The sequence below is a fragment of the Anolis carolinensis genome, chromosome 3, assembly GCF_035594765.1.
Source record: "Anolis carolinensis isolate JA03-04 chromosome 3, rAnoCar3.1.pri, whole genome shotgun sequence".
In the NCBI taxonomy this organism is placed as follows: Eukaryota; Metazoa; Chordata; class Lepidosauria; order Squamata; family Dactyloidae; genus Anolis; species Anolis carolinensis.
In genome coordinates, this window is record NC_085843.1 from 81,215,461 (window position 1) to 81,274,527 (window position 59,067).

At 43.1% G+C, this 59,067-nt stretch overlaps 2 protein-coding genes across 2 annotated transcripts; both read left to right on the forward strand.

Moving 5' to 3' along the window:
* Positions 1-1,544: 1,544 nt before the first annotated feature.
* LOC134297474 (mucin-2-like) lies at positions 1,545-9,609 on the forward strand. Its single transcript, XM_062975136.1, has 3 exons — positions 1,545-3,922; positions 6,780-7,034; positions 9,444-9,609. Exons 1-3 carry the CDS (start codon positions 1,573-1,575, stop codon positions 9,575-9,577), a joined length of 2,739 nt encoding a protein of 912 aa, XP_062831206.1. The 5' UTR covers positions 1,545-1,572; the 3' UTR covers positions 9,578-9,609.
* Positions 9,610-13,338: 3,729 nt separating this feature from the next.
* On the forward strand, positions 13,339-36,360 carry LOC103278366 (prolow-density lipoprotein receptor-related protein 1). Its single transcript, XM_062976965.1, has 7 exons — positions 13,339-13,377; positions 24,061-24,259; positions 25,258-25,392; positions 26,406-26,489; positions 32,659-32,774; positions 34,571-34,769; positions 35,967-36,360. The coding sequence occupies exons 1-7, from the start codon at positions 13,339-13,341 to the stop codon at positions 36,161-36,163; spliced, it is 969 nt and encodes a 322-aa protein (XP_062833035.1). The 3' UTR covers positions 36,164-36,360.
* Positions 36,361-59,067: the final 22,707 nt, after the last annotated feature.

The window sequence follows — 59,067 nt, forward strand, 5'->3', positions numbered from 1 at the left end:
ATCGGAGAAAGCGTTTCCTCACCCCCAACATCACGGTCCACATGGAGCGTCCCCAAATCGCCTCTCACTCAAGCTGCTATTGTGATGGAAACTGGACTTCTTTCCACCTCTCTTTCCGATACAGTGGGCAGGCAAGGCACAACTTTAGAGGAAACAGGGATATTCTCGCCATCTGCTCAGCCACTTTCCGCTCTTCAAGCTGGGAGTACAGCGGGCAGACATAGCACTTCCGCTGCAGGGCAACTGGACCGAATCTCTTCTCCCGTAGCACAGACTTCTCTGCCGGCCACAGCCAGCGCCGAGTTCCTATCTCATAACACTGGCCGTGGACAATTTTCTTTTCCAACATCTAAAGAGCCATCATCCACAAATAAAGCCCTACCCAGCGCAACGGCGATCACCAATCCCTCTTCTGGCTTGCCAAGCCAGGGTTCCCCAAGCAGCCCAGCGAGCTTTCCCACCTCAGACCAGGGGCCCAGCAAGGCAAAACATGAAATTTCCTCTACTGTATCAGACAGAGGGGAGTCGTCTGCCTCTCAAAAGGTTTCTGGTACTCTCGAATTCGGCAGCAGTCCCACTCCTGGGAAGTTCTCCAAACCAGCGCCTACAGACAATCTTTTGGGGAGCAGCACTCCCAGTAAAGCGGCCACCTCCCAAGAGGAGCAGCCTTCTCCAAGTCCAAGCACGCTTGGCCACACCCGGTCGGATACCATCATTTCCACGTTGCCCGAAGTGGTGGGAACTATCGGAGAAAGCGTTTCCTCACCCCCAACATCACGGTCCACATGGAGCGTCCCCAAATCGCCTCTCACTCAAGCTGCTATCGTGATGGAAACTGGACTTCTTTCCACCTCTCTTTCCGATACAGTGGGCAGGCAAGGCACAACTTTAGAGGAAACAGGGAGATTCTCACCATCTGCTCAGCCACTTTCCTCTCTTCAAGCTGGGAGCACAGCGGGCAGACATAGCACTTCCGCTGCTGGGCAACTGGACCGAATCTCTTCTCCCGTAGCACAGACTTCTCTGCCGGCCACAGCCAGCGCCGAGTTCCTATCTCATAACACCGGCCGTGGACAATTTTCTTTTCCAACATCTGAAGAGCCATCATCCACAAATAAAGCCCTACCCAGCGCAACGGCGATCACCAATCCCTCTTCTGATTTGCCAAGCCAGGGTTCCCCAAGCAGGCCAGCGAGCTTTCCCACCTCAGACCAGGGGCCCAGCAAGGCAAAACATGAAATTTCCTCTACTTTATCAGACAGAGGGGAGTCCTCTGCCTCTCAAAAGGTTTCTGGTACTCTCGAATTCGGCAGCAGTCCCACTCCTGGGAAGTTCTCCAAACCAGCGCCTACAGACAATCTTTTGGGGAGCAGCACTCCCAGTAAAGCGGCCACCTCCCAAGAGGAGCAGCCTTCTCCAAGTCCAAGCACGCTTGGCCACACCCGTTCGGAAACCATCATTTCCACGTTGCCCGAAGCGGTGGGAACTATCGGAGAAAGCGTTTCCTCACCCTCATCATTACGGTCTACATGGAGCGTCCCCAAATCGCCTCTCACTCAAGCTGCTATCGTGATGGAAACTGGACTTCTTTCCACCTCTCTTTCCGATACAGTGGGCAGGCAAGGCACAACTTTAGAGGAAACAGGGAGATTCTCGCCATCTGCTCACCCACTTTCCGCTCTTCAAGCTGGGAGTACAGCGGGCAGACATAGCACTTCCGCTGCAGGGCAACTGGACCGAATCTCTTCTCCCGTAGCACAGACTTCTCTGCCGGCCACAGCCAGCGCCGAGTTCCTATCTCATAACACCGGCCGTGGACAATTTTCTTTTCCAACATCTGAAGAGCCATCATCCACAAATAAAGCCCTACCCAGCGCAACGGCGATCACCAATCCCTCTTCTGATTTGCCAAGCCAGGGTTCCCCAAGCAGGCCAGCGAGCTTTCCCACCTCAGACCAGGGGCCCAGCAAGGCAAAACATGAAATTTCCTCTACTGTATCAGACAGAGGGGAGTCCTCTGCCTCTCAAAAGGTTTCTGGTACTCTCGAATTCGGCAGCAGTCCCACTCCTGGGAAGTTCTCCAAACCAGCGCCTACAGACAATCTTTTGGGGAGCAGCACTCCCAGTAAAGCGGCCACCTCCCAAGAGGAGCAGCCTTCTCCAAGTCCAAGCACGCTTGGCCACACCCGGTCAGAAACCATCATTTCCACGTTGCCCAAAGCGGTGGGAACTATCGGAGAAAGCGTTTCCTCACCCCCAACATCACGGTCCACATGGAGCGTCCTCAAATCGCCTCTCACTCAAGCTGCTATCATCATGGAAACTGGACTTCTTTCCACCTCTCTTTCCGATACAGTGGGCAGGCAAGGCACAACTTTAGAGGAAAGAGGGAGATTCTCGCCATCTGCTCAGCCACCTTCCTCTCTTCAAGCTGGGAGCACAGCGGGCAGACATAGCACTTCCGCTGCAGGGCAACTGGACCGAATCTCTTCTCCCGAAGCACAGACTTCTCTGCCGGCCACAGCCAGCGCCGAGTTCCTATCTCACAACACCGGCCGTGGACAAGTTTCTTTTCCAACATCTGAAGAGCCATCATCCACAAATAAAGCCCTACCCAGCGCAACGGCGATCACCAATCCCTCTTCTGGCTTGCCAAGCCAGGGTTCCCCAAGCAGCCCAGCGAGCTTTTCCACCTCAGACCAGGGGCCCAGCAAGGCAAAACATGAAATTTCCTCTACTGTATCAGACCGAGGGGAGTCCTCTGCCTCCCAAAAGGTTTCTGGTACTCTCGAATTCGGCAGCAGTCCCACTCCTGGAAAGTTCTCCAAACAAGCACCTACAGACAATCTTTTGGGAAGCAGAACTCCCAGTAAAGCGGCCACCTCCCAAGAGGAGCAGCCTTCTCCAATTCCAAGCACGCTTGGCCACACCCGGTCGGAAACCATCATTTCTACGTTGCCCGGAGTGGTTGGAAATAGTGCAGCGAGTCTTTCCTCACCCCTAACATCACAGTCGACACGGAGGGTCTCCAAATCGCCTCTCACTCATGATGCCCTGGTGACAGAAACTGAATCTTTTTCCACCTCATTTCCCAGTACAGATGTCAAAGAAACTGCATCTCTTTCCACCTCCCTTCCCAGTACAGATGTCACAGAAAGTGAATCTCTTTCCACCTCCTTTTCCAATGCAGAGGTCTGGCAAGCCACAACTTTAGAGGACAGCAGGGGATTCTCGCCATCTACTCCACCACCTTTGTCTCTTCAATCTCAGAGTACAGCTGGCAGATACAGCACTATCACTGCAGGAACACAAGACCGAATCTCTTCTCCCGAAGCACAGACTTTTCCTCCATCCTCATCCAGCACCATGCTCTTTTCTCACAGCACCATCCAAGGACATGTTTCTTTTCCAAAAGCTGAAGAGCTCTCATCCACAAATAATCATTTGTCCAGGGCAATGGTGACCACCAATCCTCCTTCTGACTTAACAAGTCAAGGCTCCCGTAGCAGCCCAGCTACCTTTGCCCATTTGGACCAGGGGCCCAGCAAGGCAACACATTTAAGTCTCTCTTCATCCCAGATGGTTTCTGAGACTCTCGAATCCAACAGCAGTCCCACTCCTGGGATATTCTCCAAACCAGCACCTACACACATATCTTTGGGGAGTAGCAGGCCCAGTAAAGCAACCACCTCCCAGGAGGAGCAGCCTTCTCCAAGACCAAGCATGCTTGCCCACACAACATTAGAAGGCACCCTCTCCGCATTGCCCAATGTGGTGGGAATCAGTCATCGTCGAACCTCTGCTTCCAGTTTTGTGAAAAGTGCACAAACAGAGACACTTTTGACATCTTTTTCAAGGCATATTATGCATTCTGTTTTTCATTCTACTGTAACATCTAACACTCTAACACCTAATCAATGTGGTGAGTATATTTATTTTTATGCAATCCTTTTTAGATGTGTACTGTAAAAATTATTTTTTTTCCTTTCAACTGCAGATAGGAACAGATAGATTTGAAAAATGTCTACTGCATGTGTTTCTTTTGTAATGTTTAGGGTTCTATATTTATTTATTGTTTTGCTGATATATAGAATGTTATTATTTTATTTTACTTGTGCTGATTATTATTCTGGGAAAATTGGTTTTCTACATGGCAACAGGCATGTAAAGTTGATAAATGTCATTAGACATTTAATAAGCTGTAGAAGTTAATTCTGTTGTGACAATATAAAGTGGTAACCTTAATGGGTTTGAGTATGTTCAATGGTCACAGCAAATTGACTCAATTAAGAAAGAAAACGAGAAACAATATAGATTCATGCAGTAATATGTTGTGTGCACTATGTTGAGGAGAAAGCAGAGGTAGCAATTACCTATTTATACATAATGACTTAGTTTTGAATTTCGTTTTGCAATAATTATGCTTTAAATGAGTTATGGTGTCATTGTAATGCAGTGCAATGCAATGCAAGCAGTCATCATTACTTACTTTGGGGCTGTTGCTGAGGACCCTGGAGTCTACTATAAGCAAATCTGAAATATGGAGGAAGTGAGAGGCAGGGGATAAGATCAAAAGGAAGAATGTGTATAGTCCTAAGTAGTCCTATGCATCACTTCTTTTTCTGGAGAGGCCCATGTGGAGCGTGTTACAGTAATCCAGATCAGATATAATTAAGGCATGTACCACCATGGCCAGAACTGGCTTCTCAAGGACTGATGCAGTTGGCGCACAAGTTTTATTTGTGCAAAGACCCTCCTGGGCACCGCCGATACCTGGACCTCCAGGTTCAATGCTGAGTCCAGGACAATCCCTAAACAGAACCTGTGTCTTCAGGGGGAGTGTAACCCCATCCAGCACAGGCTGAATTACCAGGAATGGCTTTGCATTGGAATGAATTGCAGGCTGCAGCTTTTCAGGCCATGGTAATGTTAGACAGCAAAGTTGTAGGCTTCAACATGGAAAAGAATACATTTTTCCTTGTCTTCCTCAGGAAACCTATAATGTAATGAATATTGTAGGTAGGCACTCACCCATGCTTGACAGTTTGAAATGTATTGTGAAGCAAAAACAGTGCAACTGAATAAGTCTTGAAAGTCCCGACTCCAGTTTGCAAATTTTTGTATGCTTGGTTGAATAAAACTTCCCAGATGGTTTCAGGTTAGCCTCCTCAACAATGACAAAGTTTGGAGGTAGATGCTTAAACATCATGGAACAGTTAGAGACCTGAACCTGGTACACATATTCATCCCCCCACCCACCCACCACACACGGGCAATTTCTAAGAATATCTTGCTATTTCCAAAATGGAAGGAAAGAAATGTTCGCACTAAGTTAGGACTGAGTCAATTTGATGAAAATTGGGCTCAGATACAATATCAGAGGATCATTGAACATTTAATCACAGAGATTTAACTTGTGATCTGCATAAGGTCACATGTCCTCTGAGGGAATTAGTGGACACCAACATTAGCATATTTAATGAGTTGGGGGCATGACTTCTACCAAAACTATCTCAACTCCAGAAAAGAAACCCTCTGCAGTAGTAGGTTCCCCATATGTGTGAAGTGACAGAGGCTATGAAGAAGTTGATTCAACTTTGGTGAGTCCAGTGTCAGTTAACATTTTGGCTTTCATTAGTTTTAATAACAAACAAGAAATGTGTTTTGAAGACTGCAACAATACAATATCCACCATAAACTTGCAATGTAATTTACTCTTATTATTGCACTTCTCAGGTGGAACTGTTTTGATTTTTTAGTCAGAAACACCCCATATTTCCAAGGTCACAGTAGGAACTAAGCTTCTTTAATTGTTTCCAAAGTCAATCCCAATATTCAACTGTATCCAAAACCTCTATTTCCTGCAGGCTTATATGCAGATTTTATGTACATGTAAATCTTCTTCTATACACATAACAAAAGTGAAAAATGTGTCTGTGTGTATGTGGAGGAAGTGTCCACTTACACAAACAGCCTCCCACCTCCACAAACAGCTATAGTTCCCACTTAGCAGGAGACACCAGTGGCCTCCTTCCACTGACCTGCAGGTTATATTGAGCACCATGAATATGTAGCCCAAACCCTGCCACTGTTCTCCACAAACACCATTCTGCCCCCCACCCAAGTGAAGGCTTTCATATGGGGACAATTTCATGTTCGGTTTTTCCTCCGGAATGGACATCCCAGGGTTCTTTAATTTGCATGACCCCACCCATTGCCTCTACCTCAACCCTTTCCTACCCCTTCCTATGGCACACGGTTAACAGAGGAATTGTTCAGCAATTGAATAAGAGGTTTGGGGAGAATTCACCATGATTCACAGGAGTTGTACTTGACCTACATCCAGAGAGCACTGTTAACCCAACCAATGATGGATCTGGACCAAACGTGTAATGGGACTTGCAGTACCTTCACTGATACCATGATCCCCACCAACAACGGACTGGGACCAAACTTGGCACAGAGAAGCCCCATGATCAACACTGCAGGGGTTAGTGGGAATGGACCTTGATTTTGGGAGTTCACTTGCATCCAGAAAGCACTGAATCAAGCTGATGTCAGATCTGGACCAAACTTGACACACAGATTCAACATGGACAACTGTGCATACAGGCCTTGTTTGGGGGTGATTGACCTTGGATCTGGGAGTTGTAGTTCACCCTTATCCAGAGAGCCCTGAACCCTGCTGATGAAGGAGCTGGACAAAACTTGACACACAGACCCGACTTGGCCAACTGCGAAGAAGTGCATTACTGACATTATGTATTTTTGTTTTGTAGATACAGGTCCTTTCTACATCCAGCTTGACAAAGTGAGCAGCACAACAATACAATTCCATTGGATTGCTCCAAGTGGGAAAAGAGATAGCTCTTATACAGTGTCTCTCACAGCAGATAACACAGTTCTGAAAAAAATAATCACAAACAACACAATGATGGTGTTTGAAAAACTTTATCCAGGGGATTGGTACACAGTATCTGTAGAGGTGCAGAGCTGTGGCAAGAAGATTAATTCTTCAGTGACAGTTCGGACAGGTATTATCTATGTTATCTAACTACATTTGTTCCCACATGCCAAATATATGCTGACATATTTTAGCTTCATTCAAATCAGTGTTCCAAATTTGAAATGATTTTATCCTTAATCGCTTTTTTTGTCACCTTGAAGGAGGTGGTGGGAGGAAGAAACAGAGCTGTCTCATATTACTGGACTGGTCCAACTCAGAATCCTTCCTATTTTTCTCTTTTCCTTCATTACAGCCTCTGAGTAATAGAAGCATTTTGTAAGGCCTATGAAAACTGATATAAGATCTATGAAAGCTATATACAAGCTGATGATATGATATAATGGGGAGGGTGCTTGCAATACATGAACCCATATATTGTAAACACATGTAATTGAGGGCTGTATGGTTCATGGGAAAGCCATATCTGCATTGTGCCTTGATGGGTGCAAGATACCTGGGCTTTAGAACTATCAGCAGATCCACTGTTTTCTATGAACACCCACCCTGACTGTTGGTCAATCTTAACTAAGGAGCAGGGGCGTTTCAACCATTAGACGAAGTAGACGGTTGCCAAAGATTCCATCCTCTGGGGGGCACAGTTGAGGCACCTCAAAGTGCCCCTAATGAGCAGCTTCTTTTATGTCTTTTTTTTCTTTTTCCCCCTCTCTGCTGAGAGGGGGCATGCCCTCTGAGCACGCCTCACCTTCCTCCTCATGCGTGCATGCATGCGTGCATACATGTGTGTGCACCCCGCCTCCTCCTCCCAGGCCCGCAGCCTGGCCAGCCTCCCAGGCCTTGCGTCGGCCTCCGAGGCCTCACGCCAGCCTCTGAGGCCTCCTGCTGGCCTTGCCGGCCTCCCCCCAGCCTACGTGGCCTGGCGCTGGCCTCTGTGGCCTGGCGCCAGCATCCGAGGCATCACGCCAGCATCCGCGGCCGCCTGCGGCCTGGCCTGCCTTCGCCTCCTCGAGGCCAGGTCTCCAGGCTGCCTGGCCATGTTCCAGAAGCTTTCTCTCCTGATGGTTAACCCCACCTATGGCAGGCATCCTCAGGGGTTGTGAGGTTTGTTGGAATCAAGGTAAGTGAGGTTACATATCTGGACCTGACTATACTGTATAAGACTTCTATTATTCATTATTATGATTATTGTTATGTCCAGGGTGGGAGAAAGAAAGAACTCTTGTCTGCTGGACACAGGTGTGGATTTTGCCATTGGCCACCTTGATTACCATGTAATGGCCTTGCAGCTTCAAAGCCTGGTTGCTTCCTCCCTGGGGGCATCCTTGGTTGGGAGGTGTTAGCTGGCCCTGGTTGTTTCCTGTCTGGATTTCCTCTGTTTTCAGAGTGTTGTTCTTTATTTACTGTCCTGATTTTAGAGTTTTTTTTAATACCGGGGGCCAGATTCCCTTTTTGGCCTTTTAATTCCCATGGATTCCTAAGGACCCTCAGGGCTCTTCCACACAGCCATATAACCAAGAATATCAAAGCAGAATAACCCACAATATCTGCTTTGAACTGGGTTATCTGAGTCCACACTGCCCTATATCCCAGTTCAATGTTTGGTGCTAAATTCACAAATATAGTAATTCCTACATAACATTGCCATGTATTGAACTGCTTTTTCTGTCAGTTTGTTGTAAAACATGATATTTTGGTGCTTAATTTGTAAAATCATAATGTAATTTGATGTTTAATAGGCTTTTCCTTAATCTCTCCTTATTATCCAACATTTTTGCTTATCCAACGCTTTCATTTTTCAGTGATTGGTTTGGAGGGGGGGCAAAATTCTGTTTGCTTACACTTGAAAATTACCTTGGGCCGGCCCTGCTGAGGAGTGTGCAGTAGCAATAATGACACCATTATTGACTATAATTGATTACATGATTTGTTGGAATAGTGTCCTAAATCTCCTGCCTAATCTTGGAAGCCCTAGTTAGTATCTGGATGGAGATTGCCAGTGAATACCAGCAGCTGTGGCCTATGTTTCAGAGGAATGAATTGGCAAACCTGCCTCTGAGTATTCCTAGATAAGAAGACAATATGAAATTACAGTAGAGTCTCACTTATCCAAGACTCGCTTATCCAAGCTTCTGAATTATCTAAGGCATTTTTGTAATCAATGTTTTCAATATATCATGATATTTTGGTGCTAAATTCATAAATACGGTAATTACAACATAACATTACCATGGATTGAACTACTTTTTTGTCAAATTTGTTGTATAACATGATGTTTTGGTGCTTAATTTGTAAAATCATAACCTAATTTGATGTTTAATAGGCTTTTCCTTAATCCCTCCTTATTATCCAAGATATTCGCTTATCCAAGGTTCTGCCGGCCCGTTTAGCTTGGATAAGTGAGACTCTACTGTAATGGGAGTTGCCACAAGTTGTATGCAAACACAATGTTGAGCTAAACACTTCTTTTATTCTTTTACAGAGGCCACGGAATATATTGGAACAGTTAGGATTACAAATAAAAAGTACATACCACAATACAGCAATAAATCAAGTACTGAGTTCAAAGATTTTCAGAAGAACTTTACAGAAGAGGTACCATTTACAACATTTTAAAATGAAACATAATTAATTAAAATCTTTTATCGACCTAATTGAAGCTGGATTCTCTCTGGTTTATAAAGGAGCATGACACACATCTGTATTATCAATTTGATTGAATTCAATAGAACTCGAGAGTGTTCAAAATGTTCTACCCTGTTTTCCTGAAAATAAGACATTCCCTGAAAATAAGTCTTAGTAGAGGTTTTCTCAATTGCTAAATATAAGGCCTCCCTCAAAAGTAAGACCTAGCAAAGTTTTTGTTTGGAAGCATGCCTGCCAAACAGAACACCAGAGGATCGGTAAATGTAAATACCATAGATTGCTGTACATGGAAATAATGGTAGTAACAAGAAATTCTTGATAGGATTCACAGTTTGTCTGGTTATGCTGGTTTACAGTATATAATAAATGTTCATTTTTTTGTTCAACAATAAATGTGAATTCTCCGTGAAAAAATAAGAGATCGCCTGAAAATAAGACCTAGCACATCTTTGGAAGCAAAAATTAATATAAGACACTGTCTTATTTTCAGGGAAACAAGGTAGTACTTGGCTGTATTATCTGCCAAGAGACCATGATTCCACTTCTTCCCTTCTATTAAGCAGAAGAATGAAAAGCCCTCCTCCTGGCACAGCTAAAAACATTGTTTCCCTATATCAAATATTCACAAACTGTTTTAATTTGAGTGCATTTGGAGTCTGAATGGAACTTTGGGAGAATCATATCCAGTTTTAAATCAAGAGAACCTAGATACTTACAGCAGCATTCCTTTACTGGCATTAACCTGAAAAGGGTGGGCAGGCAAAGAAGCAGGAGATATAATTGCCAAGTGTAGCCAGCAAATATGGCCTTCCTTCTTCACCTTCACACAATTATAATTGTGCCTTCAAAATCATTTGTCCCATCAATAATCTAGGAACAAGTATCATACAAGCAAATGGGATAGGGCTATATTGTAAGCAGGACATGAATTTATGGCTGTAAATGTTGATGATTCCTCAACTTTCCTAAGATATTAAGTTTTACTGCATCATGACATTGTCATCAAGTTCTGTGCTTGTTCTGTTCTGTGCTGCTGCACACCATGGAATGCTGCTATGAAAGAAAATGAATGCCCAGTATAAATACAGTATGTCATAACATGGGATAAATTAACATATTATTGAGAAGAACTTGATGCAGGATTGGCATTACTAGGATCAGATTCATTTCTTCCACAATATGTACTATTGGCATAGTTACAGGTATCATTTTGAGCAGCCTATTGTGTTAATTCATATGTTACTGTATGACAAATAAGACTAGCTGCACTGGGCCTGGCTGCATGTATGTTCGTTTGCGCACTTACTCATTTGTGGGTGGGATTGGGTAATGGGTTAGGATGGAAGCAGGAGGAGAAATGGGACAGTCTTCCTATTCCCTTCCAACCACTTTTTGTGCACATGAATGAGCAAACCATACACTTTCCCTCATTTCACCTGCATTAACTGACTTATGTGTGCATACACGCCCGTTCTGTCCAATCCCCCTTTTCTCCCATTCAGAAAGAGTGAGCGAATGCATGCCTGCACTCTTCTCCCAGCACATCCCCCTCCCACTTATTTGTGTGAGAAAATAGTAGACCTCCTATTCTTCTCTCATGCCTCCCCTCACTTGCGTGAGTGTGCACTGCCTAGCTCAGCAACCAGGCCAGTTTGAAGTCTCCCAGCAATGTTTATCATCTCCTTTGAGGCACAAACAGGGTTAATCTTCATATAATTTGTCTTCCTTAGATGGTTAAAAGATGTGCATGTAGAGACCTAGCATTTATAAGGTGATCAATAAGTTATTCTGAATATCCTATTCAGTTAACTTACAGAGAATGAAAGCAAAGAGTTTAAGCATCATCTTGCAAATTTTACAGATAAACAAATCTTTCAAAGAAAAATTGCATATAACAATCACTGGAATTCAAGAAGGCAGTCTGATTGTGAATTTCATCATTCACATGGTTATGGACAGCAATGTAACACATGAAAAGTTTGAACATGCTGTAATTGAAGCCTTAAACAAGAGCAGTACTCTGGATGTAGACCTCACAAGAACTTCCATAAAAGGTAAGGTCTTTCTGTGGAGCAGCGGGTTAAACCGCTCAGCTGCTGAACTTGCTGACGGAAAGGTTGGTGGTTTGGATCCGGGGAGAGGGGTGAACTCCTGGTGTTAGCCCCAGCTTCTGCCAACTTAGCAGTTCAAAACCATGCAAATGTGAGTAGATTAATAGGTACCGCTCCGACGGGAAGGTAATGGCACTCCATGCAGTCATGCCGGCCACATGACCTAGGAGGTGTCTATGGACAATGCCAACTCTTTGGCTTAGAAATGGAGATAAGCACCAACCCCCAGAGTCGGACACGACTAGACTTATGGTCAGGGGGAAATCTTTACCTTTACTTTTCTGTGACATGGGATCAGGGCTTCATTGCCTTTCCAGTTCCAGCCAGTTCTACAGGTGATCTTTAGGCATGCTGAAATTTGCTTGCATATATTCAGAACACCCATTTCACTTGAACCTCCTGTTGTAAGATAGGCAGCATGAGCTGCAGCCCAAGCCACCAAAAGTGGAAATCCAACAATACAGAAGGAAATATTTATGTAAACATCTATATTAATTGAATGGTCTCAATATGAGCACATGTAACATGAATTTGACCTCCCTCCCCCACCCCCAAGCAGTCTCTTGTGGTATATTAGTGGCCATTGGTCCCAGCAAGTGGAAGAGTTAATGCATCAGGATTACTGAGCACCAGAAAGGATAACTGGACCAAAGTAATAGCCACAGTTTTGGTTCCTAGAACAAATCACTTGTCACGACCCAGGCTGCAGAGCACCAATAACCATACACAGAGGCCAGAATCTAACTAATATCTTTATTGAAGGAATATATAAAGTTAATAAAAGCAAGTGTATGAAATAGTCCAGAAATAGACCTTCCAGGAAAGGTCAAAATTAGTCCAAAGAAACAATGTCCAATATGAAATATTAAGGTCCAAAGTTGTAATCCAATAACCGAAACACTCACTTTGCCAGGCAAAGTGAGGGGAGATGACAAGGTCTTTTAGTCCGTGAAACTTGAGCGAGGCTAGGAAGTAACTTGATTCTTGGGAAAACGAGGCTTGATTCAAGGCAACAAGGAAACAAGGAACAAGAACAAGATCCGTGGTAATTTCTTGGCAAAATCCGGGAAACAAGACGAGGCTGAGTCTTAGAAAGCAAGGCAGGATTCGTGGAGTAAACAAAGCTGGGAACGAAGGCTTGGCGACAGGAACGGAGGCTTGGAAGCGGAGTAGCTGTCCACACACGCTACTCCGGTTGCTGACGAATTGACTCCGCAAGATCCCTTTGTGGGTAAAACACCTAAATAGGGTCCCGTTTTCCCGCCCAAGAGCAGTTCTCTGGAGAACCAGAAACGAAAGCTATTTTCTGAGTCCAGATGCATGACTCCCTAAAGTTTCCCATGGGAAGCAGGCTTAATCAGCTGAATGCTTAGCAGCTATCCTAGCACTCCTGCGAGACGCCTGATCGACTCCTCTCTGTTGTTTACAAAAATCATGGCGAGAAAACGTAGGAGATTTAGGCTCAGGGCTTGTTTGACAGACTTCTGGAAGACAAATCTCTTGCAGGTGCAAGGTTTCCAAATCTGGCTGGGAAAGTTCCAATTCTGACTGAAACGGCGAAAAACCCAAGTTTTCCTCTTCATCTGGCACCACAGTGCCAGGAATGGGACTACATTGCCCATGGGTCATCACATCACTATTTTTGGCCTTTTAGAATTCGTAAGGTCATTTCCACAGACTCTACTATATGATGCATAAAATACATTAATGAATTTCATATATACACCTGCATATGTGTATTTACTAGGCTTGCTCAAATAATTTGATTTCCCCGTTACCCGTTACTAATTCGTTACTTTCGTTACTTGTGAAGCAATATACGACCTTGATTGTCCACACGTCTGGATATCGCGGTTTCGAACCGCGACAGGCCGTTTTTCTTATGTCATCGTTTTTTTTCGTTGGGAAAAAAAGCTTTTGCAAATCACCCAAACTTGTTTAAGTGCACTGGGGCAACCTAGCGTGTTGTTTCCACCTTGTGGCCAATCAGAGAGCACGTTTAACCCGGGGGAGGGGCTGGTAGTACGTCCTGAATGAAAAGACGGTGCACGGGAGCCTCGTGGCTCATTTCGGGATCTGCAGAGAGAGGGTGGGTTGGGAGCAAGATTCCGCAGGCACAGGCAGGCAAGATTGCTGCGTCACAGCTTCCTTGGCTGAGCTAGAGCTAGGCTACAGATTAGAAGACCGGGAGAAAAGGTTGGGTGGGTGAGGTGGGGTGGGGTGGGGTTGGAAACTGTTGGGTGTTTCTGTTTTTGTTTTTTTTTTCCAAAGGGCCTGTGGGCTTTTTTCCCCACAAGATTGGCGTTTGCCATTTTCCCACCCGGCCTGCAATTTTTCTGCTGCGCCATTTTGCCTGTTGCGGGCGGGATGGGCTTTTGTTTTGATTAGGATACTTTTCTTTTTTCAACGCTAGTAGCAAAGTCTGGCAAAAGGGTTTTGGGAAAAAAGGGAGCCTGATTTTGCTTCCCCCTCTTTCCTTTCCTTCTCGGCTGCTCAAGCAGGGCTTTTTATCTGTGCCAGGGCCGCAGTGATTCAAAAGCAAAGTTTGGCAAAAGGGTTGCACGTCCCATCGTCCTTTGTAGAACAACACCTGCTTTGGGAAAAAAGGGAGCCTGATTTTGCCTCCTTTCCTTCTCAGCTGCTCAAGCAGGGCTTTTGGTCTGTGCCAGGGCCGCAGTGATTCAAAAGCAAAGTTTGGCAAAAGAGTTGCACATCCCATCGTCCCTTGTAGAACAACACCTGTTTTTTGGGAAAAAAGGGAGCTTGATTTTGCTTCCCCCTCTTTCCTTTCCTTCTCGGCTGCTCAAGTAGGGCTTTTTTTCTGTGCCAGGGCCGCAGTGAATCAAAAGCAAAGTTTGGCAAAAGGGTTGCACGTCCCATCGTCCTTTGTAGAACAACACCTCCTTTTTGGGGGAAAAGGGAGCCTGATTTTGCTTCCCCCTCTTTCCTTTCCTTCTCGGCTGCTCAAGTAGGGCTTTTTGTCTGTGCCAGGGCCGCAGTGAATCAAAAGCAAAGTTTGGCAAAAGGGTTGCACGTCCCATCGTCCTTTGTAGAACAACACCTCCTTTTTGGGAAAAAAGGGAGCCTGATTTTGCTTCCCCCTCTTTCCTTTCCTTCTCGGCTGCTCAAGTAGGGCTTTTGGTCTGTGCCAGGGCCGCAGTGAATCAAAAGCAAAGTTTGGCAAAAGGGTTGCACGTCCCATCGTCCTTTGTAGAACAACACCTGCTTTGGGAAAAAAGGGAGCCTGATTTTGCCTCCTTTCCTTCTCAGCTGCTCAAGCAGGGCTTTTGGTCTGTGCCAGGGCCGCAGTGATTCAAAAGCAAAGTTTGGCAAAAGGGTTGCACATCCCATCGTCCCTTGTAGAACAACACCTGTTTTTTGGGAAAAAAGGGAGCCTGATTTTGCTTCCCCCTCTTTCCTTTCCTTCTCGGCTGCTCAAGTAGGGCTTTTTGTCTGTGCCAGGGTCGCAGTGAATCAAAAGCAAAGTTTGGCAAAAGGGTTGCACGTCCCATCGTCCTTTGTAGAACAACACCTCCTTTTTGGGGAAAAAGGGAGCCTGATTTTGCCTCCTTTCCTTCTCAGCTGCTCAAGCAGGGCTTTTTGTCTATGCCAGGGCCGCAGTGATTCAAAAGCAAAGTTTGGCAAAAGGCTTGCACGTCCCATGGTCCTTTGTAGAACAACACCTCCTTTTTGGGAAAAAAGGGAGCCTGATTTTGCTTCCCCCTCTTTCCTTTCCTTCTTGGCTGCTCAAGTAGGGCTTTTTGTCTGTGCCAGGGCCGCAGTGAATCAAAAGCAAAGTTTGGCAAAAAGGTTTGCCAAAGTAGGGCTTGCTGCAAATCTCTTTCTCCTATATTAACCCTATCAAGGTCTGGAAAATACAGGTATCCCCTTTTTAACGTATAACAATAAGAACAACTGTAATAGAAGGGTTTGCGGCAGTTAGACCCAGAACACATTGCCAATCAAGAAACAACACATCTTTCCCCCCAGTAACACAATACCTTCCTCCCTTCTGTTACCTGAAAACACTCCCGTTATCATGAAGCATTCAGCTGAACGCGGGTCTGGTGGAGCAAGTCCTGCTAGTGGTCAAGCAACAGCCCGGACACTGTGGGGGGCCAAAAAAGTTAGGGTGGGTCCCATCCGTCTGGAACGCGGAATGATGGGAGTGGGTGGACTTGATGAAGAAGCTGGCTGTTCGACTGCTGAAAGTTCACAGCCCTCCTCCCGGAGCCAGTTGTCGGTTGGAGCTGAGACAACTGGACGATCAATGGAACATACAGGTGTTGCCATCCTGGAACTACAGGTGGTGGATAGTGAGGATCCTGATAACCCCACCCCTCCACCCGCTACTGACAGTGAGGAGGAGGTAGAGGAGGTAGTACCATCAAATCATAGACTTTCTCATGCTGCTGAAAGGGTGCCCACGACTCCTATCTCCATGGGCGTCGGCACAGTGGCTGTGGGGAGGCCAAGGTCATATATTTGGGACCATTTCCATGTCCACACTCAGCGTGCCACCTAGGCAGTTTGTAGACACTGTGGGGCAAATATCAGCAGAGGCAGAGACCTGAGACATCTTGCGACCTCGGGGTTGAGCTCTCACATGAAGCGACACCATCCCTCGATATCGGTAGGAGGGGGAGCTGCAAGCCCTTCCAGTGGCAGCATTAGCACACAAAGTTCTCCTGGTGAAGATGGTGGAAGGCAGACACAGTCCACCTTGGAGGATTGGGCCATTCCTTTAGCCAGGAAGAGAACGGGGGAAACATTACCCACACCCCAGCAGATAACCCAAAGTGTGGGAGAGATGATGGCCCTTGATCACCATCCCTTCCACCTGGTTGAACAAGAAGGCTTCGTCCGCCTTATGAAACGCCTGTGCCCCCGCTACAAAATCCCCTCCCGTCACACCTTTTCCAGAAAAGTTATTCCCGGATTGTACGAGGGCTGCAAGGAACGCATTATCCAGATGTTGCGTAGCGCCATGGGAGGACACATCCATTTTACCTCTGACATTTGGTCAAGCTTGGGAGGAGGCCATTCCTACCTCTCTCTCACGGCACATTGGTGGGAGAAGGAAGGCAGTATGGATACATCCCATTGTTGGGCACTCCTCGCTTTGGAGGTAGTTGATCGTGATCGCAAGGCAGAGACCATCTGCAGCTATCTGGAAAACATGATGGGGGAGTGGATGCGGTGCAGGCCGGAAGAAATGAGGAGGGGCTTCATGGTGACTGACGCTGGTAAAAATATGATCAAAGCGGTTGAAAGTGCAGGGTTTTTGAATGTCACCTGCATGGCCCACTTGCTTCACAATACCGTCAAGGAAGGTTTAAAGAGCCCGGAAGAGCAGCCAGCCAGCACCGCAAACATCGCCCTGCTGATCGAGCGCTGTAGAAAGATCGCGGGCTACTTCCACAGGAGCATCAAGGCAGCCCGGCAGCTGAGAGACAGGCAGAGCCTTGAAGGCCTCCCGCAGCACAAGCTGCTCCAGGACGTCTCTACCCGGTGGAATTCAACCTATAAGATGCTCGAAAGCATGGTCGAGCAGCAGAAGGCGGTACACGGCATCTCCCTTACATTGGTTGCGCCTGTTAGCAAGCTTGTTCCAACTAGGCAAGAGTGGGACACCATCTCCCAGCTGGTAGACGTCCTAAAGCCATTCAAACATGCCACAGAGACCCTTTCGGAATCAAAAGCCCTTCTTAGCCAGGCAGTGCCCATGGTCTTGAGGCTAAGGAGGCACCTAGAAAGGCTTGGGGCCGGTCGAACACTGGACTCCCTGGCTGGACCGCTGACACCGCCGGCCCAGGAGGTGGTGAGGAGGTTGTCCTTTGCTGTACGGAAACGCCTAGAGCCACTTCTTTCCAGCAAGGTCCATATGCTGGCGGCCTTGTGTGATCCACGGCTAAAGTACAACGTCTGCCCAAAAGACTTTACCGTATGGAAGGCCCAACTAGTTAACCTTGTGAGGGAGGTCTTTGCTGCCAGGGTGGGGGAAACGGGCACAGCGGCCCCTCTACCGGAAATGCCTGCCACCCCCAGCACTAGCGCTAGTGGCGAGAGTGATAGTCCCGGGGAGCCGGCAGGGGGTTGCCGTAGGGTTACGGATCTCCAGCCACGACCAGGAAACGCTTTCTTTGCAGAGACGGTGGCCATACTAGCCTGCTCGGAAGATTCCTCTTTGCTGGCTTCTGCTCAAAAGGTAGACTCGGCCGAATGCTCGGTCAACAGGTACTTTGAGGAGCCTCCTGAGATAATTTCTTGTGATCCATTGGCCTATTGGGCTTCACGTGATCACATGTGGCCGGATCTGTCGCACGTAGCCCGCCAGTTCCTCAGCTGTCCTCCCACCAGCGTGCAGAGCGAAAGGGTCTTCAGCCTAGCGGGAGATGTAGTCACGCCCCACCGCAGCTTGCTGGACCCTCAAACAGTTGAGAAACTGGTCTCCCTGAAGGCCAACCTTCCCGTGTTGAATTTCCCCGATTTGGATTTTGACACCGACGGCTCCTAGAACAACAGTTCTCCTCCTTTAAGCAGCTCTGCTTCTGATTAACTTTGACTATTTCTGTTGGGGGGCGGGGGGGTTGCCCCTTTGGCCTATGTCCAACAACCCTCTCCTCTATCCTACCATGCTTTCCTTCCTCTCTTCCCTTCCGTTCTCGTCTTTATCATCACACACCGTTGCCCACTTTCGTTTTTGGGTAAATCAATCTCTAGGGGCTGTTCCCTGAGGTTCCTATAGGTTTTGTCTCCTGTAATAATGATTCTGGATGGGAAGAAGGATATTCTGGGGAAACTTAGTCCATAAAAGCCAAGGTAGGAAATGCTTCCGCTTTGGGTTCAGAACGGATTACATTCAAATCTCTACCCTTTTTTTGTCCAAAAATATTTCGGGAATGAGCCATGACTGTTAGGTCTTCTCCAGATCCTCGCAGTTCCTGTACAGAAAGAACATTGTTATAATTGATGTGGATCCTTCGGTAAGACATATTTGGTGAAGGAATACGGCAGAGTCTCACTTTACAGAGATAACGGTCCATCAGAACCTTTGTGGCTGTGTCTTGCCGCATTAAGTAGTACACCTCGTCCTTGGCCACCACTTCTCTAAATTTTCATCTTTCACTGTCCCATCGGCTTGAGCGGGTGTGGTCGACGCAGTGGCCGCGGGACGGCCGAATAATGGTCCCCGCGCCCTCTGTCCGCGCACGCGGACGGTGCCGTTTGCCCGTCAGGGCGTGTGCCTTTGCGGCTGCTATTGATGTGTGGGCGCAGGTTCTGTGGCGTGGGAACTGCTTTTTGCTGGCTTGTTGGTAGAACGATAGAAGAGGGTGGAATCACCGCAGAAAGTGGGACACCTCGGCCTTGGCCACCATTTGTCAAAATGGTTGTCTAGTGTCCCATCACCTTGAAAGGCTGTGGTTGACGCTGTGGCCGCGGGACGGCCGCCTTTGGGTCCCCTCGCCCTCTGGCCGCGCATGCGGACGGTGCCGTTTGACCGTCAGGGCGTGTGCCTTTGCGGCTGCTATTGATGTGTGGGCGCAGGTTCTGTGGCGTGGGAACTGCTTTTTGCTGGCTTGTTGGTAGAACGATAGAAGAGGGTGGAATCACCGCAGAAAATGGGACACCTCGGCCTTTGCCACCATTTGTCAAAATGGTTGTCTAGTGTCCCATCACCTTGAAAGGCAGTGTACTCGACGTTGTGGCCGCGGGACGGCCGCCTTAGGGTCCCCTAGCCCTCTGGCCGCGCACGCGGACGGTGCCGTTTGCCCGTCAGGGCGTGTGCCTTTGCGGCTGCTATTGATGTGTGGCCGCCGGTTCTGTGGCATGGGAACTGTTTTTTGCTGGTTTGTTGGTAGAACGATAGAAGAGGGTGGAATCAACGCAGAAAGTGGGACACCTCGGCCTTCGCCACTTCTCAAAATTGTCTTCTTTCACTGTCCCTTCGCCTTGAGAGGCTGTGGTCGACGCTGTCGCCGCGGGACGGCCGCCTTATGGTCACCTCGCCCTCTGGCCGCGCACGCGGACGGTGCCGTTTGCCCGTCAGGGCGTGTGCCTTTGCGGCTGCTATTGATGTGTGGGCGCAGGTTCTGTGACGTGGGAACTTCAGTTTGCTGGCTTGTTGGCAGGACGATAGATGAGGGTGGAATCACATTGCAGAAAGCGGGACACCTTGGCCTTCGCCACTTCTCAAAATTGTCTTCTTTCACTGTCCCATCGCCTTGAGCGGGTGTGGTCGACAGTATGTGATGCTAATCTTCCGCAGACTCATAAGTAGAGAAACAAACCACTCAGAAACTCTGTATTGCTATTAAAAACAATGAGTTATGTCTTCATGGTTTCTTTTGTCTCAACATTTGTGCTATGTTTGTTCTTTGGATTCATTACTACTCCATTAAAGACAATATCTTTCATTATTTTACTTCCTCAACTTTACTGAAACTGTATACCAACAGAAGTCATTTCCCTCTTTCCAGCTCATCTGCTAGAGAACTTTAATAACACCAGACACACACAAGTCTTCCCTCTAGTTCAACTCCATAGAAACATGAACCTAACATCAGAGCCTTAAAACCTTCCTCTTCCAAAAAGCCTTCGAGGACTGTGTGGTGGATCGTTGCCTATTGAAGAATTGGTTGCCAGGCCAAGAGTATTTCGCACTTTATTGATTTTTAACTGTCAAACTACCTCATCTCTGTGAAGTATTCAGCCCTCGGACCAGAGCCGTGTTTTTACACCACTGTTTTTTAAGCAGGTAATGCTGTATGCTGACTGTGACAGCAGTTTTATTTTATGTCTTATTGATGCAACATTTTCTTTAATACAGAAGAGTCTCACTAATCCAAGCTGAACGGGCCGGCAGAAGCTTGGATAAGCGAATATCTTGGATTATAAGGACTGATCAAGGAAAAGCCTATTAAACATCAAATTAGGTTATGATTTTACAAATTAAGCACCAAAACTTCATGTTATACAACAAATTTGACAGAAAAAGTAGTTCAATATGCAGTAATGTTATGTTGTAATTGCTGTATTTATGAATTTAGCACCAAAATATCACGATATATTGGAATCATTGACTACAAAAATGGCTTGAATTATCCAGAGGCTTGACGGTTTGCTGTCAGGGAGTGTGCCTTTGTGGCATGGGTTGTGTGGTGTGGGCGTGGGGCCAGCCAACGGTGGCCGGCCCCCCTGGTCTGAGGGGCTTGGGCCCACATTTCAATACCAGACATAAAGAAAACACGCCCTTCCCCATGGGTTGTGGGGTGTGGGCGTGGGGCCGGCCAACGGTGGCCGGCCCCCCTGGTCTGAGGGGCTTGGGCCCACATTTCAATAGCAGACGTAAAGAAAACACGCCCTTCCCCATGGGTTGTGGGGTGTGGGCGTGGGGCCGGCCAACGGTGGCCGGCCCCCCTGGTCTGAGGGGCTTGGGCCCACATTTCAATAGCAGACGTGAAGAAAACACGCCCTTCCCCTTGGGTGGTGGGGTGTTGGCGTGGGTAGAGGCTAAGGTCACTAAAGCAGAAAACTTTGTGGGAGGGCCGGGCCGATCTCTCAGGGATGCATGCCGGCCAACTGTGGCCGGCTCAGGGTGGGGTCTTTGCTGCCGGCAGCTTTTTTCTTTCTTTTCTTTTCTTTTCTTTTTGCTGCCTCTCGTCCTACGTGGTCGAGTTTCCCATGATGCACCGCATCTCTCTTCTCTCGCAGCTGTCCTTCCGCACACTTTTGGGCAATTTTTCCCAGATCCTTCCTTTGGGGTGGGGTCCTCTGTTTCTCTCTCTCTCTCTCTCTAGGGGATGCATGCCGGCCAACTGTGGCCGGCCCGGCTCAACGTGTGGTCTTTGCTGCCTGTGGCCTTTTTCTTTCTTTTCTTTTCTTTTTGCTGCCTCTTGGCCTACGTGGTCGAGTTTCCCACGATGCACCGCATCTCTCTTCTCTCTCGGCGGTCCCTCCGCACACTTTTGGGCAATTTTTCCAAGATCCTTCCTTTGGTGCGGGGTCCTCTGTTTTTTTCTCTCTCTCTCTCTAGGGGATGCATGCCAGCCAACTGTGGCCGGCTCAGGGTGTGGTCTTTGCTGCCTGTGGCTTTTTTCTTTCTTTTCTTTTCTTTTCTTTTTGCTGCCTCTCGTCCTACGTGGTCGAGTTTCCCACGATGCACCGCATCTCTCTTCTCTCGCGGCTGTCCTTCCGCACACTTTTGGGCAATTTTTTCCAGATCCTTCCTTTGGGGCGGGGTCCTCTGTTTTTTTTCTCTCTCTCTCTCTAGGGGATGCATGCCGGCCAACTGTGGCCGGCCTGGCTCAATGTGTGGTCTTTGCTGCCTGTGGCTTTTTTCTTTCTTTTCTTTTCTTTTTGCTGCCTCTCGGCCTACGTGGTCGAGTTTCCCACGATGCACCGCATCTCTCTTCTCTCGTGGCTGTCCCTCCGCACACTTTTGGGCAATTTTTCCAAGATCCTTCCTTTGGGCCGGGGTCCCCTGTTTTTCTCTCTCTCTCTCTAGGGGATGCATGCTGGCCAACTGTGGCCGGCCCGGCTCAACGTGTGGTCTTTGCTGCCTGTGGCTTTTTTCTTTCTTTTCTTTTCTTTTTGCTGCCTCTCGGCCTACGTGGTCGAGTTTCCCACGATGCACCGCATCTCTCTTCTCTCGCGGCTGTCCTTCCGTTCATATTTGGGCAATTTTTCCCAGATCCTTCCTTTGGGGTGGGGTCCTCTGTTTCTCTCTCTCTCTCTCTCTCTAGGGGATGCATGCTGGCCAACTGTGGCCGGCGCAGCGTGGGGTCTTTGCTGCTGAGATAGACATTGGGGTTCGGATCCCCACGGGGATTTTTTCTTTCTGCTTTTTTCTCCATCTTGGACATTGCGGTTCGGATCACCACGTTGATTTTTTCTTTCTTTTTGCTCCAATTTTTCCCACTCCCCTTGCCAGTGCTTTTAATGGATCCAAACCCTCATGTGTATCTCTGCAGCTAAGCCCCCGCCCTACTGCTTTAGGGAAAGGGTCAGGGGTGTGGGATCCATGCCCCCATGTCTATTTCCACAGTTTAAGCCCACGCCCTGCTGCTTTGGGGAAAGGGGCGGGGGTGGGAGACAGCCCACGGTGGCCGGCTCCCCAGGGGAGTGGGATCCAAGCCCCCATTTTGCCATCAGGCAATAAATCAAACCAACGTCGCACAAATCTTACATTTCTTGGGAGGGGGAGGGGCTTGACCACTGTGGCATAATGGCCTCCAATATGGATGCCTGGGGAAAGTCATTGCGCATTGTGGCAGGCAGCAAAATGTGTCTCTTGGCCAATGGCCCCCAATGCCCTAACATTTTGACAGATTTACGGGCACTGAAACAATGTTACACAAGTAGAAGAAGGACTTTCACAGTGAAGGAACCCCTATTGAACAGGAAATAACAATTCAAAAGCAGGAACAGATTTTTTGCAATTGGTAAATAAAGTTTTTTTATATGAACTATAAAATTGTGCAATAAATCTTAGGAAAGGGCAAACGCTCTGCAATTTAGCGAACAAGCAGGGTGGATTGTGTTCTCCCACTGTACCAAATTTGATCAGTATAGCTGAAAAAATGAGTGAAGGAGAGCCCCCTAACTCCCCCCCCCTCTTGGGCTGATTTTGGGCCACTGCGCATGCGCGTCCGCCATTAACGAATTAATTTTGAAAATAACGAATTTTCGTTAATTTTGAAATTTTTGGGGGGCAAAATTCGGAAATGACTTCAGAAACGAATCGCCACCCCCCTCTACTTTTGAAACGAGTTTAGAATCAAATTTTTCGTGGATCGCTCAAGCCTAGTATTTACTTCTCTGTTCTTAAAGCATCTTGGTGCATCTCTTAATATTCTCTAGACTCTTACTGTTGACTCTGTATGCTCTTTCCCATAGCTAATTTTTATTTTGTTTTCTTCACAACCACCTTTCCATCTTTTGAACTCCCCCTCTGCCTTATGTTACTTTTTACAGATCATACAAAGTTACCCTTATATTTATAATCAGCTCACCTTCACTTACTCATCATGAGACCAGGTTGGAATTTTAATTTATGTTTATAAATGTATTACCAGCCTAGAAGAAGAATCAATGGAGTTCTGAGCTTTTGACATGTCATGCATTGTACATTTTATTGTTCACGCAGCCATAGGCCACTGCTATTTGGCCCTATTAGGGAATGTCTCCTGTTTAATGCCTTGCTTGTTTATTTTTTCTGGGCTAATATTTATTTTGCTCTCATGTGCCCGTTTTGTAATCAATCTCTTATTCGGCCTCTTAGGTTCGAGATGCGTTGTCTCATTCAATTCCCCATCCATTTTTTGTGGACCATAATGTAAGCATTTCTTAGTTAACCTTTTTAATCTTTGCGTATTAATTTGTTCATTTACATTCTTTACAGTTGTTCCCTTCTGCCAGCCAGGCTACAATGGCTGTTCTAAATATGCTTCGTGCATTGCACAAGATAAAACATATTCATGTCAGTGTTGGGCAGGATTTCGTGATCTAAGTCCTCTTGTCCCAGGAAGACAATGTGAAGGTAAGAACAAATTTAAGGTAAATATTGAGATAAATAAAATGGCAAAGTGTGGGGAAAATGGTACTATTCTTAACCTTCACTACTTTAGTTGAGAAATGAGGATGAAATACAGTTGTTCTGCTGTCATGCTGATGTTGGAACTAAATTATTTCTTGTGTTGTCGGTTAGGGGTTAGGGGTTGGTTAGGGTTTAGAATGCTTTCATGGCCAAAATCACAGGACTGTTGTGTTTTTTCTGGGCTATATGGCCATGTTCCAGAAACATTTTTTCCTGACTTTTGCCCACATCTATGGCAGGCCTCATCAGAGGTTGTGAGGTAAATTGTCCTCTAAGAATGCCTGCCATAGATGTGGGGAAAACTTCAGGAGATAATGCTTCTGGAACATGGCCATACAGCCCAGAAAACACACAACAACCCTAAATTATTCCTGGTTTCAGTTTTTTATAGTCTTTTGGTCTTATTAGCCTACAAAAGCTTCCTTTGTGTGACTCCTATTTCTTTCAGTGAAAATTGACTAAGAGTTTTAATAAACTTTCACACTCTCAATATATGACACCCCATTCTCTTATTTTGAAGTTCTGTCTGAAATACGTATTCATTAGTAAGTATTTTAAGGTGCTCTTATGAGAGAAAGAAAAATTACTTTATGTTTTAAGAGTAGAATGAAAGGCTTTAAAGATTACCAGCATCTAGTAACAAGCGGGGACACTTTCCAAATGACTGCAGGGTCTATCTCAGTGGTTCTCAACCTGTGGGTCCTCATAAGTTTTGGCCCATAACTCCCAGAAATTCCAGCCAGTTTACCAGCTGTGAGGATTTGGGGACCCATAGCTGAGAACAACTGGTCTACGTATCTAGACTTGCAGATTATGATTTTGGAAACCCCCTTCTAAGAAGATTCACATTTCTTTCTTTTTTAATCAAGATATGTGTGGGGCCATATCTGTCTCATTGATTAATATAACAGATTATTAAACCACTGTTTCCTCTTTTATAGATATTAATGAATGTGAAGGAAATAATTTGTGTTCCTATTTGGCTTCCTGCAACAATACAATTGGGAGTTATAAGTGTCAATGTTATCCTGGCATAAAGGATTTGAATCCTACCAATCCTGGGCGAGAATGTCAAGGTAAATTCACCCCACTGATATGGCCATTAAAATTATACAACTATTTTGTAATACTGGTGTTTTCTCTGTGAGACCCCATCTACACTGCTATTTAATGTAGTTTCATCTTGCATTGAACTGTGTCTACACTGCCATATAATGCAGTTCAATACTGTATTATATGGCAGTGTAGATGGGGCCTAAGTTTAATAAATCCGATTTGACTGCAGCAATTCAGTTTTGATTGCAAACTGTCTAGGACCATGCTGCCCTGGAGACTAGGACACGGAACAATGGCTTCAAACTACAGGAAAGGAGATTCCACCTGAACATCAGGAAGAACTTCCTGACTGTGAGAGCTGTTCGGCAGTGGAACTCTCTGGCCCATACTGTGGTGGAGGCTCCTTCTTTGGAGGCTTTTAAGCAGAGGCTGGATGGCCATCTGTCGGGGGTACTTTGAATGAGATTTTCCTGCTTGCAGGGGGTTGGACTGGATGGCCCGTGAGGTCTCTTCCAACTCTACGATTCTATGATTCTATGGAAGAAGAGAGGAGGCAAACACAGCTCCATCATGTCTAGGCTCAAAGATGAAACATCCTTGCTTCATCCCAGCTGCCACTGCCCTGGCCTTCAAAGTAGACCAGAAGCAAGAGATCCAGCTCTGTCATGCCTAGACCCAGAAGCTGATGCAAGGCTCAACTGCCTCTGCCCTGGCCATGGAGGGAGAGGCAGTACTAGGTGTAATCTCCTCCTATACTGCCACTCTTTTTTCCTTCTGTTTCATGAATTAATTAGCTTAAGGGAACGATTATATTCCTTTATTTGTAAAGTGAGGAAGGAACAAGAAGAGTCAGAACATTTATCATTGGATGAACATGCCTAAATTAAAATATCATGAATATGAAATTATATGAGATTGAGGGGGTTTTTTTGTACTAGACAGAACACATATTTAAAGTTTAACACATAAAAGTAGGTAGATTTATCGCTTTTGCATGTTGACTAGTTAATTTAATGTGATGTTTATTTTATAGATCCCATCTTGTGTTTCAACACACCCAACCTGTGTTCACAGTCCACTAAATGCTTCCAGTCACAACGTGCTTTCATCTGTTCAAGTATGTTGTAAATATTTGTTATGAACCTCACTGTCATAGTCACTAAAAGATCAGTTTGGAAAATGATTAACATTAGCTAAATAACTTCTTTCGTTTGACTTTCTGTAGACATTGGATGTTCTTGTGGCAATTTCTATTTAAAATGTATTGCTTAATGAAGGCCCCATCTTCACTGATCGTTTAATGCAGTTCAAACAAACGCCAGAAAACCAAACAAAATAAAGTCCTTAATGTGTATAAGTGTTCTTGGTTTGTGCCTTAAACTGGTTCTAGGAAATCCTATGTAACCATCTGCACAGCAAAACAGTCCAAATGAAAAAGATCTTGGAGTCTTAGTACTTCAACTAGTTCAGAGATCGGCAACCAGGTTAGTAACCGGAGTGCCATACAGGGAGTGGACAACTCCCATGTTACAGCAGCTCCACTGGCGGCTGGTCTGCTTCCGGGCTAAATACAAAGTGCTGGTCATTATTTATAAAGCCCTAAATGGTTCAGGCCCAGCCTATCTAGAAAACCACATCTCCTTGTACAAACCTACCCGGGCTCTTCGATTGGCAGAAAAAGCCCTGCTCTCAGTCCCATCCCCGTCTCAAGCACGGCTGATGGGAACTAGAAAGTGGGGCTTCTAGATGGTCGCCCCCTGATTTTGGAATGCCCTCCCCAGCGGCCCCCGCCTTCCTGGCTTTTAAAAAGCAATTAAATACATTCCTATGCTCTCAAACATATAACGAGGAGGAGGAATAGAGCTTGCAACACTGACAAATGGAACAGAAAGGAAACAGATTGGGTACTCTACTTTAGCTGAGTTTTAATGGTTTAAATGATGTTTATTTAATGATAATTATTTAAATTACTTGTTTTAATTCATTATATAATGTATTGTACTGTATTGTGTGCTTTTATGTTTTTTCTTGTTTTATATCGGCATTGAATGTTTGCCTTTATTATGTTGGGAGCCACCCTGAGCCCTCCTGGGGAGATAGGGCGGGCTGCAAATAAAGTATTATTATTATTATTATTATTATTATTATTATTATTATTATTATTATTAGACAACAAGGTGAACATGAGCCAACAATGTGATGCAGCAGCTAAAAATGCCAATGGGAATTTGGGCTGCATCAAAAGGAGTATAGTATCTAGATGGAGGAAAGTCATGGTGCCTCTCTATTTTGCTTTGGTCAGACCTCACCTGGAATACTGTGTCCAGTTGTGGGCACCATAGATTAGAAAAGATATTGAAAAGCTGAAAGGTGTCCAGAGGAGCTCAACTAAAATGATCAAAGGTCTGGAGACCATGCCCTATGAGGAGCATCTTAAAGAGCTGGGTATCTTTAGCCTGCAGAAGAGAAGGTTGAGAGGAGACATGATAGCCATGTATAAATATGTGAAAGAAGAAGAAGTAGGCTTGTCTTCTGCTGCTCCGGAAACTAGGACTCTGAGCAATGGGTTCAAATTACAGGAAAGGAGATTCCACTTGTTTTTTTTAATTGTTTTAAATTGTTGTAGCTGTATGTTTTATTATGATGTATTTATTGTTGTGTTCGAATCTGTTTTTACTGTTGTATTTTATTATACTGTTGGGTGTGGTCCCCTTGTAAGCCACCCTGAGTCCCCTAGGGAAGATGGGGTGGGATATAAGAATAAAGTATTATTATTATTATTATTATTATTATTATTATTATTATTATTGAACATTAGGAAGAACATCTTGACCACATGAGCTGTTCAACGGTGGAACTGTCTGCCTCAGAGTGTGGTGGAAGCCCCTTCTTTGGAGGCTTTTAAACAGAGACTGGATGGCCATCTGTCAGGGGTCCTTTAATTATACGTTTCCTGCATGGCAGGGAGTTGGATAGCCCATGTGATCTCTTCCAACTCTATGATTCTATGATTGTATGAGACCACTTTCTTCACTACTTGCTTGAAACTTAGTGTAAATATTTAAGGTCATGTTTCATTGAGCACATGAACATTTCTAAGTATATGACTGTGAATAAGGTACCAAAACGTATTGACACATGTGTCAGTTAAATATTTTACTTGGTAATTTTTCTTCTGAAAGTTTTGCTTATAAAAAATAGGAATATAAAAATTTTGCTCTTGTAAGATAACACTAAGATAATGGGCTCTCGGATGTATCTCAATGGATTGTCATTGATGAATGCACTGGGGATGTTGAGGAGGAGGACAACACTTTACACCTACATGATTCACTTCAACAGGAACACTCTTCAGGGGACATACACACTGTCTTGCACAAAAGGGACCCTGTCAATCCTCAAAGGAAACAGGTCTTGGTAGTAGGTGACTCCCTCCTTAGAGGAACGGAAGCCATCATTTCCAGACCGGATGGGATGGCTCGAGAAACATGCTGCCTCCCGGGGGCAAAAATACACCATATCACTCAGAGGCTCAGCAGGCTCCTAAAGCCCCATCACCCTCCCCACCTTATGTTGATTCATGTAGGTACCAATGACACCGCTAGGCATACTTTTCAAAAGATCACAAATGATTTTCGAGCTCTGGGAACAAAGCTAAAACTGTATAATGTACATGTGATCTTTTCATCCCTCCTCCCCGTTGTAGGACATGGCTCTACAAGGGCCGGAAAAATAGTACAGGTCAATAACTGGCTCAGAAAATGGTGTCAAGAGGAGCATTTTGGCTTCCTTGACCATGGTCTACTCTTCCAAGAGGATGGACTACTGGCAAGCGATGGGGTGCATCTCACACAAGTAGGAAAACATCTTTTTGCACACAGACTCACAAACCTCATCAGGCGCACTTTAAACTAAATCCACTGGGGGAGGGGAACAACAGCCTGGCGAACACTATATTACCCACGACCACAGGGAACCGCCGAAAGGCTAAAAGGAGGGCTGCACAAACACAGCAAGGACCAAGTACAGAGAGCACAATAATCCCAAATAAACAGTTCGAGGGGAGGTCACAGGGGCTTACATGTCTTTACACTAATGCTCAGAGCATGGGAAATAAGCAAGACGAACTCCAACTCCTAGCACAGCACCACACATACAATGTCATAGGCATCACTGAAACCTGGTGGGATGACTCCCATCACTGGAATTTAACCATTGAGGGCTATAACCTCTTTCACAGAAATAGAACAAAGGGGAGAGGAGGGGGAGTAGCTTTATATGTCAAAAACAGTTACGTTGCAGAAGAAATGCAAGACTGTAATCCGGGAAACCAGCTTGAAAGCATCTGGATAAGAATCAAGGGAACCGGGACTCAAAAAGATCTTGTCGTGGGTGTCTACTACAGACCTCCGAGTCAGGATGAAGGACTTGATGAAGCCTTCTGTCAACAGCTGACCAAACAGGCACAAAGAAGAGATATAGTAGTCATGGGCGATTTCAATTATCCCGATATCTGCTGGAAAACAAACTCAGCCAAGAGTACAAAGTCCAACAAATTCCTCACTTGCCTTGCAGATAATTTTATGGTCCAGAAGGTAGAAGAGGCAACAAGGGGATCAGCAACTCTTGATCTAATCTTAACAAATGTGGAAGACCTGATCAATACAGTTGAAGTGGTTGGATCCTTAGGGGCAAGTGACCATGTGCTCCTGCAGTTTGCAATACAAAGGAATGCTGAAACTAAGACAAGTCAAACACGCATTCTGGACTTTAAGAGAGCTGACTTCCAAAAAATGAAGGAATTACTGAGCGGCATTCCATGGACGCCGATATTAAAAAACAAGGGAGTTAAGCATGGATGGGAGTTTTTCAAAAGTGAAATACTCAAGGCGCAAATGCAAACAGTGCCAACAAAGAAGAAAAATAAGACAAGTGCAAAGAAGCCAGAATGGATGTCCAAAGAACTTCTAACTGAGCTAAAGCTCAAAAGTGACATGCACAAGAAGTGGAAAAGGGGAGAAATCACCAAAGAAGAATTCAAACGTATAGCCAACTCCTGTAGGGAAAAGGTTCGCAAGGCTAAAGCGCAAAATGAGCTCAGGCTTGCCAGGGACATAAAAAACAACAAAAAAGGTTTTTTTGCTTATGTTGGTAGAAAAAGGAAGAAAAAGGAGGCGATAGGGCCACTGCAAGGAGTAGATGGGGTGATGGTGACAGGGGATAGGGAAAAGGCAGAACTGCTTAATGCCTTCTTTGCCTCGGTCTTCTCACAAAAAGAAAGCCATCTTCAACCTCAGCAACATGGAATGGACGAAGGATTGGGGGAAATCCAACCCCAAATAGGGAAACAAGTTGTCCAGGAACACCTGGCCACTCTAAACGAATTCAAGTCCCCAGGGCCAGATCAGCTACACCCAAGAGTACTGAAGGAACTAGCGGAAGTTATTTCAGAACCACTGGCAATTATCTTCGAGAGTTCTTGGAGAACAGGAGAAGTCCCAGCAGATTGGAGGAGGGCGAATGTGGTCCCTATCTTCAAGAAGGGAAAAAAGAACGACCCAAACAATTACCGTCCGGTCAGCCTCACATCAATACCAGGCAAGATTCTGGAAAAGATCATTAAGGAAGTGGTCTGCAAACACTTAGAAACAAATGCGGTCATTGCTAATAGTCAACACGGATTTACCAAAAACAAGTCATGCCAGACTAATCTGATCTCTTTTTTCGATAGAGTTACGAGTTGGGTCGATACAGGGAATGCCGTGGATGTAGCATATCTAGATTTCAGTAAGGCCTTCGACAAAGTCCCCCACGACCTTCTGGCAAACAAACTAGTAAAATGTGGGCTAGACAAAACTACGGTTAGGTGGATCTGTAATTGGCTAAGCGAACGAACCCAAAGGGTGCTCACCAATGCGTCGTCTTCATCATGGAAAGAAGTGACAAGTGGAGTGCCGCAGGGCTCCGTCCTGGGCCCGGTTCTGTTCAACATCTTTATTAACGACTTAGACGAAGGGTTAGAAGGCACGATCATCAAGTTTGCAGATGACACCAAACTCGGAGGGATAGCTAACACTCCAGAAGACAGGAGCAGAATTCAAAACGATCTTGACAGACTAGAGAGATGGGCCGAAACTAACAAAATGAAGTTCAACAGGGACAAATGCAAAATACTTCACTTCGGCAGGAAAAATGGAAATCAAAGATACAGAATGGGGGACGCCTGGCTTGACAGCAGTGTGTGCGAAAAAGATCTTGGAGTCCTCGTGGACAACAAGTTAAACATGAGCCTACAATGTGATGCGGCAGCTAAAAAAGCCAATGGGATTTTGGCCTGCATCAATAGGGGAATAACGTCTAGATCCAGGGAAGTCGTGCTCCCCCTCTATTCTGCCTTGGTCAGACCACACCTGGAATACTGTGTCCAGTTTTGGGCACCGCAGATGAAGGGAGATGCTGACAAGCTGGAAAGCGTCCAGAGGAGGGCAACTAAAATGATTAAGGGTCTGGAGAACAAGCCCTATGAGGAGAGGCTTAAAGAGCTGGGCATGTTTAGCCTGCAGAAGAGAAGGCTGAGAGGAGACATGATAGCCATGTACAAATATGTGAGGGGAAGTCATAGGGAGGAGGGAGCAAGCTTATTTTCTGCTGCCCTGCAGACTAGGACACGGAACAATGGCTTCAAACTACAGGAAAGGAGATTCCACCTGAACATCAGGAAGAACTTCCTCACTGTGAGGGCTGTTCGGCAGTGGAACTCTCTCCCCCGGAATGTGGTGGAGGCACCTTCTTTGGAAGCTTTTAAGCAGAGGCTGGATGGCCATCTGTCGGGGGTGCTTTGAATGCGATTTCCTGCTTCTTAGCGGGGGGTTGGACTAGATGGCCCTTGAGGTCTCTTCCAACTCTACTATTCTATGATTCTATGATTCTATAAGATAAGACTAATCAAAATGAATCTTAGTGTCTTGTTTTTAGGCCTGTTCCTGGGGTTATTTGGGACACTGATTCCGAAAATTTCATTTCATTCAGCTCTAATTTCTTAGATATGGTCGTTATTTTCTATGATCAAGCAGGTGGTGACTGGTAAATGGCATACATTCTGTATCTCAAAAACTAGAGCTGATGGGTGTTGTTTTTTTGAGTAAACAGGTCAAATATACCCAGAAATGGGTCTAACATTTGAGACACTAAAATGTTGGCCAGTATAATCTTACTTAGAACTGAGGTAATATGTATTGCAGAACATACTAAAAATAATTGATCATAGTTTCTACATTTCTTTTCAGGTAAACAAGCATTTGCTTGCAACATTTCATTCAAAACATGGAAATTTGTATCTCCTGACCTTTATGACTCTGAAAATGAGATCTATAAGAATCTGACTGACAGAATCAGAAACACTGTGCGTTACTTTAAATCTCAGATAAAAAGAAAAAGTATTGAAACATTATTGAGTGTTCTTTATATAGTGTTTTAATTATCATTCTAGTGAATAAAATCTGTACATTGTACAGATTCATGAAGCATGTGTACTTCTAGTCACAATATATTTCCTCTAGCATCCAAAGAGCTTTTTGTCTCATTTTGCAGGGCATATAAACTGGGGAATGAATTGCTTTGTATGCATGCGCTTCCTGAAGGCTTCCCAGTTGATCACTGTGTAATGAACATGTCAGAACAAACGGAAGATATCCTCTTATTGTTGTTGTGCCTTCAAGTTGCTCCTTGCTTATGGCAATCCCAAAATGATCCTATCATGGCATTTTGCGAAGTTAAGAATATGACTTCTCAGGGTCATTTAGTAGGTTTTTATGGTCAAACAAGGATTCAAACCATGTTCTCCAAGCCATAGTCCAATGCTGAAATCACTATGTTATGCTGGCTCCATATATCCTTTTTTAAACCAGGGGTGGGCAACTGTTGAGGGCATAAGGATAAGGGAGGATGGCCTAAGGATGACCCGGGCCCATCCCCTCATGGGCAGCCCTGCCCCCACACGGCTGGGCCCACAATGTGGCCCCAGGGTTAAAAAGTGTGTCCAACAGCATTATCCTCAACCACAAAAATGAAGTTTCTTGAGTATAACAACTACAGTAGAGTCTCACTTATCCAACACTCATTTATCCAACATTCTGGATTATCCAACGCATTTTTGAAGTCAATGTTTTCAATACATCGTCATATTTTGGTGCTAAATTCGTAAATACAGTAATTACTACATAGCATTACTGCGTATTGAACTACTTTTTCTGTCAAATTTGTTGTATAACATGATGTTTTGGTGCTTAATTTGTAAAATCATAACCTAATTTGATGTTTAATAAGCTTTTCCTTAATCCCTCCTTATTATCCAACTTATTCGCTTATCCAACATTCTGATGGCCTGTTTATGTTGGATAAGTGAGACTCTACTGTACTTTCAAAGTAAGTACTGTACAATTAAACAGGAAACAACACTTTCAAATCAGGAACTGAATTTCTTTTTCAAATTTTGTTACATGGTGTAATCTAATGCCCAAACAACTGCAGCAGACTAGTTCTTGATATGAAATTTAGGAAAGGACATTTAGAATTCTGTCTTCCTCATTCTCTTCTTACTTGTCTTATTTGACTTTCCTTTGCAATCACTGGTAGTCTCCTCCTTGGTGATTTTTAAACAGACATTATTTATCGGGAGCATTTTGACTGTGTATTCTGGCATGGCAGGGAGTTTTCAATTCTATGACTTTATGGTTTGGTATAACATGACCAGCAGAGGCGGTTCAACCACCAGGCCAACTAGGCATTTGCCTGTGGCGCCATCTTGTTGGGGGCGCCATCGAGGCAACTCCTGTCTCTTGCGCCCTGCCTCTGCAAGGTATTGAACTGCTTTTTCTGTTGATTTGTTGTAAAACATGATGTTTTAGTGCTTAATTTGTAAAATCTTAATGTAATTTGATGTTTAATAGGCGTTTCCTTAATCCCTCCTTACTATCAAACATTTTCGCTTATCCAACACTTTTATTTTTCAGTGATTGTTTTTTTTGGGGGGGGGTCAAAATTCTGTTCGCCTACACTTGAAAAATACCTAGGGCCGGCTCTGATGACCAGTTATGTCATATTATCATATTACAGTTTGTGAGAACTGAATTTCATAATTTAAACTATTAATTGTGTCTCTGTTTACTGACAGTTTCAAACAAATTGAAATGTTTTCAGGTAATGGAAGGAATGAAAATGAAGCTTGGAGAGGACACCTTTGATGTTTTGATGTTTGGATTCCGACCTGGAAGTGTAATTGCATACTTCACATTTCTGTGGCAAGGAAAACACACCATTGATGAAAGAATATTTGTAGCAAATTTAACAGAAGTTGTGAGAGATATGCTTGATAACCAAACAAAAGTAACAGTTGAAGGTAAGTAGTGGCAAAAGTTTTCTTGTCTTTTTTTCCTGCCTGTAACATATGTGTGCAATCTGAAATGTTCTTAAATGGATATGGTAACTCTTGATAGCTGAAAAGGATCCTAATACAGCAAATAATAATCCAGCCTTCTGAAAATGATACCTTTTGGATATGTTGTTGGAGTGTAGTTCTCACTACCTACGGCCTTCATGGCCATGGCTACCTTAACATCAGACTTGGATTTTATCTTGAGCATGACATCTGAAAACTCTGGGTTCAAATTGTATCTTTAGGATATGTCTGAATCAAGTGCCCATGTGATTAGAAAGAAAGAGGAGGAAAGGCTCCCTTCCTTTTCCTGCACTGATGTCAGCAAAATCACCCACTATGGCCAGGAGCTAACACAGAGCACTATGGCTGGCTAGGAGTGGCAGTGATATGGCCACAATCCACCTCATTCCCCAGCACCAAAAAAAACCCTGAGATACTCACCAGAAGTAGCTATGCATCATGAAAACAACCAGCCTTTCCTCTGAATTGAGTCCAGGGCTTTTGATTAATGGACACAAAACCTTAATAGTAAGCACCACTGAGTTGGATGGAGCTTGTTTCTAGTTAAGGAAGCATAGGTTTGCATTATGTTTTGATATGATTGGCTCATTTCAGGTCCGTTCTCATTATTTGACTGCTTCAATGCTTATTGAGCAAATTTTCAACGACGTTGGAGGACATGGGAGGGATCAGCTTACTTGGGACCTCTTCATACTTACCTATTTTTTGGCGGTGGCAACGGCCAAAAGTAGTTCAGCCATGGAGCCCAATAGCTCCCATCACACCCCAGAGATTTCTCTACGGTGTCTCCATGGCTAAATTGCCACAAACATCCTGCCACTGCTGCATAATTGCTAGCGGTGGTCGACAGGAGGCTCCTTGTCTTTCCATTAAGAAAGATGGGTAGAGCCAGCTCAAGAAGGCTTCCCCTTGGGTAATGAGGCAGAGGGAAAGCAGGGGTGGAGCGGGGCACAGGGCAACAGGTTCCCATGCTCTCTGGGTGGGTGCTGCCGGAATCGCCAGAATTTGCGGTGATACACAATGATTCCAACAGTGCATGTGAAGAAGACCCTCATCCACTTTAATTTTATGTTCCAAAATGTTTCTGTATTTATTGCTACTTAAGACTTGGTTAATTTTTTCAAAATATACTTTCAGCAATTCCAACATCACAACCACTGGAAGAAGATTCAACCTGGAAAACAGGAGTAATTGTCCTTGCTGTGCTGTTTTGCATTGCCTTAATAGCTATCCTGTTAATAATCTCAGCATGGCTTTATATGAAAAATAGGACTGGCAAATACAGTAGTGAACCACAAGGATTCACAGGAAACTTTACATATAGAAACTTATAACCACCATTTCCATTGCTTTCAAATGCTGAACCATTTTTCATTGAACATTGTATAGTTATTAGAATGCAAATAACAAGGATTAGAGATGAGCATCAATAAAACTACAGATTATATTTCAATAGGAAAGAAAATGGATATGATTCACTGGAATACCCCTTGTTGCTTAAGAGAACATTATAAAATTTAATGAAACATAATCTGATTTTGCATCAAAAGAGTATTTCACTAAAAGAAATTAATTAGAATCTTCAGAACAGACTTCAGAATGACATACTAAATTATTTTCAAACATTTCACAATGTCACACTTAACCTTATTTTGCATATAATTGAATATTGACCTGAACTCTTTACTTCACACACAGATAAGCCTCAGCACAGAGTGTGTATAAAATAATGTATTTTCTGTTCTTCACTGTAGTTCTACAGTATAAATAGTAGCAGTTACTGTAACACTTGTTGACACAAATCCTTACACTTGGTAATCAAGCTTTGAGCATAACAAAAATTTGCAGTATTGCTCCTCTTTAAAAGGCTTTGACTACAGTTTCCTCTGTGTTGTCGAAGGCTTTCATGGCCGGAATCACAGGGTGGTTGTATGTTTTCTGGGCTGTATGGCCATGTTCCAGAAGTATTCTCTCCTGCCTCACAACCTTTGAGGATGCCTGCCATAGAGGTGGGCGAAACGTCAGGAGAGAATACTTCTGGACATGGCCATACAGCCCGGAAAACATACAACTACACAGTTCCCTCTGTTTGTAAAATGTGTGCCTCTGAACTCTCTTTATGTTCAACACTACAAACCTTGAATGTAAGCATCCTCCTCAAGTTAGATCAGGGCTTCTTGAACTTTTTCCACTTGTGACTCCTTTCCATTTTTAAACAACCTTGGGTATATTGCTATATAAAACAGGTATAAACTCAAACATTTATTTATACTAAATTAGCATTTGCAAGGCTTGCTAGACTGCCTGATTTCCCCTTTTTATGAAGTACAGCTGAAGCATTTTCTGCAGTCAACTGTAAACATTTCAAATTATTGCTAACAGATTTGTATAAACGAGTGGCTTTCAGAAACCTTTTACTATTGCCAGTTTTTACAGGATCCCAACATTGAGCTAAGGGGCCCTATTTGGGGCTGAGCTAAGGGGGCCCTATTTAGGGCTGAGACACAGTTTAAGAAGCATTGAGTTAAATGGTAAATAATGTAGATTTTAACTGTTTGTTGTACTTCTATTTGTGTCTTTTAAGGTTAATCTAATTATCATTTGCCTTGAATGCCACTTTTGGGGAGGAAGATGGGCTATAAATCAAATAAACATTTTTTAAAAAATAGCTTTATTTTAAATGGGTAATTATAATTAAGATCTGTTAGCTTTATGAAACATTTGTTCTATGCAGAAATGAAAATAGCTAGAACTGATTTGTTGGTATGGATCAATTCTTGTTGGGAGTCCAACTGAGTGCCCATAGTTCAAAGTTTATTGCTACAGTAAACAATTCTATCAACTTGATGGATGCATCTACAGCTTCACCCTGGAAAGAGGCATTGTTATTAGGATTATAAATAAAACTTCAATCTTAAAAATAAAACTGATTATTCCACAGCAAATGGGAGGGATATTGCTGGTCTTTTAATATTCATGCACTATTCCTATGCCCTGCACAAGCCAAGAAAGATGTGGCTTAAACCTTTGAAAAAATGTACATGGTTCATTCAAATCAGTTAAATGTAGGCTGACAAATACTGTGCAATATATATATATATATATATATATATATATATATATATATATGTATAAAAGATTATTAAAATATAACATTGACTGTTGCTTTGTACTATCCTTCAAAACCATATTGGTATAAATTAAGTACTGTAATGTACATATCCAACCTCAATTTGTATTATTATATTTATTTTAAATTCCTCTAAGATGCATATTATTACATAGTTTTCAAAAGAGTTTCAAATAAATTAATTATTTTACTATATAATCTTTGTCAGGATTTTATTTATTTATAATTACAATATGAATTTTTAGCTTTATCTCCTTGGCAGAAAAGGCTGAAGACCTTCATTCCATAGCATTTAGCCATGGCAGTTAAAGTGGTGTCAAACTGCATTATTGCTTCATTGTACATATATCCTATGTTGGGAAATGAGATAAAATAGTACTAGACTGAAAATAGTAGAACTGAGTTGGGAGGGGGGAGTGCCTCCAAATTGGGAAGGAACTATTGTTAATTGGGATCATTGCACAGAGGAGAGAACATTCTGCCTTTTCCTCCAAACACAATCAAAATAAACATACAGGCCGTCCTTGCATTACAAACATCCGACTTACAAACAACTCATAGTTAAGAATGGGTGTGAAACAGCAGGAAGTGAGAGAAATGTCGGAGTTGCAACCTTTTGTAAAAGCGCTCAAGACTTGGCTGTTTGGTTGTGCATTTAAGTAAATTAGATCTAATTTGCCAAATAGTCACTGTTGAATGTTTTTATGTTGAATGTTTTTATATTGTGGAATGATCTTTTAAATTGTAAGTCGCTCAGAACACTCTGATGGAGAGCAACTAATTAAGAAATAAAGTGAAGTGAAAGTGAAGTGAAGTGAAATCTACCCCTCGGAAGGGAAATTAACTCCTGAAAGAGTTATCATAGGGAAAAGGAATCTCCACTGAAGCTTTATCATCAATCCTTGTTTCCACAACAAGCCCAATTTTCAAAATCCAATGATCACAGGGACAGAAAATGAGGTGAAATCTTCTGTACAGGGATACAGGCAGCAGAATAAACTCCAGAATAAACTACTTCTTCTGATTTAGATACAAATTCAACTTTAGAACAAACCTATAGAACCTAGACTGTTTGTCACTTGGGGACTGCCTGTATTCCTCACTTTCCGTGCCACTATGAAGATAAGACTTGGGGAAAGACACTCCCACTGTCATCATACCATACTAACAGTGCCTTTGGAAGCAGTAATGTAACACATCAACCACTAGATGTTGCTAGCTGCATTGATTTAATCTCTGTTAGCACAAGTGACGCTGAAATTACAGCTACAATATATTAGAGAAGGTGGTACCAATAACAAAGTACGATTTGCTGTAATGAACAGTAAAGCATAGCAAAGAAATGACAAAACCTGTGATGCTGTGGTAAAAGTATCCCCTGTGCTGTGCTAATACAAACTATGTTGACGTAATAGTGAACCTAAAGCAATCCTATTACAGGATTTTCGAGGCAAGATTTGTTCACAGGGGCTTTTGCCTTTACTTTCCTCCAAGGTCCCTTCGACACAGATGAATAAACCCCCACATTATCTCATTTGAACTGGAATATATGGCAGTGTGGACTCAGATATTCCAGTTCAAAGGAGATATTGTGGGATTTTCTGCCTTGATATTCTGGTTTATATGGCTGTGTGGAAGAGCCCCAAGGCTCCATCTACACTGCCATATAATGAACTGCATGATATGGTCACTGTAGACTCATATAACGCAGATTGAGCCCCCTTCTACATTGCCATATAATTAAGATTATCAAAACATTTTATATGGCAGTGTAAAAGGGACTTGAACTGCATTAAACTGGATTATATGAGTCTACACTCCCTTATAAGCCAGTTTCATCTGCATTACAATGGTAGTATAGATGGGGCCTAGAACTGAGTGTGCTTTTACCAAAGTCACCCATGGATTGTCAGAGCCAGCCCTAGGTGAACAGAATTTTGGTGCCCCCCCCCCCCCGCCAAATCAATCACTGAAAAATAAAAGTGTTGGATAAGCAAAAATGTTTGATAATAAGGAGGGATTAAGGAAAAGCCTATTAAACATCAAATTACATTACAGAAACGTAATTTGACAGAAAAAGTAGTTCAATACAAAATAATGCTATGTAGTAATTACTATATTTACGAATTTAGCACTAAAATATGATTTATTGAAAACATCGACTACAAAAATGTGTTGGATAATCCAGAATGTTGGATAAGCAAGTGTTGGATAAGTGAGACTCTACTGTATTTGCTTCAGATACTGTACTCAAGCCTACAACAGAGCAAAAAATGCATGTTTTCACTTTCTATTTTCTCTAGCAAACTGCAGCATTAAGAGAACTCAGGCTGCTATGGAATAGAATCTGAACCTTTTTTTGCACATTGTTCCTTCACAAAGTGCATGTTTTTATAGCTCCCATGGAAAATGAAAACAGTGCTTCTTCAACATTGTGCTCAAGTGTTGTTCTTACACTGACTCAGAAGAAAGCATGCCGACCACTGAATCATCAAACCCACTTATTCTGCAGTCTCTATGATGATCAAAACCCAAACTATCTGGACTGCATGATGGTTGTCATAAACTTTTATGCAGTTCATTTCAAGGAACAGCAGCGCTGTTGCATACTTGAAGCTGGGAGGCTAATATTATACCAAAGGACAGAGGTTGGAAAAGGTGGGGGTTATTTTTGGAGGATGGATCCCAGAGTCCACAAGGAAAAGGGAAAACAGGAAAGGTAGGAGCTCACTCACAAGGTTCACCCCAACACCTTTGTAGAGGCAGACAAGTTGCACTGAGTCCATCAATGCTTACAGGGCTTGTTGAATGGCTGCTTGGCATAGGTTTGGAGTGAAGTCTCACAAAAGCTATATACATCATAGGACTTGGGCATAGAACTGTGCTGGATCTCACTGAAAGTCTCATGAGGCTTCTTGAAAGATTACACATGATATCAGACCCATCATGCTGGGTGACTGGCCATTTTTTATTGCACTTCCTGTGTGATACACAATTCCTTCCTCATATCAGCATACTTCCTTGTGAATTCCCAAGCTGTGGCTAGTTGTCTTTGAGGCCAGAGAGAGAATTTTCTCTTGTCATTGTTTTTTTTACTTGGGGTTTCCCCTCATTTTGAGTGAGCGAGGGGCACGGATGACTGTCTTATTTTGCTACTGATGAATAACCTTCTTTGCTGCTTTATCACAACTTGTGAGAATGAAAGTGAAAAGGGGACATTGGGCATGAGTTAAATTAGAAGGAGAGATATCCTGGGCATACTGAACAGATTGGCAAAGTGGAGTCTAATCTGCAGTTTCATCACCTCTTCTCAGGAGACCTTTTCCCTCCTTTTATGGATTGGAAATGGAGGCAAACTGTGCCACACGATTACCAGACACATGCATAAGGACTTGTGAGTTGGACTGGAAATCATGGAGCTCAGGGTCCCCTTTCCCTACATATTGTTCCTATAGGGCAGGCATGGGCAAACTTCAGCCCTCCAAGTGTTTGGGACTTCAACTCCCACAATTCCTAACAGCTAGTAAGCTGGCTGGCATTTCTGGGATTTGAAGTCCAAAAGAGGACCGAAGTTTGCCTATGCTTGCTTTAAGGGAATAGTATATGTATCAGACTATAGTATGTATTTACTTAATCCACAATTTGATGTCCACCCTCTCTCTCAGTATAAGTAATCACGAGTAAAGGCAAGAGGCACTTTTGCATCAGTGTGTGCTTGGCTCTTATCAATAGGAAGAATTGGAAGCTATTTAGATGTGAAGGACTTCAATACCAGCCACTGATAAAACAGTAGTGTTGAAACACTTTGTTTTAATATTTGCTTGTTTACACTAGTGGACATTAGTCTTCTGGGTTAGTGAAAAGATTGATGTCCATTGCATCTGTTGTCCTTTTGGTGTTACAAAACTGTATGGATTACACAGCCCAACAAAAAATACTTCTTGATGCCTTGGCTTTTAGACCTGTTCCTGGGATTATTTGTGGCATTGATTCAGAAAATTGCATTGTGGATAGACCACATCAACCCTAGTTTTTTAGATATAATAATACATAACAACAACAACAACAACAACAACGACACTTTATTTATATTCTGCCCTATCTCTCCAAAGGGACTCAGGGTGGATCACAGTTCAAATACACTTTAAACATTCAATGTTCTTTTTGGACAGACAGGACAGAACAGAACAGCATTAAATGCCATTATCAGACATATTACATATCACATAGACAGACAGTATAGACTATTAATGTTCTCCAGCTTCCGGCTTCATGAGGGTATGTGTGATGTCCCATGGACCCTTGGGTCGTGAACCTGACTCCATTGTGGACAACAGTGATGAGGAAGCGGGTTTAGTGCCAATTCAGCAAGACTCTGCCCCGTTCCAGATGTTCCCTACTGACAATTCTAGTTCAGTGCTCATTAAAAAGGGCCTTGAAACGGAGTCTTCTCTTCCCAGCTCCCCTCCCTTTGATAGAAGAATGTTTGTACAAACGAATAGACAGGAGAAAGCTGGACAGAGACGGAGCGTGAGATTAGCAGCAAGGGAATCTGCTGATTACCCTATTTTCCCCTGAGAACTCTAAGGGAGGATTGCATCTGGTCAAGATGTTGTTTTAGCTCTTTTCCCAAGGGAAAAGAGCAGTGGAGACACCTGTTCCGAGGGCAGATTCGAAGTTCTTAAAAGTTCTGTGCGCTGGCTAGCCAGCGCGGAGTCAACGTGTCAGTTTGGAGGATTAACTTCGCTTCCAGCCAAGTGTGGACTGCACTTAAGTCCACTACTTTCCAGCCTTGCCTTGCCTAGCCGTGTTCCTTGTTGTCTTGCCGTGAATCCAGCCTTGCCTAGTCGTGCCGTGTATCCAGCCTTGTCCTCAAATCCTTGCCTTGGACTTGCTTTTGAACTCTAGAAAAAGACTTGGACATTTCCCCACTCAAATTGCTTGGAAGTTTGAGTGCGTTTCGGTTCTTGGATTACAAACTTCAAACTCTAATATTATATATTGGACAATATATTACTGGACTATATTTGACCTTTTCCGGAAGGTCTATTGATGAACTTTATCTTCTGCTTATTTTCGTTTTAATTTCTTTAATCCTTAATAAAGATATTAGATTGTTTATTGGCCTCGGTGTATTGGTTTCCAGTGCTCTCGCAGCCAGGGGCGTCACAGTATGCTCGATTCCGGCCACAGGGGGAATTGCAGCTTCATCATGCACTGTGACGCCGAGTCCTTTTTTATGGTAGTACTTCCTCATGTTCTTTGCACACTACAGGCAGTTTTATGGTTTCATAAATTAAGTTAAATTAGCCTCCCCGCATTAAGCAGTACCTAGAATTGTCTAATCACAGACACAGCTGTTTTTGAGCTGCTCAGGTAGACAGCAAGCGAGGGTTATTAATGGTTGGGAGCTCAACCCGACCCGGGCTTCGAACCAACAATCTCTTGGTCAATGATGATATATTGCTCCTGGCTACTAACCAGCTGCACCACAGCCCAACCCCTTAATGATATGGTTATTATTATTCTTTATGGGCAAACAGGTGGGAAATAGTATATGGCATATGTTCTTTATTTGAAAAACAAGCTGATAGGGGAAAACTGGTGACATTTTTCGAATCAGCAGGTCAAATATATCCAGAAACAGGGCTAACATTTCAGGCAACTAAATATGTATCGGCCAGTGTTATGCATTTCATAAGGATCATTGACTGTTTGTGTGAATTTATTGGACACTGGTCATTTTCAATTATTTATAACGCATATATACATTTACCCAGTTCCCAGATATCCTCATCAGCATGGCTGCTGACCACACTGGCTGAGGGAGTCAGGAAACTGTAATATTTCTAAGCTCTGCAAAAAAAGGGTTTTCATTAAAACGCTTGATATGCTTATAGCGTTAACTTTTCTTTATGCTCTTAATGGCTTTACGCAAATGATTGTTAATCAGTACTGTATTATAGTAGCATATGATAATTTCTTACTTAGATTTTCTGGATGAGCAAGAAATGGTGACAAAATCTCTTTTATAGGATTTTAAAAAAACAACAACCTTGAAGCACATTTCTGTTTTTAAAAAAGCAATTAAAATTTCTTAGAATATTTGTTTTTGTCATTTCCCTTTATCATTCAAGGAAATGTGTGTTTAATTGTCTCAGTGTTATGCATCCTTACTTAGTATTATCTCTCCTGATCTCAGTAGGGATTAGAAGGGGTGTTTAACTGACCAAAACTTCATATTTGATGCTCTTATGAAACATGAGGGAATGAAAGCATTACTCTTGAATGTTAAATACCACCACCTAATTACTGTTCATTAAGCTTTCAAGAGGAAGAACTGCAATACTTGACAAAATACTCACACTCCAAGCAGCTCCAGCGACATCAGTTAAGATCAGAAAAGTCAATAATCCATAGAAAGGGGCTTTCAAAGTAGGTAAAGTTAGAAGCATCTTTTCTTTTCAGAATCAATCATCCACCTCTTAACTCAGGCTTTTAGCTTTAAAATTGGAAGTCACTTGAATTAGGCAGGAAATATACCGTTCATTTAAATCCAACTGATCCAGAAAAAGAGTTCACTGTGGTTGGATCTACGAAGGTTGAATGAAAAGTAATGCCTCCACCTTCGTAACTCCTCAACAGATGGCAGTACTGGTATGCGGTAGGTACTGGCTTGTTCAGTAGACTCTCCTCTACAGTTCCATTTGGCGGGAAGCCTTATCATTGAATGGTTGTGTTGTTAAAGTGCAAAGTATGGAACCCTGCGCACACGGTCAGTCAATGCGACTTAAGCAACGTGCTGTCATTGAATTCTTGACAGCAGAGAATGCAAGCTGGTGATTGTGTTGATGTGAGTACTGTGCATCGTTGGGCGAGTAAGTTTAAAGGTGTTGAGGTGGGAACATCTGACTTGTGTGACAAACAAAGAGTTGGACATCCTGTGACAGCAACCACCAAGTTTCACAAGCAAAAGGTTGACAGATTGATTCAGGATGATTGTCATATCACTCAGAGAGAAATTTCAAGCATAATCAGCATTTCACAAGAACGTGTGGGTCACGTTATTGCTTTGCTTGGCTATCGGAAGATCTGTGCACGATGGGTACCCAGGATGCTGACGCCTGGAATGAAAGCACACTGACTTGAAATTTGCCAGGAACTCCTCTCGCATTATGAGAATGAAGGTGACGCCTTTCTCCATTCAACTGTGACAGGAGACGAAAAGTGTGTACACCATTACAACCCAGAGATGAAGCATCAGTCAATGGAATATCGACACAAAGACTCGCCCCAGAAAAAGAAATTCAAATTAAAATATTCCCATCCAAACCCAAGTAATGAAGGTGGAGACATTACTTTTCATTCAACCCTCGTACACTGCTATATACTGCAGGCCTTTCTACACAGAGTTTTGGAGAAGGGTGCTCCACACAATGCAAGAGAAAGCCCTTAGAAATCTCCAGGCTCAGTAAGGAGCCTTAAAAAAAAACTTTTACAGCCAGGAAAGAGGGGATGGTGCTGTCATCCCTGCTCTTTGGGCTGCTTGAGTCCACAGAGGCTGGATCACTGTGGAGACTGCTGCTGACACCACAGGTGGTGATCTCAGCAGCAGTCTCCACAGGTCCCACACCTCCAGAATTGTGGACCTTAGTGAAAGGTTTGGATCTTTGATTTTAACCCAGAATAAACTCGGATTTCCAGATTTATTCTGGGTTAACCTTAGTTATCATGAGGAACTGTTTGGACACTTTGTGATAATGCACCCCCTAATTTTAGTGCAGTGCAGATGGGGCTGCAGTTTCAGAATGCAGATTAACTGCATTAAACTGGATTATACGAGTCTACACGGCCGTTTCGAAACTGCATTATATGGCAGTATAGATCCAACTGGTGCTGGCATTTAAAGACTGTTCTCATTGACCTGTCCTTAAGGAAGGCTGCATTCTTCCCATGTTACAGCAATCCAACCTTCAGGTCAGCAGTTCAGTCGGTGCAAGTATTTAACTCATTGTGCCACTGCGGCTCCAGAACTTTCTAGTTGATGTAATATAGTTGCCATCATAGTACTAATTCAGCATGTTAATTAGAATAGTATTTCATGTTTCTTTCTAATATGAAAGTCTTTATGATACATTCTTAAATAGAATATACCTTTGTCTAATTGTGTCTATTTAATTGCATCTTTTGTTTAATCTAGGGTTTTTCACAGCCTAGATACTTCATCTTCACTGCAATAACAGGCTCCTATTTCAGTATTACAACTTATCTTATGAAGGTGCCTTTTGTAAACTCTCCACATTTAGAAATACTAAGAAATTATTTTCTTAAATATTAAAAGAAGATAATTAAAATACAGGTAACAAAAGGGAAGTAACACTGTTAATACTATTATATTCTTGTTGATGCAAAAAAAGGATACAGATAATGTACACCTTAGTTTGACTCCATTATACTTTGTACTTTATACAACTTAAAGCAACATTTTGGAAGAAGGGGTTATATCATTTAGCACTATATGAAGAAAAAACTGTATAGGGCCAAGACTGAGTGGAAAATATGGGGGAAATCTATAGGCTCCCATTGAAGATCAGCTAGTGATCATCCATTTCTGTGTATGAAATCATTCTTCCAATATGATGTCATACCCAGATATGTCATTAAGCCTAGAACATTTTGTAGCGAGCAAGTCCCATGAGACAGAGTGGCAGTTACCCCTATCCTGAGTAATACAACAGGAAGCTCACAGACCCCATCCATTCAAAGTTACAAACTCAACAATGGAATCCTATTGAGTCTATTTGGACCTGTGGTTCTCAACCTTTGTACTCCAGGTGTTTTGGACTTCGGCTCCCACAATTCCTAACAGCTGGGAAGCTGGCTAGTATTTCTGGAAGTTGAAGTCCAAAACAATTGGAGGACCAAAGGTTGAGAACCACTGAAAGTCCTTCTACACAGGCCCAAAGTCCATGAAGGTAATGGGTTTATCTGAGGCATCCAAATTATACCTCAGGTAAATCTGGATTAATCTAAAGTAAACTGCGTTTTCCCAGTTTACTTCAGATTAATAAAGCACCTCAACAGAAAGGTCCGGGTCTGTTGAGGTGCTAGGACTGTGGGGCTGTTCTGTGAGTCTGACGGTCAATTCCCACAGACATCCCAGTTCTTTGGGCTCCTGGAGCCCATAGGAGCAGGAGGGTACCCACTCCCTCTCCCCCCCCCCCCCAGGCCCTTCATTCCTTCCTCAAACTATACTGGAGGGACCTGCCAGTAGTGCAGACCCTTCTGCACAGTCTTCCTGATGCTTGGAAATGATGTGCCAGGAGGTTGGGGGGGGGGGGCTTTCTCTCCTCCCCCCTCCCACCTCCTGACACATCTTTTCCAAACATCAGGAAAACTCTCAGGAGGGGCCTGCACTGCCGGCAGGCCCCTTGTGCAAGTTTTTTTTGGGGGGGGGATGGGGGGCTAGGGGGGAGCTGGATGGCATCTAGCCATCCCCTGAGGAAAAGCCTGGGGTTGTGGGAGGGGGTGGGGATTCAAATCCAGGAGTTAGTAGGTTATTTTAACCCACTTCCACCAGGGTTTTAGGTAAGTGTAGAAGGGGCCTCAGTCCAACGAGACTTGGGTGCTATCTACTTCTCTTTGTCATCTACATCATTTGTGTTGATGAAGGTGCTGGATCATTGCCTGGATGCTTTAAGGGCCAATAGACTGAGGCTGAATCCTAATAAGATAGAAGTTCTGTGAACTGGTTGTTCTCAGGTTCAGTAATTCAGTAAGTTATCTGCCCTTGATGGAGTTGTACACTCCTTGAAAGTACTTATAAATCCATCTTTGTCATTGGAGGGCCAGGTAGACTCAGTGACTAGGAATGCATGGGGCAAAAGTTTTGATTAGTCTGCCAGCTATAAACTTTCTTGGATAGGGAAAACCTAGCCACAATAGTCTATGCACTATAAACCTCCTGATTAGACTATTACAATACACCCTGCATGAGGCTGCCCTTAAAGATGACTCTAAGATTGCAGCTAGTGCAAGATATAGCAGCTAGTCTGCTCACTGGAATTCCATTCAGATATCAGATATTCATATAACACCAATTTTTGAGAATGACACTGGCTGCCAAAATGCTTTCAGTTTGCATTCCAAGTGATGTTGATGGCATTTAAATCCTAAAAAGCTCAAGTCCTCAATACTTGTGGCAATGTCTCTTTACATGTATGGCTGCCTGCGAACTGAGATAAACTTGGCGGGCTCTCCTCTGTGTGCCATTGTAGGAAAAATACATTGGAGGACATAGGAAAGGGCCTTCTATGAGGTGGTGCTCTAGTGGTAGAATTCCCTCCTCTGGAAGTCTGTACAGTCCCAACATTGGGATCAATTTGGCACCGTCAAAACTTGTTTTTTAAAAAATAAAAATCTTCAGACCTAATTAATTTTATCCAAAGTGCACATGTTTCTGATTATATTATTTTAAATTATTTTAAACAGTTTGAAATGGTTTGTCTTTAATTGATAAACTATTCAATAGATGTTTTTAAACTAGTGTGATTATTGTCTTAAATCTATTTTATTAAAAGCTGCCCTGAAACCTAGGGCAGGATCTAAATAATGTATAAGCAAATAAATGAGGCTTACTTCCAGGCAAATTCCAGCCATATTCGACAGGGATGGAAACCAAATGACCCTGCAAATGTTGTTGGACTGCAAATTCTAGCAGCACCACATCACAGCTAAGGGTAAAGAAAATGGGAAGTTGCAATCCAACATCTGGAAGACTGCATTATTTCCAATTGTGCCTCTTATACAGAAACATAGGAAATTAGTCTATACTCAGTAAGACCAATAGTCAATTCTGCCTAACACTTTGGATATCAAATGGCTGTGGCTTTCTGGGGTTTCAGGCAAGATTTTTTACTTTTCTTCTAAGAGATACTAGAGACTGAAAGTAGGGGTGTAATGAATGTCTCTCTGTGTAAATGTGAGCATTGTGTCTCCAAATAAGATGTCCACTCTCCATACATTTTAATTTAGGTCTGCAAATTCATTCCTCAGAGTTAGAAACTGAAAATCATTGACATCAAGAAGTGTTATATTTGCGGTGTCCACATTCCCTTGTGAAATCTGTCTGCCCCTTTTCTTTGATGCCTAAACGTTACGTATAAATGCTCAACTTTTATATTACTGTGATGCTAGAAATTTCAGAAGTGAAAGAAAATTTTATTTCAGGTAGCAGAATTCTTGCTGGACAACTCTCTTATTTTGTATGTGAGACCTTCTGGTATCAAAGCACTACTTACTACTGTATGACACTTCGTTCCCCTAAACATATGGGGCAGGGGTAGTGTTAGTGCCTAACGCTACATCCCCTTTCTGTTGACTTCAACTGATAAATGATGCGCATTTTAATATTTCTCCCACTCAAATCAGTAGGTTTTAAAAGCACTGCATTCCAATTTGATATCACCTTATGCTTATTTTCATGTGCCTATTTTAAAAAAGGATGTTAAATCCATTCCTTCTTCTAACGAAACATGAGAGTGGAAAGCCACAAATGTTTTTTTCTTGCTTTCCAGAAGTGGGTTGCCATGGTATTTAATTTATTAGTATTATTTCTGCAATGAGTGCCCCTTTCCTACTCTGGACAGAATACAATGCTTTCTATAATTGTTTCTTAATAGCTTTGAAATGATTGCTCTCACTGAACTTTCATTATTTTTGAAAAATCTTCACGGTATTTACTAACTGAAAAAACAATGAGTGTGTGATGTAACATCTCTGTTTCAGAAGTCTGAACTGTCATTCATTTACCAGCAGGAAGAAACATATGTTCTCAGCTACTTACCCACCTACCTTCCTGTGTATTTTAGCTTTAGGATGCAATTTGAAGCTCAGACAAGCCCACAAGACATTTGCATTACAAATCCTCAAAATCTGGTAAAAACATAATGTTCATAATTGCAACAGGTGGGAAAATGAAAGCAACAAGTCAGAAAATATGTTAATTGTTTATGTTGAGAGCAGTCTTCAATCTCAGTTATGAGATGAAGGTGGGATGTGAACCAAATATATATTAAAATAGGAACCAAACCCCGCGCATGCTTTTCTTAATAACAAACAAACATTTTGTAGCATTTTTGCATGAATCAGAGATGTAACATCTCCAGACATTTTTGAAGACATCGGGGGAATTAGATTTCTTTCACTTCATTTCTCAGATTAGAGAATGAGATTTTCAAAACATTTTGAATAATATGTGGTATTAGAATAAATTGTAAGCTAAAATTCATCTTGTTACTTAATCATAGGATCATAGAATGATAGAATCATGGAGTTGGAAGAGACCTCGTAGGCTGTCCAGTCCAACCCCTTGCCAAGAAAAGCAATATCATACAATAAAAATGTTTTGATAAAATGATCATGTCTCACATTAAAAATGCAGTACGGTCAGAAATATTTACAAACTAAATGTCCTTTTTAAAATGTTTATTTGTTGTTATAGATTGAGCTACAAAGTTTAAAATAGTATTTTGGTTTTGCCATTATATTAGGAACAAGGGGAAAAGAAATCAAACATAGGAAACAATCAGCATTAACAAAACAGAGAAAATTGTCTAATTTCCCATGAAGTCAAGCAGGTATCCAGCACTGATTCCCACAAAGATAGCTTAGAAAAGAATACCAAGGCCAGGAATTGAAGTGATGCGATTCCATACGCAGCCCTTCAGTTAAGTAATTTAAGAAATATTTTGTGGAGTAAATATATGAACACCTTGCCTTAAACAATGTATTCATCAATCTAAAAGAAAATTCTTATTTTTATTTCAAAAAGATTTTCAGTTTTTCCTGGAAGAAAGGGCTTTGGGGAAAAATAGGATTTTTGGGGCCCCACTTTTCTACTTCTAGCTCCTCATATTTCAATCCTCTCCCCCTCCCACCTCCTGAAGCATCATTTTCAAACATCAGGAGTACTTTATGGAGGGGCCTGCGCAGCCCACAGGCCCCTCCGGTAAGTTTTGAGGGGCTGGAGGGAGTGGGGGCACCCTCTTGTTCCTTTGGGCTCCAGGATGGCTGTGGGGATTGACCTCGGGTCTGCAGAAGCTTAAGGTCTGGATCCTTCCAGGTGTCAAATTAATGCGGAGTAAACTGGGAAAACCCAGTTTTCTCTGCATTAATTCTCATTTACCTGAGGTGTCGTTTGGACGCCTCAGGTAAAAGCGAGACAGGTCCCACATGTCTGTCTGGAAGAGTCTGTCTGGAAGGCTCCTCAATCCAGGAAGCCATGAGCACCCTGAGTTTGCAAGACCTGAGCTGGGCTGTTGATGACAGGGTGACTTGGATGTCTTATGAATTGGGCCACCATAGGTCAAAGACTACCTCATGGTGGTTAATATTCAGTGAATTAAATGATTCCAACAATAAACATTAATGCTGTATCCCTCCAGTGCTAATGGTCAGTATTAAACAACAAATTAATTTTCAAATGCAAAACAGAAACTCCATCTTTACTTAGGATTAAGTCTCATTATATCAAAGATCCTGCTTGTGATGGCTACTGTTTAATTAATAACTTAAAGAAATTTCTTTCTGTCCTGTTTCTTCCTGCTCACTTATATAGCTGCCTTCCATTCTGCAACTAGCTATTAATTAGTTTCCTAAAAACTAGAGGATAATTATTAGGTTCTTTTTTGCAGTCAGAGAAATTGCTTAGATGCTGATGATATCTTGACTTGTCAAACTGCTTTCATAAAAATAATATAAATCAAAATGATGAGGAATTACTAGTTTCAGAAAATTCCAGTTTTATGGCCTTTCTTTCCAAACCTGTCTGTGCTTAGTTTGGGCTCTCAAGAATCAGGAAACTTTTTGCTTTCTGTTATAAGAACTAGGACATTCACTCATGAGCAAAGAGGACACTCAGGTAAAGTAAGCTTTGATTCTAAAAGCAAAAGACTCTTATGTGCTTGTCAGAAACTCCAACTTCAGCATTTCAGCCACATTTTCTGACAAGTTTATACTCGTTTTTAGGTCATACTCAGGCTCAGTCAAGGGAGCACAGGCCTCTAAGATAAAATGCTATAAGAATCAAAGGTAGCAGGATCTAAATGTGGACCCAGACTCCCAAGGTCTAAGATGTCTTTTAAAAACCTTTTAGTGAAGGCATAATGCCAAACTAAGCACAGCTTAGAAACCTGAAAAAGAATGGTACAGTAGAGTCTCACTTATCCAACATAAACGGGCCGGCATAACGTTGAATAAGCGAATATGTTGGATAATAAGGAGAGATTAAGGAGAAGCCTATTAAATATGAAATTAGGTTATGATTTTACAAATTAAGCACCAAAACATCATGTTATATAAGAAATTTGACAGAAAAGGTAGTTCAATACGCAGTAATGCTATGTAGTAATTACTGTATTTACGAATTTAGCACCAAAATATCATATTTTGAAATCACGGACTACAAAAATGCGTTGGATAATCCAGAATGTTGGATAAGTGAGTGTTGGATAAGTGAGACTCTACTGTACATGTAAAACACATAAATGGACAAGAAAACTACAAAGTAAGCCCAGAGGTTCCCATCTGTGGCAGCCTCCCCACCACAGCTCCCTATAATGTACTTGATTTCCACACTTGAGGTGGAAAATTGTGGCTCTGAGTGTTTTCAAGTTTCTTCTTCTGCACCCCCACTTGACAACATCTTGAGCAGGAAATGAAATTTCGGAGAGCTCCTGCCCTTTGGAATAGACATGCCTATCTAGACACACCACTTGTCTGACTCAGTGTGGAGGATCCACCTATGTTTATGGGTGGATACACTATAGAAATAATGTATTTTGACACTACTTTAACTACAATGGCTTGATAGAATGAAATAATAGGAGCTGTAGTTTTACAAGGTATTTAGCCTTTTCTGCTAAATAGTGCTAGTGCCTCAACCAAACTACAGCTCCCAGGATTCCACAGCATTGTGCCATGGCAGTTAAAGTTGTGTCAAAATGCAGTAATTTTACAGTGTAAATGGGGCCCATAAAAGGGCTCTTCCCAGCAAAACTATGGGAGAGGATATACAGAAGAACTGAATTTAAAATCTGCATTTATTCGCTGTCACTCCTATATTTTTAGAGAAAAATGTAGTTGTTTAATCTTTCATTTTTTGTTGTTTATTTGTTCAGTCGCTTCCAACTCTTTGTGACCTTATGGACCATTCCACACCAGAGCTCTCTGTCAGCCATGGCCACCCCCAGCTCCTTCAAGGTCAAGCCAGTCTCTTCAAGGATACCATCCATCCATCTTTCCCTTGGTCGGCCCCTCTTCCTTTTTCTTTCTGTTTTCCCCAGATCATTCTATTCTTCAAGCCTTTCTGTCTTCTCATTATGTGGCCAAAGTACTTCAGCTTTGCCTTCCCTCCAGTGAGCAGTTGGGCATTATTTCCTGGAGTATGGACTGGTTGGATCTCCTTGTGGTCCAAGGCACTCTCAGAATTTTCCTCCAACACCACAGTTCAAAAGCGTCTATCTCCTTCGCTCAGCCTTCCTTTTGGTCCAGCTCTCGCATCCATAGGTTACTATGGGAAATACCATTGCTTTAACTATGCAGACCTTTATCGCCAGTGTGATGTCTCTACACTTCACTCTTTTATCGAGATTGGTCATTGCTCTTCTCCCAAGAAGTAAACATCTTCTGATTTCCTGGCTGCAGTCTGCATCTGCAGTCATCTTTGTGCTGAGAAATACAAAGTCTGTCACTGCCTCTACATTTTCTCCTTCTATTTGCCAGTTATCAATCAGTCTGTTTGCCATAATCTTGTTCTTTTTTATGCTTAACTGCAACCCAGCTTTTGCACTTTCTTCTCTCACCTTGGTGATAAGGCTCCTCAGCTCCTCCTCACTTTCAGCCATCAAAGTGGTATCTGTGACGGCGCGAGTGGCGCCATCTATGTGTTGGAACTATAAGTTGCAAGATTTGAATTGTTGTATCATGCCTGATTTTGCCCTTACCCTGTAAATGTAGTTGGATTGGTTATTTATATCTGTCAATCAATGTTGTGTGTACCTGTTATATTGCTCACTCAGCAAAACTGTTTGGCTCCACCTCTTCCTGGAGTAGGACTGTGTTTCCTCCTTTTCATTCCACCAGCAAGCTCTATATCGGATGGACGTGAGAGAGAGACTTGGCACTAAAAGCCATTCAAAAGTTACCTCTCAGCACCAATTCTGAGGTTCTTACCCTTGGGACTCACACTTCATGTTCAGGGCCAACCTGAACAACGTTGAGGAGTCTCAAGCGCCTTCACATCAGTCCTTTGGCAACAGAGGAAGACTTTTGTCTTCAGATATAGGTCATTGGACTGAGGCTGAGTTTGCTCCGGCATTCACAGCCAGAGAAAGAGGGATCTGGACAAGCTTCATGGACTTAAACAATCAAAGACTGTAATGTATATTTTCTTTTACCCCCTTTGTGAAGAATAAACCCAGTTTTTGAGTTAACTACAGTGTTTTGGTCCTTGGGAGTTCCAGTTTCCCTAAAGGAGGGCAAGAAGCAATCCCCTGGGGAAAGATGTCACGTCCATGCCTCTTTCACTAAGAGTTTACAGCCCCAGGCGCAACGGCACAGTATCATCTGCATAACTGAGGTTGTTAATGTTTCTTCCAGCAATTTAAACTCCAGTCCTGGATTCATCAAGCCCTGCATGTCACACTATGTGTTCTGCATACAAGTTGAATCGGTAGGGTGAGAGCGTACACAGTATAATCTTTCATTATGATAATATATATTAATTGTTCTTTGCACCATTTACAAAGTCAGTGTAAGAAATGGAACACATGAGACTCTTTGCTATTTTTAGAGAGTGGGTTATGTAATTTCGTTGCTTTCCAATATCCCTAAGTGCAGTTTGGTAGCAGTTAGCACCCTTGACACTTCACAGTGGCTTATATGGAGATGAATCACTTATTGATTTATTAGAGGTGCCGAGGATAAGTGAATGATGTCATAGGAGTCCAAAACTCCTTTCTAAAGAAAAGAGGTTTGAAACTCAAATGGAGTTCAAGATCACATTAACAATGAAAGGTGGGAGGTGACAATTTTCCAAGATTTCATAGGAGCTGTGTGAGTTCCTTGGGTTTTAAACAGGAGTGAAAAAGAATAGAATCACAGAGTTGCAAAAAATCACAAGTGCCATCAAGTACACCCCCTTGCCATTCGATAAAACACAATCAAACTACTCCCAAGAGATGGTCATCCAAGTTCTGTTTAAAAACATCCAGGGAAGGAGACCATACCACACACCAAAGCAGCATTTCCCACTGTCAAACAGCTCTTACCATCAGGAAGTTCTTCCTAATGCTTAGGTGGAATCTCATTTACTTCAGCTTGAATCCATTACTCAATTGCCTTGTCTGTGGAGCGGAAGAAAACAAGTGTGCTCCATCTTCAATATCACAACATTCTCAATATAAAGTAAAACAACAAAATTACTCTGGTTGTGAATTCTAGAGTAATTCAGAGAGGTTTGTTGTTGCTTACACCTGAGGCTGAGAGAACGTGACTTGCCCAAGGTCATGCAGTGGGATTTCAGAGCTGAGTGAGGATTTCAGTCTTAGAATCCTTAACCAACACTCAAACCACCACAGCACTCTGGCAAGGTTCATGCCTGTTGACTGCAAGTGTTTCTTTCTTTACTACAAATCCTCCAGGGATTTGATGGCTTCTGGATTGAAAGTGTGCCCCTTTATTGGTTGCCCTGGGATGGATGGCACCCACCGTCATAACCTTATTACAGGTACAGTGTTCCCAGTAGTTAATGCCCACGAAATAGCATTTCTGATTACATCTAGGCACCCAACCTGTTTTTAAAGCAGTATTTCCGGAGAACCTGTGACAAGGAAGAAATAATTACAAGGATAGTAGTTTACCTCTAGGCATTAGCCATCAGAGCATCACCTTTTAAGTGGGCCCTTTAGCAAAGCGAAGTAATAATTTTTAGTGGCAGGTCCAGGAAGTGATACTCACTTCTCAGCTACTGTATCTGAACTTTCTATATGCCCCCTTCAATTGGAAGGCAAAGCTAGTTGTAAATAGTGATATAATGGAGCCAAGACTCACAGGCTGAATCTGTGGAACTTTTTGATTAGTAGGTGCAATGGCACCATCTGTCAGCCCCTTTGGACACCTTCTTAATCTAATTGTAATCCCACAATTCACGCAAAGGCAAGATATTGTTTCCAACAGCAATATATTGTTATGAGCAATCCACCTTTTGAATTGTTGATGTCTTTCATGGCTGCGATCACTGGGTTGTTGTGCGCTTTTCGGGTTGTATGGCCATGTTCCAGCAGCATTCTCTTCTAACGTTTTGCCTGCCTCTGTGGCTGACATTTTCAGAGGTTCCACCTTTTAATTCAAAGTATTTTGAGATGGCTTAGTCGTCTTGAGTATGGAAGACTCTGTTAGCTTTATAAAAGACCTGCTACTGGTGCTGAGGGAAACTGCTTTTTAAAAGATAGTTAGCTTAACAGAGCTTCCAGCATTTTGCCTCTATGAGGTTGTCACCATAAAGGGTGTCATTATGAGAGCTTGTATTTCAAAAATTGCCATCTATCATGGTAGGTAAACCACATAGCTTTTTGCACGACACAGTTATGGCACTATGATTCCACTTTAACTGTCATGATCCATCCTGTGGTGTTTGTAGTATAGTTAGGTACTTAGGTCTCTGGCTAAGAATTCTAAATTTATTGTTGCTGTGTGCCTTCAAGTCATTATTTTCTTATGCTGATTCCATGGTGAATCTATCATGGGGTTTTCTTGTCAAGTTTCTGGAAATTGATGAATTCAGGAGAAAGGGTAAGAAAGAATGTGTGATGGGATCTGAGAAATGAAATTATTTTTTTCTAATGCAACGGGACATAACGCCATGATAATATGACCCCCCATGTGGGTTAGCATTCCAAATGACATGTGCTGCAAATGTGTGCAGCAATGCATACTAAGGGCATATAAGCAAAGATGGGAGATACTCCAAAATAGAGCCCTTAATGTGCATCAGCACACTGTAATGTAAACAACAGTGTATGGTAAAATCATTTAAGGAATTAATAAGAACATCAGCCCTGGTCTTGTCTTACTCAACTGCTGAGTATGCCTGCCCTGTTTGGCACAAGTCTGTCTATGAGATGCAGGTGAATCTAGCATTGAATGAAACATTCAGAATAATCACAGGATGCCTCAAACCTACACCTGTTGATAGACTCTGCAAGCTAGCTGGCATTGCCCCCCCCCCCCCCCCCCGCGACGGGAAGTTGCTGCTGAGAGAGAAATAAGGTTGAACACGGTGAAAGCCATCCACTGCATGGCTATCAGCCTCCTCCCAGTAGACTTAAATCAAGTAAAACCTTCATAAGAACCACCCATCCTCTTAATGTTCCCCCAGCAACAGCAAGAGTATCCCTCTGGGCAGCTAAACCAGGAAATCCCAGTTGGATGGCCCCCACGAGGGTCTTCCTCCAGGGGCAAACCAAGAATGGGAAACTTGAAAGTCCCTGAACAGACTCAAAAATGGAGTGGGCAGATCAAAAGACAACCTGGCAAAATGGCACTACCTAGAAGAATCCTCCACTTTGTGCGACTGTGGAGCAGAACAAACAACTCCACATCTGTATGCTTGTCCACAATGCCCTGTCTCATTCACAGAGGGAAATTGTTTAAAGCTACAGACAATACAGTCACTGTTACCCGTTTTCGGTCTAAAATTATTTAGCCACTCCCTCTATTTTATCAGTTTTATACTTATTTATGCAATGCTTTTGACACAAAATAAATGAAGTTATGGATGCCCTGACAACCCACACATGCACATTGTGCTGGTGGGGGGGTGGGGGTAAGAAAACTTGAATCCTCCAGGCGGTGAAGCTGCAGATCCTATGGATCCTGGAGCTGCATTGAAGGCAACCTCTGTGGAGCGTGTGGGCACCATCCAGGCCTGATCACGTTCCAGGGCTTCCTGTGTAATCAGCTCCACCTTGAAATCGTTTTCTCGTCTGCCAATTTAAAGTGGTCAGTGTAAATGTGTCTAAGGTCACCATACATCAAAGACAGTCTACCAACTAGGCACTCTCCAACAACTGCTGAGAGGCCTTCCTGCCATCTTTAAGGGGCTGCAGCTAGCACAGCGGGTTAAACCGCCAGCTGTGAAAATCTTGTCGATTGGAAGGTCGGCAGTTCAAGCCACGGGTCGGGATGAGCTACCATATTTTCAGCCCTAGTTTCTTTTTACCTAGCAGTTCGAAAACAACAACGTGAATACATGCAGGCAAGCACCTCCCTGTGGCCGAAAGATGCCGGAGATGAAAAAAAGTGGGAAGCCTTGCCTCTGTCTATGTACTGTCTGTTGTTGTTGTTAATTGTGTAACCCCAATGAATGTTTGCCATGTTATGTTTCTCTAATCCGCTCTGAGTCCCATTGGGGAGATAGAGCAGAATATAAATAAAGTGCAGTATATTAATTATTATTAAAATACAATTGAATACAAAATTGCAAAATACAAAACACTATCTATAACTATAACTTAATTATACACATAATAAAAGTGAAAATCTGTATGTGTGTATGTGGCAGAGGTATCTACTTACACAGACAGCATCCCACCTCCACAAACAGACTAGTTCTCAGTGCTGAGGAGCCACCAAGTCACTCCCTCCTAGGGCATTTCAGGTTATAGCGAGCGCCTTGAACATGTAGCCCCAACCCCTGCCAATGTCCTACTCAAACACTTCGGCCCACCACCCAAGGAATCCTTTCATTTGGGGACAATTACATCCTAGATTTTTCGTTTTCCTCCACCACAGGCAGGCATCCCAGGGTTCCCCATTGGTGTGGAATTTTCATGACCCTACCCACTGCCTCTCCCTTTCAATTCTGTCTGCATAACAGAGCAGAACTAAGGAGCAACTAAACATACTGGAAGAGTTAGGGGGATTGATTTCACATGATAGAAGTTGTTCACCTTACATCAAGTCAGAGCACCGTGACTCCCACTGAGAGATTCATGGAAATTAGTTCACCTACACCCAGAACACACTATGAACCCAAACAATGATGGA

Coding starts and splice junctions, on each gene's coding strand:
- LOC134297474 (XM_062975136.1), top strand. CDS start 1,573: ATGGAAACTGGACTTCTTTCCACCTCTCTTTCCGATACAGTGGGCAGG. Junction 3,923..6,779: donor TCTAACACCTAATCAATGTG/GTGAGTATATTT, acceptor TTTGTTTTGTAG/ATACAGGTCCTTTCTACATC. Junction 7,035..9,443: donor TTCAGTGACAGTTCGGACAG/GTATTATCTATG, acceptor ATTCTTTTACAG/AGGCCACGGAATATATTGGA.
- LOC103278366 (XM_062976965.1), top strand. CDS start 13,339: ATGGGTCATCACATCACTATTTTTGGCCTTTTAGAATTC. Junction 13,378..24,060: donor TTTTTGGCCTTTTAGAATTC/GTAAGGTCATTT, acceptor CCATAATGTAAG/CATTTCTTAGTTAACCTTTT. Junction 32,775..34,570: donor CTGACAGAATCAGAAACACT/GTGCGTTACTTT, acceptor AAATGTTTTCAG/GTAATGGAAGGAATGAAAAT.